At 36.5% G+C, this 72,089-nt stretch overlaps 2 protein-coding genes and 1 pseudogene across 2 annotated transcripts; 1 reads left to right on the forward strand and 2 right to left on the reverse strand.

Moving 5' to 3' along the window:
- Nucleotides 1-17,449: 17,449 nt before the first annotated feature.
- On the reverse strand, nt 17,450-18,869 carry LOC110872599 (expansin-A6). The gene is made up of 3 exons (XM_022121414.2): nt 18,731-18,869; nt 18,328-18,646; nt 17,450-17,808 (listed from the first exon to the last, which is right to left on the reverse strand). Exons 1-3 carry the CDS (start codon nt 18,867-18,869, stop codon nt 17,505-17,507), a joined length of 762 nt encoding a protein of 253 aa, XP_021977106.1. The 3' UTR covers nt 17,450-17,504.
- Nucleotides 18,870-32,264: 13,395 nt separating this feature from the next.
- LOC110869849 (probable UDP-arabinose 4-epimerase 2) lies at nt 32,265-34,242 on the forward strand. The gene is made up of 6 exons (XM_022119061.1): nt 32,265-32,327; nt 32,418-32,531; nt 32,610-32,717; nt 32,888-32,979; nt 33,075-33,216; nt 34,156-34,242. The coding sequence occupies exons 1-6, from the start codon at nt 32,265-32,267 to the stop codon at nt 34,240-34,242; spliced, it is 606 nt and encodes a 201-aa protein (XP_021974753.1).
- A 4,365-nt stretch (nt 34,243-38,607) lies between these two features.
- LOC110869850 lies at nt 38,608-43,239 on the reverse strand (annotated as a pseudogene).
- Between the last annotated feature and the right edge of the window lie 28,850 nt (nt 43,240-72,089).

The following is a 72,089-nucleotide window of genomic DNA, read 5'->3' on the forward strand; positions in this document are numbered from 1 at the left end:
ATCCTCGGTAGAGTTTTAGCCGTTGGCCATTGACTTTAAATGGTATCCCATTTCGAGCTTTAATTTCTACTGCACCGTGAGGAAAAACATGGGTGACGGAAAAAGGTCCTGACCACCTAGATTTTAGTTTACCAGGAAATAATCGAAGTCGTGAATTAAACAATAGAACTTGATCTCCTACCCGAAATTCATTAGACTTAATATATTTATTATGTAAATTTTTCATTCTTTCCTTATAAATTTCGGAGTTAGAATATGCATAATTCCTTAGTTCGTCTAATTCATTCATTTGACAAAATCGACTTTTACCGGCAGTTTCTAAGTCTAAGTTTACATTTTTTATTGCCCAGTAGGCTCTGTGAGCTATTTCTACTGCCAAGTGACAACTTTTTCCATAGACGAGCTTATATGGGGTCGTGCCTATAGTGGTTTTATAAGCAGTTCGAAAGGCCCATAAAGCATCGTCTAATTTGTCGGCCCATTCCTTTTTATTTAGTCCTACGGTTTTTTCAAGTATTCGTTTTAAACCTCGATTAGTCACTTCGGCTTGCCCATTAGTTTGAGGGTGATACACTGTTGAGACCCGGTGATAGACCCCATACCTTGTTAATATTTTTTCGAGTTGATGATTGCAAAAATGAGTACCTCTATCACTTATCAAAGCTTTTGGTGTCCCGAAACGTGAAAATAATTTTTTCAGAAATTTTACCACTACTTTCCATCATTTGTTGGAAGAGCTTCGGCCTCCGCCCATTTAGACAAATAATCGACTGCCACAAGTATATATTTGTTTCCTTTTGACGGTGGGAAAGGTCCCATGAAATCGAGTCCCCACACATCAAAGATTTTACAAACGAGAATGCCATTTTGAGGCATTTCGTTTTTGGAAGAAATATTACCTGATCTTTGGCAAGCATCACATGTCTTTACAAGGTTTTGTGCATCCTTGTAAATGGTTGGCCAATAAAACCCTGAATCAAATACCTTTCGTGCGGTACTCGCGGCACCATGATGTCCTCCGTATGGACCTTCATGACAGTGATGGAGAATTCTTCGTGCTTCATTACCATGGACACACCTTCGGATGAGCTGGTCGGCACACATTTTGAAAAGATAAGGGTCTTCCCAAAAGTAATGCTTTACATCAGCAAAGAATTTCTTTCTTTGATGATGCGGCCATCCTTTGGTGACTATACCGCAAGCTAGATAATTAGCATAGTCGGCATACCATGGCTCTTGTCTACTCTCCATCATCTCCAAGGATTCTGTGGGAAATTTCTCGTTGATTTGCTCGTTCTTGGTCGCTTCCAAAGCTGGGTCTTCTAGGCGTGAGAGATGATCTGCAGCAGTGTTTTCTGCTCCTCTTTTGTCCTTGATTTCGATGTCGAATTCTTGGAGGAGTAGAATCCATCTGATCAAACGGGGTTTTGCGTCTTGTTTCTTGAAGAGGTACCTGATGGCTGCATGGTCTGTATAGACTACAGTTTTAGAAAGAACAAGGTAAGAACGGAATTTATCAAAAGCAAACACCACTGCTAGTAATTCTTTTTCTGTAGTTGTATAATTTTCTTGTGCATCATTAAGCGTTTTACTAGCATAATAGATTGGGTGGAAATGCTTTTCTTTTCTTTATCCCAAGACTGCTCCAACGGCAAAGTCACTTGCATCACACATGATTTCGAAAGGAAATTTCCAATCGGGCGCTATCATGATAGGTGCATTGACTAGCATTTCTTTGAGGGTTAGAAATGCTTGATTGCATTCCTTGTCAAAGATGAAAGGTGCATCTTTTTCAAGTAATTTTGTTAGAGGTCTTGAAATTTTCGAAAAGTCCTTGATAAACCTTCTATAAAATCCGGCATGCCCTAAGAAACTTCTGATTGCTCTTACGGAGGATGGTGGAGGTAATCGAGAAATAGTTTCTATTTTTGCTCGATCAACTTCCATTCCTTCGCTTGAGATTTTGTGACCGAGTACTATTCCCTCTGTTACCATGAAATGGCATTTTTCCCAGTTAAGGGCGCGGTTAGTTTCCTCACATCGGGATAGCATTCGTTCAAGATTATCGAGGCATTGGTCATATGAGTCTCCAAAGATGGAAAAGTCGTCCATGAAGACTTCCATTGTCTTTTCTATCATATCATGGAAAATGGCTACCATACAACGTTGGAATGTTACAGGTGCATTACATAGACCGAATGGCATGCGTCGATATGCGAAAGTTCCGTAGGGGCATGTGAGTTGTTTTCTCTTGGTCTTCTGGTGCTATCGGTATTTGAAAGTAACCTGAAAAACCATCTAAGAAACAATAAAATTTATGACCGGATAGTCGTTCTAACATTTGATCAATGAAAGGCAAAGGAAAGTGGTCTTTCCTTGTTGCTTCATTTAATCGCCTATAGTCTATACAAACTCTCCATCCTGTGACGGTTCTTGTTGGTATTACTTCATTTTTCTCATTAGTTATTACCGTCATACCTCCTTTCTTTGGGACTACTTGGACGGGACTTACCCACGGACTATCGGAGATAGGATAGATTAGTACGGCGTCAAGTAGCTTGATGACTTCATTTTTAACCACTTCTTGAACATTAGGATTCACTCTTCGTTGTGGTTGAATTACTGTTTTGTAGTCATCATTCATTAAAATTTTGTGCGTGCACATGGAAGGACTTATTCCTTTAATATCTACAAGCTTCCAAGCGATCGCGTTTTTGTGTTTTTTAAGAAGATTAACTAATTTCTCTTTTTCTATGTTACTTAATTTAGAAGAAATAATTACAGGTAAACTACCATCTTTGTCTAGAAAAGCATATTCCAAACCTTTAGGAAGTTCTTTGAGCTTAATGGGTGGGTCTTTAAAAGACACCTTATTTTGTGGCTCATCTAGATCAAGAACCTTAAAGGTTTGTTCTATGGCGATCTCTTCTTCAACAAAGTGGTCATCTTCTTTAGTTGTATCGGGTGGTTCAGCTTCATCTTCAATTAGGGGGTCATTATTGCCAAAAGGATATTTCATTGAACGCTCAAGATCTATGCTCCTTTTGAATGCCCCTAACTGAAGAGGTAGATTGTTGAATTTCCGGTTTTTCAAAGCTTTATGAGTTTGTACAAAAGGTTTTCCCAAGACTAGAGGAGCGTCATCAAGGATGACAAAGTCGGTTGGGATTACCATTTGATTTGTTTGAACCAAAACATCTTCAACTACACCGATTGATTTTATCACTTTTCGATCGGATAGAAAAATGGGTATTTGAAGTGGAGTAAAGTCACTAATACTTAATTTTTCAAAAATGTAGTTAGGCATTATGTTAACACAAAGATCTTTATCAATGGTGATATTACTAATAAATGAATTTTGAAAGAAACATGGAACCGGTGTAATGTTAATTTCAAAAGAATCTTCTTTTATTAGCGAAGTTTGATCATTAGTTAACTTAACACTCACTATTTCTTTGATTTTAGCACTAGTGTTTAACTCTTTTAAAAACTTGGCATGAGGGGTTACTAAACAATGATTTTCAAAAGTAGGTGACAAGAGATTAATTTCTTCAAAATTAGACTCTTCTTGAATTTTAACATTATCGGACTCACCTTTTTCGTTGTTTAACTCATGTGTTGGTTTTTCACTTTCTTGTTCTTCCATTTTTACACTTTCAACTATCTCTACGTTATTATTACAATTTAATTCTTCTCTTGCGCGGGACTCCTCTTCCCTTGCGCGAGATTCTTTCATGTAACGTTCGATAGTTTTAATGTGTTCTAATATCCTATTGGTCACTTCGGTGAGAGAAAAAGAATTGGGATCCTCAAAGTTTGAATCCGGTTGTTCGATCCTTGGCTCCTCATAGTACTCATATGAAGTAGATGGTTCACACCATTGTTCTTCATTGTAAGTATATGATGGATAAGGGTCGAAACTTTGTTCTTCATAGTACTCATATGAGGTGGGTTGTTCACGCCATGGTTCCTCATAATAAGTGAATGAAGGTGGTGGCTCATATCTTGAATCTTCAAAGTATGAGTATGAAGGCTCATACCTTGGTTCATCAAAATATGAGTATGAGGGAGGAGGTTCATACCTTTGGTCTTCATGGGATGTGTATGAAGTTGATGGCTCGTACCTGGGCTCCTCATAATGGTTATATGAATTGGATGGTTGATATGAGTTATTATATTGAACCGAGCGTGTGTTACGACAATTAGTGCAATAATTACCCCTATAATCATCCTCATCATAGGTGTAGTTGTAACCTCTTGAGTATTGATCCATAAGAATCACTCAACAGACCACAACTGAGTCTCGGGACCAGAAAACAAAAATAAAGACGGAAACAGAAGCTGGACACGGCCCCGTGTTGGGTGAACACGGCCCCGTGGTCAGGGTCTGTATCTGGGCGTTTTAATTAAAGTTACTGGTCACGTTGAGCACGGAGGCGTGTTCAGTGAACACGGCCCCGTGTTCAGACTCTGTATCTGGGTATCTAACTAAAAATATGTAGCACGGGGGCGTGTTCAGCGAGCACGGCCCCGTGTTCAGGCTAATATAAATGCAAACTAAACTAAAATGCAGAAAAATGTGCGCGCGTTTTGAAAAGGTTTTGAAAAACTGATTAGGCTGTCGATTTTAAGCTTTCTTAAAATCCTTGTTTCCCCGGCAACGGCGCCAAAAACTTGATGCGTGTGTAGTGTAATATATTTTTAATGTATAACTAAGCCCTTTTTTACACCTTTAGCCAAGTTTTAAATTTATAAAACACGATATTCACTAACACTAAACACACATATGGGCAAGTGCACCCATCGTGGACGTAGTATAGTGTTGGTAAGATACCGAGGTCGTCCAAGGACACAAGAGCTTTTAATACCGGTTTATCCTCAACGTCTAATCAAATCAAAAAGTTAGAAAAAGGTTTTAAACTAGAAAAATAAAAACTAACTAAATGCTGAAAAAGAAAATAAAATAAAAACAGATAGACAAGATGAATCACTTGGATCCGACTCGTGTATTAGTATAACCTTTGATTATTTTCGCACTTTTGCACTTATTTAAGAGATTATCTTAGTTATTGTAGTAGGCCCCTCTTTTGAAGGCGACGTTACCCTCAACCCAGTAGTTTGAGTCAGCAAGGATACAATCCTAAAGGGTTGGATTATTGGAAGATAATGAATTAAGTTATTAATGCAAATTATGGTAGGCCCCGCTTTTGGCGATGACGTTACCCTCAGCTAAGTAGTCTGAGTCAGCAGGGATACAGTCCTAAATAACCGGGTTATAGTATTAATAGTAGTTAACTTATGAGGGGGTCAAAGAGTTTGGATCCCCGCCATCCAATACCTATGGGCATTGAAGGAGATCCTACTAAATTTGACCCAGGTCCCTTGCAGGACCTCTAAACGCTGAACAAGGGCAAGACCCTTACCAAACCGTTCCCTTAACCCCCGACCAGGTAGCCAACATACCTCCATATAGACCGTGGAGATATGAATGGTGAAAATCTTTTATTTTATATAGACAGTAAAATAATGCCAAGACACCACGGACAAACGATAAGGAAAGATCACCTTCAACATAAGCAACTAGTTATTAAAGTCATTAATACAAAACCAAATAAAAAGTGCAAAAGATTAAAAATAAAAAGTATTATACTAAACACTTGTCTTCACCAAGTGATGTAAGAGACTTAGGCAAACATGGCCTTGATTGTCAAGAACTCTTACTATCAATCTTGGATCCCGAGACGACTCACACACTCTACGATGGACAATGGATGATGGTGGTGGATGATGGTGTTATGGTGGTGGTGGGTGGTGGATGAAGTGTGAGAGAGGTGGTGTGCCAAGGGATGAGTTGTAATGAAACCAAGCACTCCTATTTATAGGCTGAACAGAAGGCTGGGCACGGCCCCGTGTCCGCTGGACACGCCCCCGTGCCCGTCTGACACTCTCTCTCTTCATTAATTGTAATTCGCAATTACAATTAATGCGCCTGCTGTACTTTCGCCACGCCCCCGTGCTCACTGGACACGGCCCCGTGGTGGGCAATAGAAGCTTCTACAGGTTTGTCTTTTCTGCTGCTTCTTGGGCACGGCCCCGTGCTGGCTGAGCACGGGGCGTGTTCAGTCTTCTGTTTTCTCTTCTTTGCTTGGGAGGATGCCGTTGAGGGTTTGGGCAGTCTACTTTTATTCCTTTTCTTGTCTTTATGTTAGAATTAGCTATCTTTTTGCTTCTTTTGTGAATTTGAGCTCATTTCATTCTGAAAATACAAAAGGAAGACAAAAACACTCTTTTTCCAACATTAGTACTTAAAAAGGGTTAGTTTTATGCCTTATTTGATGTAATTTATATGTTGCATTTTACACACATCAAACACACTACGCAACACTTTAAACGCTAACCATTACTGCATGTATTACGTGACTAAATGAATGCTTGTTGTTATGTTTACACATGGAATGTTGTCTACCTGCCTTAACGACGATAGTACTATAGTTTGGACTCAGCACCCGTTCACTCGGGGGTTGTTGAGGACAATTATTTGCATGGATTATGGTGGTGATCATGTATTACAAACTGCCTTGGGCAGTCAACCCGCAGTCATTGGTATCGATAGATCCATGTCGATAATTAACATGCTTCGTTTTCCTCTGTGTACGTGCTGGTTATGCGTAAACTATTTCGAACTCTATATGCTACTATCAAACTTGTATGCTCACGTTTACACTATGTGTATTGACTTTTATTTTAACGTATGTGAAAGGTATTTAGGATGCTTAGCTGCTAGGAAAGCGAGGCTATAATAAGTTTCTAGAGGCCAACAAATAGTTGTCTGTACTAATGTAACCGAGAGTCTCTAGAAGCAGATAAACAATGGCTCCATTTGAAAATCTGAGTTGTCGGAATAGAACTATTTGCCTACATTTTGTCTGTAATAATTTGTTTACTGTTCGAGACATGGTATGGGACATGTTATTTCAAATTGAATGGTAATGAAAATTGTTATGGAAACTTCTGGACAATCTGTTTCGCTCAGTGTCGCGCCCTGATGATTCCGCCATCGGTTGGGGTGTGACAGATTGGTATCAGAGCCATAACTATATGGAATTAGGCAAGACTCGACCTAGTCCGGGTCGATGTCTTAGAGACCTAGTCTATAGTTAGGACCCAATAGACCGACTCGTGCATGTCCATTAGGGATTTTGTATGAGCTTACTGCTATTCTTCGCCATTCTCGCCTATGCTACACTATCAATGCACTTGAATTTTCAAAAATAAAGAAGCGATTTAGTCGAGAATAGGGGTGAAAACCGCAAACTCTCGACTAAAATCCGCTTAATCAACCCGCAATTTTTACTTACCAACGGGGAGAATTATACCAAATCAGGAGTGAAATCCATATTTTGATGAATAATCTCCTCTATTTGATTAAAATCGAAGGGAAGTTGTCAAGCCAGGGGTGAAACCCTAACCTTGATGGCTTGCCCACGGTTTTACAAAACTCTCACCAAAGTCTCGACGGACTCCAACGACCTGAACTCGCAATATGACAAGAGGGATGGGCGCCGGATGCCCAAGAATCGAGGCAGAGGCCCAATCCTGAAAGTCAAATATGGATGACAAGTCCTTGAGAATAGTCGAATCGCTTTGGGCAGTCAATGTCTAATAGCCGCAGACAATCTACTTCTCGATTTTTATGTGTTTCGATTCTGAGCCGCAACTGCTGACTCTGATGGTTCGTCGTTTTTATGTGTTTATATGTGTATTTACCTGTTTATGTGTTTAACATTTTGGAAACTTATTTGATTTTGCTCTCCCTACGATCGACACACACATCCCGCATTGCCTCTCTATCCCAAAACGTTAACAAATCGTTAGTACCATGAGGAAACGCCGTACGCTAAGATGCTCGCTATATTATACGCTTATACCATACTAATCGCTATAATTAAACGCGCTCGCTATATTCGAACAATCTCGGACTTTGCATGATAGGTTTCTGTATTCTGACTGCCTCTGTGACTCAATGCGTATGTGCTTTTGTGTTTCTGTGCTTATGTGCCCTATGTGCTTACGTGCTTATGTGCCACTGTGTTTACGTGAATCTGTGATTTCATGCCTATGTGTTTATGTAATTATGCTACTGTGTTCCTGAGCTTTAGTAAGTGTTAGACGTGTGAGGTGAGATTCGGTTATGACGCGTCTGAGACCTATGACAATGTCTATTGCAGACAATGTCAACTGGACCGTCATCAGGATCCCGTCACCCACTTACTCGTCAAGAAAAGAGAGACAGACGTCTTGCTGCTATCATCGCCAAACAAGTAGCAAAAGCTATGAGTGACGTCTATGAGAACGTCAGCAAATCATCTGAGGAGTCGAGAACCGAAGCTCCTAAAGCTACTCCCAAAGTTGCCTTCAGTTTCAAGCAGTTCAAGGCTTGTGGGGCAAAGGAATTCACTGGCGAGGAAGGCCCTACAGCGTTGTTCCAATGGTTTGATTCCATTGAGGTTACTCTACGACAGAACGGTTGCCCCGACGATCTCCGCACTCTCAACGCTATTGGCGTCTTTAGTCCGGCGCACTCGACTGGTGGATGGCCGAGAGAAACAAACGAGGGAACGATGCAGCCTACGGTCTGTCGTGGGACGAACTCAAGGAGGTCATGCTGGAAGAATTTGTCCGCCTCATGAACGCCAGAAGTTAGAAGATGAATTCTGGCACATAAAGTAAAAGGATGGCGAGAACGCTTCTCTAACTGCTCGATTCAAGCAGCTCAGTATCATCTGCCCTGATCAGGTGAAGACTTCTGACATGGCAATCAAGAAGTATATCCGATCCCTGCCTGACTGTGTTGCAGATTTCGTGCAAGCGGCTAAGACTAAGACGATCGAGGAGACTTACTTACTGGCCGCTGAAATCAACAACAAGCGGGTCAAGGCTGGTGTCTGGGATAAAACTTCGAAGCACCTGCATCAAGCTACCGCCGCTCCAACTGCCGAAACCGCCGCTGCTCAACTGTCAAAGTCCTCACGCCGAAAGAAGAAGAACAACAACAGCAGCTCCAGCAACAAGAACTGTGTCGTCACTACCACTGCTGCTCCTCTCCAGGCCGTACCGGCCCAGCAGCAGTCCCATCACCGTCCAGCTCCAACTACTTATGCACCACCAGCAAAGCGTGCATACACAGGTGCCCACCTGGTTTGCCAACATGCTCTTATCATCATCCGGTCGGTCTTGCTTGTCGTTTCTGCGCTCACTGCAACATGTACGGCCACTTCACTGCCAACTGCCGTACTGGTCCCCGCAACACCCAGCTCAAGCCACTGCTCATCAAGCTCTGCTCCCGGCTCCGCAAGGCCAACAAGCAGCTCAGGCACCCGCGGTCAACGCCCGAGTTTGCTTCACAAGTGGTGATCCCAACCACTTTGCGAACATGTGCCCGAACAGGGTCGTGAAGCAGGAGCCCCAGCAGCAGCAGCAGTAACTTCACCAGCAGCAACAGCAGCAACGAGCCGCACGCGCCAGAACTTTCAACATCAACGTGCGCCAAGCCCAGACCAACAACAACGTGGTCAATGGTACGTTCCTTGTGAATGGTATTTATGCATCCTGTTTGTTTGATACTGGAGCCGATAATTGCTTTGTGTCGTTTGAATTTGAGAAGCTCCTTAGTCGTAAGCGCTCCTATCTCTCTTCGACCTTCGATGTTGAAGTCGCTACCGGAAGAACTGTAGCCATAAATTCTGTTCTTCGTGATTGTACTCTTGAGCTCAACAATCACATCTTCCCAATCGACCTTATTGCGATGCAACTCGGAAGTTTTGACGTTATAGTAGGCATGGACTTTCTTCGTGAAAACCATGTTGAAGTGGTGTGTTTCAACAAGATGATTTGATTCTCGCTCGCGAACGGTGATTTATTGTGTGTTTATGGCGAAACTGCTTTAAAAGGTCTCAAGCTCATGTCATGTGTCCAAGCTAGCAAGTATCTCCGCAAGGAATACAGGGCTTTCTTGGCTAACATTGTAGTAGCGGAGAAGGAAAAGAAAAGGAAGACTGAAGTGAAAGACGTCCCTGTGGTTCGTGAATTTCCTCAAGTGTTCCCTGACGATCTTCCTGGTTTACCTCCAAGTCGTGATATCGACTTTCGTATTAACCTCATTCCTAGAGCCAACCCTGTTACCAAAGCTCCTTATCGTCTTGCACCATCCGAAATGCGTGAACTCTCGAACCAACCCCCGGAATTGCTTGAGAAAGGCTTCATTCGCCCGAGCACCTCTCCTTGGGGCGCACCAGCCCTTTTCGTTAAAAAGAAGGATGAGTCGTTCCGAATGTGCATCGACTATCGGGAATTGAATAAGCTAACCATCAAGAACCGCTATCCCCTGCCTCGCATCGACGATTTGTTTGATCAGCTACAAGGTGCTACGTGTTTCTCGAAGATCGATCTATGCTCAGGCTACCATCAGTTGCGCATTCAGGAGGAGGATATACCCAAAACTGCTTTTCGCACTCGCTACGGCCACTATGAGTTCGTTGTTATGCCTTTTGGTTTAACCAACACACCCGTGGTTTTCATGGATCTGATGAATCGCGTGTGTAAGCCATTTCTAGACCGTTTCGTCATCGTATTCATCGACGATGTCTTGATCTATTCCAATTTAAAAGCCGAACACGCGCAACATCTACGTTTGGTTCTCGAGTTACTCCAGGGGAATCAACTCTATGCCAAGTTCTCTAAGTGCGAATTCTGGCTGGAGGAAGTTCAATTTCTGGGTCACATCGTAAATAGTCGAGGTATACATGTCGATCCTGCGAAGATTGAAGCAGTTAAGAGCTTGATTACACCTAAGAATCTGTCTAAAGTCCTGTTCTTTTCTCAGACTAGCGGGCTATTATCGCCGATTTATCGAAGGATTCTCAAAGATCGTTGTGCCGCTTACCGCTCTTACGCATAAAGACAAGCCTTTTGTTTGGGGAACCGAACAAGAGTCTGCTTTCCAAACCCTCAAGCCCATGCTTTGCAATGCTCCTGTTCTCACATTGCCCGATTGAAACGACGACTTCATTGTCTATTGTGATGCTTCCAACCTTGGTCTTGGTGGCGTTCTTATGCAACAGGACAAGGTTATAGCGTACGCATCTCGTCAGCTCAAAACCCACGAGAAGAACTATACAACCCATGATCTCGAGCTAGGGGCAGTTGTTTTTGCATTAAAGATTTGGCGACACTACCTATATGGTACCAAGTGTACGATCTTCACCGATCATAGGAGTCTACAACATATCTTTGATCAGAAGGAACTTAATATGCGTCAACGCCGATGGGTAGAACTTCTCAATGATTACGATTGTGATATTCGTTATCACCCAGGCAAAGCAAATGTCGTTGCCGACGCTCTCAGCAGACGGAGTTATTTGCTCAGCATTCGTGATACCTAAGCCCAATACGATCTCGAAACCCTCATTCGCGAAGCCCAACATGCCTGTTTTAATTAACGCACCCTGAAGAAGGAACGAATCTACCACGATGGAGCTCAACTGGTAAATAAGTCGAATGGGATATTCCACTTTCTGGATCGAATTTGGATCCCTAAGCGGACCGAATTGCGACAGATTTTGATGGACGAAGCCCACAAATCCCGGTATTCTATTCATCCCGGCGCCGATAAAATGTACCAGGATCTTCGCTACAAGTACTGGTGGCCGGGCATGAAAAGGGATATCGCTCTCTACGTTGGGAAGTGCCTGACTTGTGCAAGGGTCAAGGCTGAACATCAAAGACCCTCTGGCTTACTCGAGAAACCCCCAATCCCTACGTGAAAGTGGGAGAGTATATCTATGGATTTCATAACAAAGCTTCCGCACACGTCATCAGGTCACGACAGCATTTGGGTTGTTCTTGATCGTTTAACCAAATCAGTCCCCTTTTTGCCAATACGGGAAGACTACAAGGTAGAACGATCAGCCCGAATCTACACCGACGAGATCATTTGTAATCATGGGACACCTCGTGACATCATCTCTGACCGTGACGCTCGGTTTACCTCGCGATTGTGGGAAACGTTTCAAGCTGCTCTTGGTACTACGCTTAACCTGAGTACTGCATTCCATCCTCAAACCGACGGCCAGACTGAAAGAACGATTCGTACTCTTGAAGATATGCTCCGATCGTGTGTTATAGACTTCGGTGGTAATTGGGATAAATACCTGCCGTTAGTCGAATTCTCGTATAACAACAGTTATCATACCAACATCCAAATGGCACCATTCGAGGCTCTATATAGAAAAAGATGTCGATCGCCTATTGTATGGCACGAGATCGGTCACTCGCAACTAACCGGTCCTGATCTATTACAAGAAACGACTGACAAAGTCCTCCAAATTCGAGACAACTTGTTGAAAGCTCGAAGTAGACAGAAAAGTTACGCCAATAGAAGACGCAAGCCCCTTGAATTTGACGTTGGTGACTACGTACTCCTAAAGGTATCACCTTGGAAGGGTGTGGTCAGATTCGGCAAGAAAGGGAAACTAGCGCCTCGATATGCTGGACCTTTCAAGATTCTGGAAAGGATCGGAAAATTCGCCTACAGACTCGAACTACCGGAGGAACTTAGTAACGTCCACCCGACTTTCCATGTGTCGAACCTCCAAAAATGCCTAGCTGAGCATGATATAATTGTGCCTCTCGATGACCTCCAAATAAATGAAACACTACACTTCGTGGAGAAACCTGTCGAAATCTTGGATCGCCAAACCAAGCAGCTCAGACGCTCGCGCATTCCTATTGTGAAAGTCTGATGGGAAGGCAAATGAGGCGCAGAGTTCACTTGGGAACTCGAAAGCTACATGAAAACAAAGTACCCACAGTTGTTTGTTACGGCTTTGGCCTAATTTCGGGACGAAATTCCCTAAACAAGGGGAGGCTGTAACAACCCAGTGTTTCGAAAGTCAAAGTCAAAGTCAAGATTAAAGTCAAAGGAAGAAAAGATTGCTAATTGCAATCTGTCTCTCCTTGCTCAAATCCTATTTTGACTTCTTTACCTATAGATAGTCTATTTTATGTTTACGTTAGTTGTATTATGTGAAGTAATTAATTATAATCGAAATAATCGAAGTATATTCATCAAAACGAATCGCTGTACGAATGTCAATAATAGGAAGTAACAATGCGATAAAGTCAATAAAACGCTAATCAATCTAATCTAATCAACATCGCGCTCGCAAACTCGAATTACGCATTTTGGTGATTATTATACGTGTGTGTGCCTTATGTGTTACTTGTGCATGTTTATTTACGTTATGTGTGGTAATCGATCGAATCGCAATCAAAACTCAAAAACGCAATCGAATTCAATCACAAACGAATCGCAATCGCAAAATGAATACGAATTAAGGATGATTATATGTTGATATAGTATGATAATTTGTGGAGAAGAGACAGTGCTCGATATGAGTAGTTGGGATTAAAAGTAATTTGAATAGGAAACTCGATCGCACTCGCATCGCTCGCAATCGAAATCGAAATATCTAAAATCGTCGTGCCGCGCACTCGAACCAGATGCCAGCTGGCCAGATTGCCATCCGACCGGGCTGCCATCCGACTGACCTATCATCCGGGTGTGGTGTCATCCGACCGACCCACCCTTTCCTCTTTTGGAATCCTATAAATACCCATGTCACTTTCATACTTTCTACTTTTGGAAATCCTCTATCCGAGCAGCACGTGTTCTTCACCTTTTCTTCGATTTCTCTCAAACCAGGTAAGATCTCTCAATAAATCTTGTACTTTCTTGATCTACACGCACTCCTACACCTTTCTATCTTTTAAATCTAAACTTTTAACCGTGAAAACACCAAGATTCAAGGTGTTCTAGGATGACATCATCATGTGCTCTTGAAGAACTTCATGTTTTGGCCTCAATCCACAAAGAACAACTTAGATCTAACCAATTTCCACATAAACAAACAAAGATCTTTCATAGATCTAAACCTATTCACGATGAAAGGGATTGAAAGAAGGTTTTCCAACTTTCTTTCAACTCTTTTACATTCAATATACTCAAAACCGGTAGGATCGGATCTAGTTCTAACCTCCACTTGTCCTTAGTGATGTGTTGACCCAAGATCTGGATCCTATCCACGAGGCCACCAACTTCGGGTTAATCAAAGAACGACTGACTTGAACCGGTTAACTGATTGAACGTTGGGTGATTCCTGTTCGGTCAGGTTACCAGGTTCGAAATGGGGTTCTGTTGGGTTAACACATTGTCAAAGTGTCTCGATAAAACTACAAACAATCAAAACGACCAAGTGAAGGACGAATGGAATGACCAGCACGAAGTGCTATCCGACCGGACTACTGTCTGACCGGACAGCCATCCGAGCGGCCGGTCGCCCGAACGACCGACACTTTGGGTCCCACACTTAATCAACCTCATTTAAAGTTGAGTATTGACGAATTGCTGTCCGATCGGACTATCATCCGACTGGATTACTCTTCGGATCATGAGATACTTGACTTTAACACTTAATCGATTTTTCAACATGTTCAATGCACTAGTGATGCCACCTGACCGGACTGTTGTCCGATCGAGTGACAACCTCCTGTGAACTTTTTCTCACTGAAGTGCCAACCTATCGGATTACCGTCCGATCGGACTACCATCCGATCGACTGACCTGAAAGGTAGATATACTTCAATGTTTTTCAAATACTACAACAAAAACTTTAAAAGCCAAACCATCATACCCGAACACATCCTTCTCATAGGAAGAAACAATCCAATCGAATAGTCATCCAACCGGACTATCGTCCAACCGGATAACCATCCGAAAGGATTATCATCCACTCGACTAACCGTCCGATCGGATTGCCATCCGACCGGACTACCATTCGACCCATAAACGCTTATTCTCGTTTTACGTGCCACTTACCATTATGCTATCGAACAATTCAGGCTAACCTTACTCTCAAGCGCTCCCTTCAATCCATCAACCGCTGTGAGTATACTCGACCCCTTTTTGCTTTATGCACTTTTGGGTGTTACATACGTTACTTATACAAGATCACAATCGAACACACTACGCAACACTTTAAACGCTAACCGTTACTGCATGTATTACGTGACTAAATGAATGCTTGTTGTTATGTTTCACATGGAATGCTGTCTACCTGCCTTAACGACGATAGTACTATGTTTGGACTCAGCACCCGTTCACTCGGGGGTTGTTAAGGACAATTATTTGCATGGATTACAGTGGTGATCATGTATTACGAACTGCCTTGGGCAGTCAACCCGCAGTCATTGGTATCGATAGATCCATGTCGATAATTAACATGCTTCGTTTTCCTCTGTGTACGTGCTGGTTATGCGTAAACTATTTCGAACTCTATATGCTACTATCAAACTTGTATGCTCACGTTTACACTATGTGTATTGACTTTTATTTTAACATATGTGACAGGTATTTAGGATGCTTAGCTGCTAGGAAAGCGAGGCTATAATAAGTTTCTAGAGGCCAACAAATAGTTGTCTGTACTAATGTAACCGAGAGTCTCTAGAAGCAGATAAACAATTGCTCCATTTGAAAATCTGAGTTGTCGGAATAGAATTATTTGCCTAGATTTTGTCTGTAATAATTTGTTTACTGTTCGAAACATGGTATGAGACATGTTATTTCAAATTGAATGGTAATGAAAATTGTTATGGAAACTTCTGGACAATCTGTTTCGCTCAGTGTCGCGCCCCGATGATTCCGCCATCGGTTGGGGTGTGACACACCACCACTAACTCATTCTTCATCTCTAACCCTAATTGAATCATCATCATCCTCCTCATCCCACCATCACCATCATCCTCATCGATCCTTCCACCTTCACCTTCAAAACCTAACCTCCACCACTCTTTCAAGACTTGAAGATTATGGTTCGGTGCTCATGTTCATCCTCCGGTGATCGTGCTTCTTTGACCTTGAACGACTAGTCTCGGCGGTTTCACCCCGGTGTAGATGGTTGTAAGATTTCTAGGGTTTATGCATTTGTATTTTAATTTGGTTTTGTGACAAGTTGTTTAGTATTTGAAACCTTGGATAATTGTCTTGCATTTGTTTTGTATTCGTGAATTGTCGAACGATGATAAAGTTATGACTTTACGAAATGGTTATGTGCAATTATGCCTTATCTTAGGTTAGGATTTACATGTCCGAGGCAATGAAGTGCATTGTGGTCCGTTATCTATGACGTAGATAGCAATTGGCACCTAAGTTTTGTGATAGTAATCCGTTAATCACTATATGCAATTGAATCAAGTTAAAACATGTAGGAACCCTAGGTCTTGCAATTATTGAACCGGGTGTGATCCGTATTCTAATTTCTTGTTTCAAATTTTTAGTTTAGTTTAGAATCTTAATTAATCACACATTGTTTTAAGAATAACATCAAATTGTCGGTTCACTCCGATTAATTTTCAAAACCAAACAAACAAATAAAATTAGCAATCTTCATAATCACTTTGTACATTATTTGTAAATAGTCTAGCTAATCGAACGGGTCGTGCGATACTGACCACATGCTCTTCGTGGATACGATACCCGACTTACCCTAGCTACCTAGGTTTAATTAGGTTTTTGACTGATCGGGACGACACGGTCACATCAGTACGTAATATCGAAGCTTCAGAATTTTAAGGAGGGTAGAAAGGCTAATCTTAAAGAGGTTATCGAGTGTTTAATCCAGCAAATGAAGGCTAGCAGGTCAGTTAAGGACGTTCAACAGTAAAGTTAACTTGCGTTTATCGCATACAAGATAGAGTTAGTAGGTACTTGAAGTTAACAGGTGATCTAATCTTTGTATGCTAAAGTAAATTTACATCAAGTAGTTACTTGAAGTTAACAAGTGCTCTAGTCCTTACTCCGACAATAAGGACTTTTGCTTCAACAAATGAAGAAGTTATTTGTAATTATCATAGTTGATGGTTTCTGACGAATGATATGGAAAAAGGCGGTAAAGGTGAGAAAAGAAGCATTCGTTATCGACGTACCGCAAAGAAGCATTTGTACAATTAACTCTTTATAAAATAACAACATTGGGAAGTGACACTATGAGATACAACAAGTCACAGCACCTATGTTACATAATTTATATCTTTTTGTTAAATTACACATGTGAAAGTCGACTTTAATGAACAAAATTTTCATCTAGTATGATTTTTTTATCAAATATAATAGTTTGTTAACAGTTTAGGTTAATTTTGCTTTTATTAGTAACTCTTAGATCAGAAACCCATAAAAATTCATAAAATTTTAAAATGTATATTTTATTAAAGGCAAAAGCAAGCTGCGGGCCCTTACATGAAGCCATAGCCACCTCAGCATACTTTACAACTTCTCACTAATAACTAAAAAAATCCTATTTTTCTTTAAAACAAGAAAAATAAAATTGTCCAAATACTAAAAGTCTAAACCGTCAACCAAACAGAGTCTTAACCCAATTCAGCTTTCAAACTCAAAAGTTATTTCCGGAAAAGGTTTGACCAAATTGCCAATTAGAAGGTACTATGTTCTCCGAGATGGAAGTGCGACCATCACTAGCTAAAATCTTGAACGAAAGTGATTGTCCAATCAACACCTCATCTGATTGCCAGTTTTGGCCCCAGTTTCTTTTAAGACTCATCCAATCGGTTTTGGAAACCTTGACCCAAGCCTGAGTGATATCCCCCGCACCCGCAACATTGGTGATCAAAACCAAGTTATAGTAGCGAAAACCGTTTATGGTGAATCTTATCCCTCCTTGTTTACGACATGGCACCCTAAATATGAGGTAACAAAATATTATTAGAATAAGACTAACATGTAACAATGTTTAATATGTAGAAATCTTTTTTCTTTTTTTACAAATCATTATAAGTAAGAAAAAATATATTTACAGACCGTAATACATGGTAAGTGATATTATTGCTATTGATAAATTATTTTAATAAATAACTTTACAGAAGTTAAATCAAAATCTCTATAAAACAAAGTTTAATAGAATTAGTGTAATATGCTAAACATTTAGTTAAAAAAAAATATGTATAATTTGTAACTTTGCTAGAAAAGAAATTAGAATGAGTCCACAATTTTAAAGCATCTCGTATTATAAAGGTAAATAATAATAAAACTCTTTTGTTAAGATAAATGGTGTATTAAACTTTTGTCTCAATCTAATATAAAAATAGTAACTAAAAAACATAATTTTTAACACATCTAAATATTCATCCCTTAATAATCTTCTACTTGTAAGAATTTAAACCCACAAAATATATAATGAAAGGTTAAAGAAAACCAACCGGCGGTATGAAACGGGGACGATTCCAGCTCGGTACTCCGCAATCTTGAGAAACATAGGCATGGAAAGGTCGAAATGGGCACGAGGGGGGTTGCACCACCCACCATTATCACTAGGTTGTTCAAAGTTTGGCGGGCAGAAATTGGTAGCGGTGATGAAAATAGAAGGGCTGCCGGGGTGACACCATTCAGGATCATCCACACACTTGAGCTCGAAACAAGCACCGCAGCTCAGCCCATTGTTGAACAGCGCCGTACTTAGCGCCGCAGTGTTCACGCCATACCCTTGGCTGTACAGGTTACCGTACCCACATGCTCCACCTAAAATCACATCCCAATTAATTTATAAACCGAAAAAATAATAATAAGAATAAAATAAATAAAAAGGAATGCATGGGAACGCACCCATGGTCCCAGATGCATCCTTGCCACCGTAGAAGGTGGCGTGGGCGGTTTCCCACGGGCCTCTGGTGTAAACTCCGGGAACAAGAGCGTTGACTGAGGTCAGAACCGCTGTTAATATGAGAATGTAGGACAAAGCCATTGTTGAAGTAGAAAAAGAGCAGGAGTGTGAGGAGAATGAAGAATGTGAAGGGGTACTTATTGAGGAAATTATAGAATCTTTTTGGGATTTGTAATAATCTTTCAGTTTTTTATTTTATACGTTACGATTACAAATGATAATGATATACATTACTCAATTAGCGTCCACTAAACAAAATGCTTGTAATTTTAGTAAGTTTTAACTACGTAACTTATCTTAAGCATTTATAATGCATTAACTATTTACGTGAATTTACGTGATTGAATTTTTAACTACGTAACTAATCTTAAGCATTTATAATTCATTAACTATTTACGTGATTGAATGCAATTGAGGGTGAACCGTGAACCAGAAAAGGTAGAAAAACATTTTTATAATCTATATCTATATATATATAAATGAGATGGATTTGGACTATGTGTCCTTTGTCTTTGGCCATCTAGGCTGATGTGGCAATTTGGTTTAGGAGGGAAATCCCAATTTGCTTTGTACAATCACGATTCCAAGGAAAAAAAGGCGGGATCCGAATTGAGTTGGGTCGGGTTTTTTGAATTCGGGTCATAGTATATATTTTCTTTTTTTCTCATTCTTCTTGCACACACTTTACAAACCCTAAAAAACTAAGTTGCATCCTCTCTCCTATCACCACCACCAAGATCCTCAATTCTAAACCATAGCCAAATCTCTGCAACATCATCTTCTTCACACAAATCAATCCTATTAACCAATCAAAGGTATGTTTCTATGTTTTTGATTTTATTGTTTCTGATTTCTTTGTTTTACGATTGTAATCTACACAATCGATCCTAAATTTACTTTATTTATGTTATTCAATTCTATAGAAACTTGATTTTATAAAGATTGTGTCGAATGCTATTAACTTCTTCTTTGTCCTAAACTTTGTAGATCTGATCATAAAAATTGAAGGTATGTTGTTTTAGTTTGTTGTTTATCTATTGTGTATCTTTAATCTAGCGATTGAACATTTATCTTTCTGTTTTTTTTTTTTTTGCAAACAAAATCAAGATCAGAGGATTTATTATCATCATCTACATATATCAAAGTTACTGATTTTTGTTGATTTTGTTTTTCATGTGGAACCCTAAATCTTGGATAAAATCGGACTCCGATCATTCGTGAAACAACAGAGGTTAGTTAAATGTTATAGCTGTTTTCTTTTTTTTTTTAAGTTTGTGTAGGTTTGATTTTATCCTTTCTGTTCGGTATTTCTTTTTTTTTTTCGTTGTTTGTTGGTTGTTTGTTGATGATGATTTTCCATTATCCGATTCCAATCATATGAAATGATATTTTGTTGATGTTTTGATTTTGTTCTCATGTTACTCATATTTTTATTTACAATCTTTTAGTTTGTTGTTGATGATGGTATGTTTTGATTGTGTCCGATGTTTTTTGATTGTGTTGATAAAGATTTACAGTGGTTTGATATTTTTTCATCTGGTATAATGTTTTTGTCTTCGGAATATTGATTTTGATTCTAAAAAATAAATATTTTTTATTTTTTTAAACCGTTTCTTTTTATTTTTGAATTTGGAAGTTTCTCAATTGATTAAATTATCTTTTAAAGCTTATTGATTGTTGATTTAGGAATATTGATTGTTTTTCTATAAATACTTTACCGTTTTATTTTTTTAAAAACCTTCATATATATTTTTCAGATATGCATCCCTTGCACAACAGTCCTTCATTTTTAAAGTTTATTTATGAAGATGAACCGATATTTTTGGTACGTTTATCATATTTTAAGTAAACTGATATTTATCTTTTTTATTTCGTTTTAAACTTATAGCAAATAAATGGTGATTTATATTTAGTATGATAATTTATGGCATTGGATGTTAGTGATATAATTTTTAGAATTCAAATTTTAAATTTTGAGGTTTCTAAGTTAAATTTTAAATTTAAAATTTTGAGCAATTTTAAATTTCGTTAGTGATTTATTTTTAGTATGATAATTTTGCGGAATTAAGGTTTCTGTTTCTATAAATAAATGGTGTTACGTTTTTTGAAACCTCAAATTTAAAATTTTAAGGTTTCTATTTATATTTCCGGAATTTAAATTTTAAATTTAAAATTTTGATCAATTTTAAATTTCGTTAGTGAATTATTTTTAGTATGATTATTTTCCGGAATTAGGGTTTCTATTTCCGGAATTCAAATTTTAAATTTATATTTTTAAGCAATTTTAAATTTTGTTAATGATTTTTTTTTTTTGAAACCTCAAATTTAAATTTTAGTGATTTATTTTTAGTATGATAATTTTTCCGGAATTAAGGTTTCTATTTAAATTTTAAATTTAAAAGTTTTCCATTAATGTGTTTCATTTTAAATTTCGAATCTGTAAATTGAATTTAAATTTGAAAGGTTAGATTTTCCTAATACGTTTGCTTGATTTACGGGATTGGATATTAGTGATTTGATTTTCAGATTTTAAATTTTAAATTTTGAAGTCAATCATTATTTTAAATTTAAATTTTGAAGTAAACCATTATTGTGTTTGATTTTAAATTTTGTATGCTTTGAAATCTTGATGTTTTTTTTATGAGATGCTTTGACTATGTTATTTGTAATATTAGGGATGCTTCGAGTCTTTGACTATTGTTTTTGTACTCGAGTTGCATATCTCACAAACTTTTTGTGTTTTGTAATTTTAGGTGAAGAGCTTCTTTCAGACTCCTTCCCCTACAAGGAACTATTGAATGGGTTCCTATGAGAAGTTGAAGAAAAGGTATATCTTGCACTGTTTTGTGAGTTATAATTTTTTGTATTTTAGTTATAATTTTTGTATTTAATTAGTTATTAATTCTTTAAAGATGTCCTTAATTTCTTTTTAAATCTGTTTTTGTTTCTATAAATAGATTAGTGTTGTTAAAGATGATTTTTGTATTCGAAATTATGATTCGGTTTCTGTAAATAGACTTTGTTTCTATAAATAGATTACCGTTATATTTTTTTGAACAATGGTTACTTCCTTTGCAGTTATGGATAATGAAAACAATGCTCCTTCGTTATTAAAGTCGATTGAGGACTATGATCCTATATTCTAATTACTAATCATATTTTAAGTAAACTGATATTTATCTTTTTTTATTTTGTTTTAAACTTATAGCAAATAAATGGTGATTTATATTTAGTATGATAATTTATGGCATTGGATGTTAGTGATATAATTTTTAGAATTCAAACTTTAAATTTTAAATTTTGAGGTTTCTAATTTAAATTTTAAATTTAAAATTTTGAGCAATTTTAAATTTCGTTAGTGATTTATTTTTAGTATGATAATTTTGCGGAATTAAGGTTTCTGTTTCTATAAATAAATGGTGTTACGTTTTTTGAAACCTCAAATTTAAAATTTTAAGGTTTCTATTTATATTTCCGGAATTTAAATTTTAAATTTTATAAATTTTGATCAATTTTAAATTTCGTTAGTGAATTATTTTTAGTATGATTATTTTCCGGAATTAGGGTTTCTATTTCCGGAATTCAAATTTTAAATTTATATTTTTGAGCAATTTTAAATTTTGTTAATGATTTTTTTTTTTGAAACCTCAAATTTAAATTTTAGTGATTTATTTTTAGTATGATAATTTTTCCGGAATTAAGGTTTCTATTTAAATTTTAAATTTAAAAGTTTTCCATTAATGTGTTTCATTTTAAATTTCGAATCTGTAAATTGAATTTAAATTTGAAAGGTTAGATTTTCCTAATAAGTTTGCTTGATTTACGGGTTTGGATATTAGTGATTTGATTTTCAGATTTTAAATTTTAAATTTTGAAGTCAATCATTATTTTAAATTTAAATTTTGAAGTAAACCATTATTGTGTTTGATTTTAAATTTTGTATGCTTTGAAATCTTGATGTTTTTTTATGAGATGCTTTGACTATATTATTTGTAATATTAGGGATGCTTCGAGTCTTTGACTATTGTTTTTGTACTTGAGTTGCATATCTCACAAACTTTTTGTGTTTTGTAATTTTAGGTGAAGAGCTTCTTTCAGACTCCTTCCCCTACAAGGAACTATTGAATGGGTTCCTATGAGAAGTTGAAGAAAAGGTATATCTTGCACTGTTTTGTGAGTTATAATTTTTTGTATTTTAGTTATAATTTTTGTATTTAATTAGTTATTAATTCTTTAAAGATGTCCTTAATTTCTTTTTAAATCTGTTTTTGTTTCTATAAATAGACTAGTGTTGTTAAAGATGATTTTTGTATTCGAAATTATGATTCGGTTTCTGTAAATAGACTTTGTTTTTATAAATAGATTACCGTTATATTTTTTTTAAACAATGGTTACTTCATTTGCAGTTATGGATAATGAAAACAACGCTCCTTCGTTATTAAAGTCGGTTGAGGACTATGATCCTATATTTTTCGAATTGTTCGTCGACCAAAAACAGGTTAGTTCAGTTTTGTTGGTGTTGTTTGTTTTTTGATATGTATAGTCTTTCTTTTTTATTTTTGTCTTTAGGTGTTAATTTGAAATTTTATGTGATTATCTTTTGAAGTTCTTATGGTTTGTTTTGTGGGTTATAATTTTTTGTATTTAGTTATGATTTTTGTACTTAGTTAATTGTTAATTCTTTAAAGATGTCTTTAATTTCTTTTTATAGTTGTTTTTGTTTCTATAAATAGATTAGTGTTGTTAAAGATGATTTTTGTATTCGAAATTATGATTCGGTTTATGTAAATAGACTTTGTTTCTATAAATAGATTACCGTTATATTTTTTTTAAAACAGTGGTTACTTCCATTGCAGTTATGGATCATGAAAACAACGCTCCTTCGTTGTTAAAGTTGATTGGGGACTATGATCCTATATTTTTGGTATGTTTCTTAAATTTTCAGTTTTGTGCACACAATAAGTTATTGCAACTTATATGTTTTTTTTTTTTTTTCGATTGATAGGAAATACCATATGATTTTGCAACCTTATTGTGGGGAGAACAACTTTCATATGTCAATGTCTTAAAATTATTGATGATGATTTACCGTGAGTCATTGAGTTATAATTTTTGTATTTAGTTAGTTGTTAATTCTTTAAAGATGCCTTTGATTTCAATTTTAAAGTTGTTTTTGTTTCTATAATCAGATTACTGTTGTTAAAGATTATTTTTGTATTCGGAATTATGATTCGGTTTCTGTAAATGGACTTTGTTTCTATAAATATATTACCATTATATATTTTTTAAAACATTGGTTACTTCCTTTGCAGTTATGGATCCTAAAAACAACTCTCATTTGTTGTTAAAGTTGATTGGGGAATATGATCCTATATTTTTGGTATGTTTCCTTAGTGATTTGATTTTTAAATTTTAAATTTTGAAATCAATCATTATTTTAAATTTAAATTTGAAAGTTTTCCATTAATGTGTTTGATTTTAAATTTCGAATCTGTAAATTGAATTTAAATTTGAAAGGTTAGACTTTCCTAATAAGTTTGCTTGATTTACGGGATTGGATATTAGTGATTTGATTTTCAGATTTTAAATTTTAAATTTTGAAGTCAATCATTATTTTAAATTTAAATTTTGAAGTAAACCATTATTGTGTTTGATTTTAAATTTTGAATGCTTTGAAATCCTGATGTTTTTTTATGAGATGCTTTGACTATATTATTTGTAATTTTAGGGATGTGATTTTATTTTGATTCATTAGGTGTTTATTTTGGATGGTCCGGAGTTTTTGGCTGCAACTATGTTGGACAGAGATATGCTTGCTATTGCTGTAAATTGGTACCATGTCGGTTGGTTTTGCTTGGTAAGGTTAGACTTTCCTAATAAGTTTGCTTCATTTACGGGATTAGATATTAGTGATTTGATTTTTAGATTTTAAATTTTAAATTTTGAAGTTAATCCATATTCTAAATTTAAATTTTGAAATAAACCATTATTGTGTTTGATTTTAAATTTTCAATTTCGAAGTCAATTATTATGTTAAATTTAAATTTGAAAGTTTGCCATTAATGTGTTTGATTTTAAATTTCGAATCTGTAAATTGAATTTAAATTTGAAAAGTTAGTCTTTCCTAATAAGTTTGCTTGATTTACGGGATAGGATATTAGTATACTTTGTTTATTGGGTTTTAACTAATAATTTGATTGATTCGGTTGTTAGATTTGTGACGATGCGTCGGAGAAACAACATTGGGAAAATATACAGCCTTGAGCCTTGGTAAGTTAACACATTAGTTAAGGTTATGATGTTTTTTCATGGCACCGACACATTATTGAGTAGTAGCGCATTAGGTTAGTGATATTAAAATTTGTGCCTTGAGAAATTTTGTATATTGATTGATGTTTGAAATTGATTGTGAGGTCTTTGATTGTGCATTATATTGCTGATTGATGTATGAGATTTTGTTGATTGGCATAAGGTATTAGATAAGATGTGTTTGAAGTTGTGAAGATGAATAAGTGAGACATGTGTAGCAGATATTAGTGAGTGCACAACACATTAGTTAGGGTTTTGAATTATTGGTACAGGTTAGTGATGTTAGAGATTGTGTTATGAGAAATGTGTAGATTGAATTATGTCTGTGTTTGATTGTGACACCTTTGATTGTGCATGAAATTGCTGGTTATATGAGATTTTGTTGATTGTAGACAAATAAGTTTGAACAGAACTTATTAGATTTGAAAGTTTGCCATTAATGTGTTTGATTTTAAATTTCGAAACTGTAAATTGAATTTAAATTTGAAAGGTTAGACTTTCCTAATAAGTTTGCTTGATTTACGGGGTTGGATATTAGTGATTTGATTTTCAGATTTTAAATTTTCAAGTCAATCATTATTTTAAATTTAAATTTTGAAGTAATGGCAATCTGAGTCTGATTTTTTCGTGATTAATATCCGCTTGAGTAACCCAATCTGAGTCTGATTTTTTTCGTTAACGATTCTGGTAAACTTTCCCGATTTGGGTTTTCTGCAAGGCTAATCATCTAAATTAATTTGTTATTTTTATGGTTTACCATTGCATAAGTTAGTATAATTTGTTGACAAACTTTTGTTTTGTGGGATAGTAGTCATAAATTGAGTAATATTCAAGGTTTATGTGTTTTTATTTTGATTCATTAAATAAGATGTGTTTGAGTAATATTTAAGGTTTATGTATATATGAGATTTTGTTGATTGGCATAAGGTGTTAGATAAGATGTGTTTGAAGTTATGAAGATGAATAAGTGAGACATGTGTAGCAGATATTAGTGAGTGCACAACACATTAGTTAGGGTTTTGAATTATTGCTACAGGTTAGTGATGTTAGAGATTGTGTTTTGAGAAATGTGTAGATTGAATTATGTTTGTGTTTGATTGTGACACCTTTGATTGTGCATGAAATTGCTGGTTATATGAGATTTTGTTGATTGTAGACAAATAAGTTTGAACAATTAGATTCACATTTAAGTATAAAAAATGAGAGGTTCTTATAATCTGAATTATATTCAGAACGAAAAACTGAAAGGAAAAGGAAAAAAAGAATAATTTAATACAGAGAAAAGAGGATAGAGAGAGAGTTGCCACATTTTTAAAACCAAAAATATAAGGTAACCATGCTTCTAAAATCTACTATACTTTTTAATAATATTTTGTGGAAAATGGACTATATTGGGTAGGTAGTCAAACATGGTTTTTAGGGTCAAAACGGCTGTGTTGGGTTGACTCGGGACACTTTTATGAAAAACTTGATGTTTCTGACCTTAATAAACCATTTTTGTAGATGACCAATGTATATCTCTATTTGATGAATTCTCCAAAGATCCAGAGCCGATTGTTTCATAGAGCTGTGAAGTTGCGTTAAACATACTGGATTTTGAACGATCCGACAAACCATTCGAGGTACTTGGAAGATTAAGTCTCTTATCTGGGTGGTTGTTACAGGTTTAGGATGTTAAATGATTTTGGATGTACTCTGCGATGTCGATGATGCAGAGATGTTGGTGAAGCTCAGGTTAACAACTTCATGTGTATATTTTAATGAATAAAGTTTTTGTTGTTTATATTTTCTAATTTAAACTATTAACTTCTAAATTTAATTAAATGAGTTTGTTTTGCAGGTTCGAACAACTTCATGTGTATATTTTATTATAAAAAATAAAAGTTTTTTTTTTTGTTTCATGGGTCGTTCAGAGAGGCAAGTTTCTGCCTCCGGTTCTTGCCCGAAGTTTCTGACCTTACTCGCAACCCATTGACTACAACTTTCAATTCAAAACAATTATAAAAAAATTACGTTTGAAAACATGTATTTTTATTTTATTTAATGACATAACTCGATTAATATAAAGTAAATTTTTCTACCCGCGAAGTTCGCGGGTGATAACCTAGTATATATATAAATGAGATGGATTTGGGCTATGTGTCCTTTGTCTTTGGCCATCTAGGCTGATGTGGCAATTTGGTTTAGGAGGGAAATCCCAATTAGCTTTCAAAAATCATGATTCCAAGGAAAAAAGGCGGGATCCGAATTGAGTTGGGTCGGGTCAACAGAAAATGGATCCTATATGTTATTTTCCAAAACCCTAGACACCACATTCATCTCCATTTTCCTTTCATCTCCCTTCTGGTTCAAGCATACGATTCAAGCATTGCCATTCCGAGTCAATAATCTTCATCTCCTTCATCTTTATTATAAGGTATCTTCGATCTCCCTAAAATAATACCCGCAAAAATGGCCAAAATTGTTCACCGAAATCATACCTACTGAATCTCCCTTCTCTATCTTCTTTTTCTTCTACAATTGTTCATCGTCTCATCGGATCTTCATGATTTTATCAAGATCAAAGGTAAATATACCTAATCGAACCTAGATCTGCGTTGTTTATGTTATTGTATATACAAAGTTGTTTTTATAAAGATTGCTTCGATTGCTAAAAACCATTTGTTTTCTCATTTCTATAGATCCGATAAAAGAAATTAAAGGTGTGTTGTTATTTATGTTATTCGATTGTATTATACAAAGTTGTTTTTATGAATATTGTTTTGATTGCTAAAAACCATTTTTGTTCTGATTTCTGTAGATCTGATTAAAGAAATTAAAGGTATGCTGTTATTTATGTTGTTCAATTGTATATAAAGTTCATTTTATAAAGATTCTTTCGATTTCTAATAACGTTTTCTTTGTTCTGATTTCAGTAGATCCGATCAAACTTTATCTTTTTCTTTCTTTGGATTTCTAATAATCTTTGTTCTGATTTGTAATAACTTTTTCTTTGTTCTGATTTTTGTAGATCTGATTTCGGACTCCGATAATTCGTCAATCAAAAGAGGTTAGTTAAGTGTTATAGTTGTTTTATCTTTTTTAAGTTTGTAATATGTAATTTTATATCCTTTCTGTTCATTATTTTTTTTACTTATTAATATATGTTCTGAATGATTTATGGTTTGTATTTTCTCATGGTGAACCCTCAATCTTTTTTGAAATTCGGACTCGGATTGTTAGTCTACCAAAATAAGTTATGTTGTTCTGAATTTTGTAGATCCGATCATAAAATTGAAGGTATGTTGTTTTAGTTTGTTGTTTATCTACTGTGCATCTTTAATCTAAGCGATTGAACATTTATATTTTTTTTGCAAACAATATCAAGATCAGAGGTTTTGTTATCATCATCTACATTCTCTGATTTATGTAGTGTCTATGCATGTTAATCATGTATTGGACATTTATCTAACTCATGTATTGGACATTTATCAAACTTACTGATTTTTGTTTATTTTGATTTTCATGTGAATCCCTAAATCTTGGATAACAATCGGACTCCGATCATTCAACAAGCAACAGAGGTTAGTTGAATGTTATAGTTGTTTTCTCTTTTTTAAGTTTGTAAAATTGTTTTGTCAGAATCTTTGCTCCACGTTTCTATTGTTTTGTTTGAAGCTTGATTGAATATCATATTTGTTCTTGGAGTTTAATGGTTTGATCCTTGATGTTTGACAATTGAATTTCGGATCATGATAACGGTTCGGTGCTATCCATCCGTTTGTTCCAAAATTATTATTGTTAATTTTTATTTCCTTATTTAGATGATAGATAATAACTTGATTTAAAATTCAAAATTTTGATTTGGAGGATATTATGGAAGTAAACGATTTGGAGTTAATAACATTAATTGGATTTCCTTTTTAGGTGAGTTCAATGTACATAGACATGTTAATGGTTTAAAATTTAGAGTTTTATATATAATTTTGATTAAATTCTTCCAACATATTATAGTAATTTTAAATTTAAATTATATTTGATTTATTTTTAAATAAAGTTACCTGAAATAGAAGTTGACTACATTCATTTTTTATAATTGCTAATTATCCTAATTTTTAATAACCTCTAATCGACAATTATTGGTTTCTATATAACTAATTAGATTCAAATTATTCAACAATCATATTAAAAAATTTATTGGTTTTTACCGTATATGCTTTAAATCATTAAAAAAATAGATACGGAATTGAGTTTTGAACTTTCACTGTATTTTAGATGATTATGTCCTTCAAGATGCTAACATTTGTATGTTTTCTAATATCGTTTTAATTATTAGAAGCCTGTTTTAAGAATATATTAATATTTTTTAAAAACGTCAACAAATGTGTTTTTAGTATATTTGGCTGATAATTTTTAAGTAATACACAATCTCTTTTTCATGTATCAATACAAACTAATATCATTTATGTTTTATTATACGTTTCCATTTTACTAGGTGTTTCGTATAATGGATCAAATTCCGTTTGATGTTGTGATCATGGAAATTTTTGTATCAATACAAACTAATATCATTTATGTTTTATTATACAAAAACAAGTCATTTGGATACAACGTTTTATCTATCTACTATACTAAAAGAATACATCTTAGCCACATGGCATATTCTTAGCCAACCATTTTGATGATGTGGATACCCTCTTAGGCCAGAGAATTAATCTTTGGGCGGCAATCCTTTTCCCTCACGCGTACTCTACAATCATTCTATTCTAAATCCTATTAAACCCTAATTTCATTCCTCTATCTACGCTTCTTTTCTCTCTGGTTCTCTATCTAAAGGTCTCACAATTTTTCAAATCCATCTCTAATAGAACCCTAATTATACGTTCCTCTCCATTGATCGTTCCTAGAACCCTAATTTGGTTATGTGTATAAATTTGCAGGATTCATGGGAGCAATGATTTCTCTCTGGTTCTCTCTCTAAACGTCTCTTGCTGCTGGATCCCGCATTATGTTGATTTCTTGGGCTACAAAAGTTGCTGAAGCACCTAATACTGATAAGGAGTTCTAGAAATCTTTGTTCCCTGTAAGTAAAGTTAGGGTTTAGTTTTGTATACAATTTGGATTTTGTAAAATTTTGTATTTTTATACATGAGTTTTGTTTAAAGATTTATGTCCAATATTGGTTTTATTGTGATTTGTAGTTGTTTCATGATGTGTGGATTTTTGGAGGCTAGAATCTGTAAGTAATAATATTTAATTTCCATTTGAAGGTTATCAAGATAGTGAAAAAAATATGTATCTTTCTTCTTCTTTTTTTCTGAATTCTTTATGACGAAAGTGACCTTTGTTTTGTGATCGTATCGATTTAACTCGGATAGTGTAACCTCCATTTGGGAGGATCCCCCTTGAAAGTTACTGGTCTGTCTCCTGCTTCAATGGCAGGAAGCGTAATAGAAGAGGAAGACTCTGCTGATGGTACCAAGTCTCATATGAAATTTAATGGTCCGTCTCTCTATCTCTATGGTAGAAAGTGTAAAATAAGAGGAAGAATGTGAGGTGTGTTTTACATAGAGAATGATTATAAGCCACAATTATACTTTGATATAGTAACTGTTGAAATCTTATGAACACTTGCTTAGACCCGAACCAAATTGACTATTTTTTGAAGGTGCATCAATTTATTAGGAGAGTTGGGCTTTAGATACTTCTTTTTACTGAGTTTGAATATTGCAGCTTTTGTGTTCAGTTTATTGTTTTATCATCACACAATAGACACCCTGTATCGTGGAATTCTCTGATTGCCTTTAATCAACATGAGTCTTGGTCTTAGATTGTTTTAGCGGCTCAGTTGAGTTTTAGGATCATTGCTATTTGTTTACTCTTACATTAAATTTATTAAATACCATTACAAATAATTCCAGTTTACTAACTCTATTTGTTAAGAGATGCAGGTTGGTTGGGTTGGCTTTTAAGAGGTCCGCCTTTAATTGACTTTCCACCACATTTTATAAATCTCTTTTTTAAATGCCATTTTAGGCATTGAATAAGCAACTTCTGAAGATGGACGCAAATGGGGTCATTTCATGAAGAAAAGTTGTTGTGGTAGTCAAATTATCTCACTATTGTACAGGTACTCCATTCCCTTTCTTCTATCTTTTGGTTTGCTGTAGTTAAACTATGCTGGTCCATTTTAGGTAAATAGGGAAAGAGGATCTATAGATACACTAATTGTTAATGATTGGTTTTTTCTCGGGTGTTAAATATCCAGTTTTTGGCTCTTCGTGTCTTGCCACTTCGCTCAAGGTGTTTTTAATCATTATCTATCAAATTGCTTATGATATATGCTTCGCTGACTATTGCTTACTGCTACAGCCTACAAGCAGGTTGTCTACAAATAACTGCATTAAGGACTGTCGCAATCATGACTGTAATTTTCTATACACACTACTATACTATTCTGCATAGTACTTCTTATGAGGTTATAGTTCTTATTTTGTCAAAAGTTAAAAACTTATAGCATATTCAAATTCGAAAGCATATATTTATTGATCTTTTGAAGTAAATGCAAATTTATTTATATTGGTGGATGTAAGAAGTAGGAACACATGTTTTTTATTATTTTGATTTCATGTGGAAATTTGTAGAATTTGAATGATATGTTTTGTCATTATAGTTTGGAGAATAGAGGAAAACCTGCTGATGAACTAAGAAGTGTCGATATGTTCATACCTGTGTGTATGATGAGCCTTCTACACTTGATCAGATTAGTACTTTCTGGCTTCAGAACTTAGGTGATTAGAGGTATGTCTTATGTTGGTTTTATTTTGATGGAATTCGTAGATCTGATTCTACTTTTTGTATTAGTTTAGGTTATTCTGTTACGTGTCAATGTTGATGGAATTTTCTATAAAATACATACATGGGGTGAAGGCAATATATGGTGGTGATATTACATGATATTGAAATTGGTTCCCTATACATGGGATGAGTTATGATGGAAAATAATCACTAACGAAAGGTATTTAAGTGAATATCCTTTTTAAATTTGTTCAGGTGGCTAGAAAATATAACTTAGTGATTTTGTGTATTCTGCCTTTTTAAAAGTCAAAGATGTAGATTTTTTATGAGTTGACCAACATCTATTTTGAACAGTTTTTAACAGGGTATGAAATGTTTTATTAAGCTAAAATGCCTTTAATCGATGAATATGGTGTGCTCAATGTTGTTGGAAACTATCAACGGGTCAAACGGGTCTAAACACTTAATCTCTAACAGGGGTGATTTCATACATCTGCGATTATCTTATACACTAATTAATCTCTAATATCTTTTTCTTTGAAGTTCTTTAGGTCTGAAGCAGGGGTTACTCATGTTTTAGTAACTGAAGGCGTTCACTATATCGGTTCCCATGCTACACTACGCCTTCTCAAAGACTCTTACCGTGTAACTATAGTGGTACGCCTTTAGATTTTTATTAATAGTTTACCAATATTCAACTACAATACAAACTAAATTCGTATACTTGTGTTATAGGATAATCTCTCTCGTGGAAACATAGTTGCAGTCAAAGTTCTTCAAGAATTGTTTCCCGAACACAGGAGACTTCAATTCATTTATGCTGATTTGGGAGATGTAAAAGCCGTATCCAACTAAACTTAACTATTATTTTCTGTTATTTTTTTTGGTAACCGAAAGAACCTGTTAGGGAAAACTCACGCACCAATACCCTGCTAACCAGTAGGACCAAAGTATGCGTAAGATAAAACATGCATGTGTGACATGTTTGTTTCCTTGATAAAAATACATTTCAGGTACACAAAATCTTTTCAGAAAACGCATTCGATGCGGTTATGCATTTTGCAGCGGTTGCTTATGTTGGGGAGAGTACTCTTGATCCTTTAAAGTAAGTACTCGCTTTATATAAATATTTTTGTTAAACTTTTGTTGACTGGATTTTACAAACGTGTCTAAATACCTATTTTTATTATAATTATGCAGGTATTATCACAATATTACATCGAATACGCTGGTGGTACTGGAGGCTATGGCCGCACATAATGTTAATACTTTGATATATTCGAGCACATGTGCGACTTATGGAGAGCGTGAGAAGATGCCGATTACCGAAGCAACTCCTCAGGTACCGTACCATGGGCTCTAGGGTTTTAATTCATGAATCTGATTGAATTAGCATGAAGATTATGTTTTCTGATTGTTTTTGTTTTGTTATCTTTTTTGTAATAAGTAGCGTAAATGTGCTGCCATTTGGTTTCTAATTTGATATAAAGTTTGTTTTCTGGCATATACACTTACCATTCTTTGCTGGGCCCATGAACTTTAGGGGTTTAATTGATAAATCAGATTGAGTTGGCATGCTGGTTATGGTTTTCCGATTGTTTCACTTTCATGATTATTAACTATTTTTGTTTTTTATCAAATGTCGACACTAACGCCGTTAGATAACATTCTATATTTTTATATTGATGGAGAGATTTCAATATTCACAATGTGTGGATGTAGTTCACTTTCTTGCCGACCCGTTTTTTATATCTTTATATAGATGTTTGCCGTTAAAAAAAACTAACACGGTTTGATTTGGAAGTTTTGTAGTGGTGTTTCTTTTATGCTAAAATGTGGTGGATTCTTGAGGTAATGATAATTTGCCATCTTGAGAAGTGGCGGCTTTGACCACTTTACTTATTAAGTTGGTTTGGGTTGTGTTTTTGGTCAAACGGGTCAGGTTTGTTAAATTCAAAAGTTTAGCTGAAAGCGGAATGGGGCATATGGTCAAACAAAACTATGAGTCACTTTTTGAGGCATACAACTTCAAAAGTCGTTTCATTTGAAGATTTTATTGAAGTTTTAGAAAAGAAGGTTTAAGTGTTAGTGTGATAACCTGTTTGGACCTAATTCCTTTTCGATTGATCCGATAAGACCTGTTTTGATATTCATAACAGCTGCTTCTATGATCCCAAGATCATTCGAGATTTTGTTGTGAGTAGAACCGAGTCCATCCCTTTCTACATTTGTAGGCTCACAAAACATAAACTTTAATTATATCATTTTTTATGCTCTTCAGTGCTTTCCATATCTTCATGCGTGTTTCGCCACATGTTTACCGTTTCATTCTAACTTTTTTCTTAGACGAGTTGAGCAACTCACTTGACAACTGATACATCACCGTCGAGAAAAAGATTCCGGTAACCCAAAACAATTGATTTCCGCCTGTAACTTGACGATTGACACATCACTATCGAGAGCAAGATTCTGGTAAGCGTTGTACCCCTTCTTATTTTTCTATGTATCTTTACGACTTTTAGATTTTACAATATAAAACTAATTCTTAGAAACAAGAAAACATCGCATTTATTCTTAATGATGGAGAAGGTAGATTATATTTGGCAAATGGGTGAACCTTCGGTTGTGGCTCAGATCGTACTTTGTCAGTAACCGGTCAATTGGGAGTATTTATAATAGTTTTTTTCTTAAAAAAACAATTTCTTTTAATGGATATAGGAAAATGGGTCAATTTAGGCTGTAGATTATCACCAACGAGTCAAGTCAGGATGTACATTGTCACCAACTGGTTAAATGGGTGTTATTTTTTTTTTTAGTTTTTTTCTTAAAATTTCCAATTACTTAATTGATTTTAGGCAAATGGCTAAACGGGTTGATTCAAGTGTACTTTTTTTTTCCCGAAAATTGTGGTTCGGTACATGTACAAACCAATATTGAAGGTGAAAACTGGCAAATATTGGTACCGAAAACGCTAAAGGTCGGTACCGAATTGGTATCAATTTTTCGAGTCGGTTCGGGAAATTTTTAACCAGTACCGAACCTGGTTTTGAACCGGTACCTGAAACCACTTGCACATCCCTATTGGAGACCGATTCCATTTATGTTATTTTGTGTTTTTTGTTAAGTGTTATCTCCCGAAATAGAAATAGTCTACTATATACTTGGATCGTGTATTATGAATTTGGGTAGGATTTTTTTCTTTGTTAATACATTAGCATGAACCAATATTGGTGCTAAAGATGGCATGTCTGACCATTCCATCTTTGTAATGGTGTTTTCTTTATACTAAAACGTGGTGGATTCTTGAGATAATGATAATTTGCTATGTTAAGAGGTGGCAGTTTTGACCAGTTTACTTATTAAGTTTGCTTTTGGGTTGTGTTTTTGGTCAAACGGATCAGGTTTGTTAAATTAAAAAGTTTAGCTAAAAGCGGAACGAGTCATATGGTCGAACAAAACCATGAGTCACTTTTTGAAGCATACAACTTCAAAAGTCGTTTCATTTGAAGATTTTATTGAAGTTTTAGAAAAAAAAAAGGTTTAAGTGTTGGTGTGATAACCTGTTTGGACCTGATTCCTTTTTGATTGATCCGATAAGACCTGTTTTGATATTCATAACAACCGCTTCTATGATCCCAAAATCGTGCCAGATTTCGTTGCGAGTACAACCGAGTCCAACCCTTTCTACATTTGCTTATACGTTCTAGAATTTGCTTATTTTTCTACTACAAATAAATGTATGTTGTTTGTAAGTTTTCTTAAAGGAGATATTTGAGTTTTTCCAGTTCTACATGCGGTGAGTTTGAGTTTTCGCTTTTTGGTTTTGTACAGGAGTCAACATTTGCTCACACAGAGGGTTAAGAAGGTTTTGATTCATCATTCATAGGATATGCAGACAAAGTCGTGGAGGAGCGTATTGCAGACGATGAAGTCATATTGATCAAAGGAACTAAAACCACAAGTGCATGGATTAAAACCTGGCCGAACTTTTTCTTTTTGTTCATTTTCATCGAGCCCTTTCTATTTTAACTATAAAAAGAATTAAATTATCTATTTGACCTATTTATACTAACAAAGATATTAAAATCTTCATTGCAGACATTATTAATTTTTTGAGCTTGAACACGCTGCAAAACCGAAATTGCTATTCTATCCTACAAAATGCCTCTCCAAAGTATTATTTTTGTAACTTTTGGGAATATTAGAACCCTTAGTTTTAAAAGTTCATGCAAATTAAAAAGATTTAACTTATCATTTATTTGGCCTACACATGTGAATGTGTAAATTTTTTTCCTCAACTTTAAATTCAGTTTAAAAGAACCAAATAGATTTTAAAATTAACACACCATAAAAGTTGGTTTGTACTTGAAACAACCCGTCTTCTCTAATGGTCAATTGTATGTTGATTTATCAAAGGTAAAAACACAAGATGGAGTCAAACTACTAATACTTGACAACGAGAAACCTACAGATAAAACAACTAATGTGGTTTATAAAGCGATTTTCAACGACTTGTGATCGTTGCCTTATCAAGGGTTGAAAACAAGAGATGGGGTCAAACTACTCATACTTGACAACAACGGAAAACCTACAGATAAAACAACTAATGTTGTGTATAAAGAGATTTTTAACGAATTGTGATTTCTGCATATTGATGGTTAATAAAAGGCTTTTACCTGATCCGTTTCAACACGTGTATTTATTCATAACATTTTATGTAAACGACGATGATTATAAGATATTATTTTTAATCAACCCGTGTAATACACGGGTTCTTAAGCTAGTTTGATCAATACATGAATATTTTTTTACACAAACAATTTGAATTTCCAAATTAATTTATTTTTAAAAACAAACAAATTGAATTTAAAACCATCAATAACGTAACCGTGAGTACTTTCTTATATTTTTAAAATCAAAGTAGGTAAAAATTTAAGGTTTCGAATTTGTTAATAAACAAAACATTAATAATTTATATTTTATCTTTATTTTTTCCCGTTTGTTAATATCAATTTATAAAATATTTTGCAAATCAAACAAACTATTGAAATTTGTCTCTGTAATTTTGAGAATGTCGTGTATGTTTACCAATGCATACTCCATAGATAGATTTATTTTATAATTTTGAGTTAATAATTTTGTTTACAAATTGACAATCTATTATTATGAAGTAAGATTTTACCTCTTATGTTTAACTTTTAAAGTTTCAAAAACCACTTTTAGTATGTTTTGTAAATAATAATTAATAGGTCAAATATAGTTACGTAAATAATATTATAACAATAATAAATACATTTGAAAACTATGCATTTGAAATTTGGATTGCACTACAGTCAACTTTCAACCTGTTTGGCCTATATGTGTGGTACTCAACCAATGTGATTGTGCATATCAAAAGATATTGTGTTTGTATTTTTCAAAGGTTGGTGACAATGGTGGTGTTAAAGGCTTGGAGAATTCATTATAGTTTTTTTTTTATTTTTTTGTACATGTTAAGTGTTATAATAAAGAACGGACAAAATATTAATAAAGTTCTAATAATCTGTTATAATAAATAAAAGTTTTTTTTTTGTCGTGGGTCATTCAGTGAGGCAAATTTCTGCCTCCAGTTCTTGCCCAAAGTTTCTAACCTTACTCGCAACCCTAACGACTACAACTTTCAATTCAAAACAATTAAAAAACAAGTTTGTTCGCAACCCTAATGACTACAACTTTCAATTCAAAACAATTATAAAACAACTTTCTGACATAGTTTGATTAATATAAAGTAAATTTTCCTACCCGCGAAGTTCGCGGGCGATAACCTAGTTAAATACTATATTTAAACTAACTAAAATAGAAATATGTAAGTTTAGAATGAAGGGAGTACTTCTTAAAGCAAAGTGGTGTTTTGTTTGTGGATTATTGGATTTCATCACTCTATTGGTTATTGGCCGCTATCACCTTCAACTATCACTTTGACATCCGTTATCCTCATCTTAACACTTAGTGTGTTTTGTCACCATATCGTTAACTGATCATTTTGATCATGTTACTATACTTTTGGAGGTGTCCTAAGATCCCTAAAACCTTCCTAAGATCCCTATGACACCCCCAAAAGTATAGTAACATGATCAAAAGTTAGTAATCAGTTAACGACGTGGTGACAGAACACACTAAGTGTTACGTTGGGGGTGACGGGCGTCAAAGTGATAGTTAGGGGGTGGCAGCGGTCAATAGCCAACAGTTGGGGTGATAAAATCCAATAACCCTTTGTTTATTAAATAAATGTATTATATTGCCCATAGCTTTATAGCCTAGTGACATCTATAGAGTGGGATAAGAATTTAGGACCAATCGTTCATGGGTTCGATTCCCATAAGAGGGTTTTACATGGGTTTTCTACTGAATTAGTGTATAGACATTATGCCTAGTGGAGATGTATATGATCGGGTGGTTCCGCTGGTGGCACGATAATACTCCAATGGTCTGTCAGTGATCCAAATTTGTCGTTCAAAAAATAAATAAATAAATGTATTATATTAAGTAGAGATGAACAAGGATAGAAAATGAGATAACCTGGACAGTGGCGAAGCTTGAAATTTCCGACCGGGGACGCGGAAATCACAGGACCTAAAAGTTTCTATAAAACCGAGGGGTCGAAAACATATATACCCAAAATTTCTATACGAAAACTACATACTTTCCACTACTGAGCGAAAAGTTCGGGGGGTCGGCCGCCCCCTCCCGCCCCTTAAAAGCTTCGCCCATGAACCTGGATTAGAATAAAAAAATTAAACGTATAGACTTTTATAGCAGAATAGTTGTTATTGATATGTTGTTTGCCATGCACAAAAAATGGTGCGGGCAGGGCGGATTTATTAGTGTTACAGGGGTAGGGGCAGATCCACCTTATGACGTGGGTGGGCAGCCGCACCCCTTGAAAAAAAAAACTTTAGTGCTATTTTTCGCCAAAAATTCCGACCGCACCCCTTGGAAATTTTCATCCGCAGCCCTTAGAAAAAATGTTAGGAATTTATATAAAAAAAAATTTGTGAACACGGATTGAAACCCGACCAAATTATGTAAACAAGTTAGCCCATTAATCCTTTTGATTAAACTTGTATTCATTCTTGTAACCAAACATCAAGCCCAATAAGTTAATATCAATTCAAGCCCAACCCAAATTACTACTTTAATTAAACAAAATCAGTCCACAAAACAACAAACCCAATTCGACTGCCTGTGCGTGCGACTCCCGCCCTCCCTCAGCCTACTGCTAGCGACTTCGACGACACCTAGCCCCATTCGACTGCAAATTTCCGACCACCAACAACTTGTAATCGCAAATATTAGACAGGTACATGTTTTGTTTTTGGGAATTTTGATGTTTATGTGATTTTGTTCAAGACTCAAGAGATAATATGATAGGTTAAAAAGGTTTAAACTTTTATGTGTTTTGAGGTATTTTTGGGTTGTTCTAGTCTTTATAGGATGAGTTTGTTGTCTCTTAATCTCTTATTGATTATATGATTCTAGTAGAGTGTTTGAAAAGTTGAAATTCAAAACTTGTTGATGTGAATAATCTTAAAAATTTAGGTGATAGTTGTATATGTTATATAGAGAAAGACTTGCTTAAGAAAGTACCTCATGATGTTTTGGATAGATTTTAGAAAAAGAGAACCCGTAGGGCGACATTTGAAATATGTTTGTAACAACATTTAACGTGTTTTGGATGATGATATAAATTTTAGTTAGATTATAAACCGTACATATTAGGATTATTATCTAACTTGTAAATATTAATTAGATCGTTATATGGTATTTTTATCGTTTAGGGTAATCGTGTTCGTTCTTTTGGATTTCCCAACTTTACTCCTGTGTTATTTTACAAGGAATCGCAAACGCAACCACTGTGGGTAGATCTTACTTTTCTCCCTTTTTTATCACTTTAACTTTTTGGGGTGTTTCATATGTCACATTTTCTATGTTTCGTATATTTTTTCTATAACATGCCAAGTTAAGTGTCATATGTGCTTATGTTTATTTCATGTGTTGCATTGCTTGTTTCATTCATATGCTATACGTGTTTACCGCTTTGTGTCATGGTTTCAAGGCTTCGCTTTTCGCCTTTCGGGGATTGAATCACATCATTGTTTCAAGGTTTCGCTTTTCGCCTTTCGGGGCTTGAATCGCATCATTGTTTCGCTTTTCGCCTTTCGGGGCTTGAATCGCATCATGGATTCATAGTATCGCTTTCGCCTTTCGGGGCTTGAATCACATCATTGTTTCATTTCTTATAGTTTGTTATGTCATGTTACATTATTTACATATGGATTGGTTGATTATTGGATTAATTGATTTATGTCACCTATTACACTTAGTATTGCATGTTAAATAATTTTTATTAAATAAAATCAAATAAACTTTTAAAGTTTAATAAAAACAAATAAAGATCTATTCACCAACCTTTGTTGACCCAAAAAACTATTTTTACACATGATACAGGTGAACATGCTTGAAGAGAAGATTGGACATAGGATGGGCCTTAGTTAACAAGAAACGGATAAATGTAGCTTAGTGGTTATGATCAATGTCTCATTTGTAACTGTTTATTTAAATTACTAGGTTATCACCCGGGTGCTATCCGGGTTGGAGAAAACTATTAAGATAAATATCAAGTGTACAAATAAAATAAAATACAAAGTCTCATGTTACATAAATTAGTGATACAGTGGATACACAATTTAAAGATAGTCGACTCCCTTTGAAGATGCATATCCTTCGAGTTACCAAAACCTTTCCCTTAGTAAATTGAGTTTAAACCTAAGTAAATAAAAAAGCAGTCGCTTACCGACATATCTCCCATAGATTTGCTGCATATAGGACAGATGTAGTGTGTGCAAGCATACGCCTATTGAAAAGCAAAGACGACAATAATTAAGTAATCAGCAACAAAGATTTCGAATATAGAAACATAAAAGGTAACATCGTGCCACCTGGAAGCAAGCAGAGTGCATAAAATAACCGCAGGGAAGCGCTTTAACGGCTGCACTTGACGTAAATAAAAAATCACAGCAAATAGGGAAATTTGTTTCCAAACCTTTCTCCCTACACTTATGATCCAATAACTTTATCCCCAAACAGTAGTTACACGTCATACAATGAAAAAAGTCGATTCCGAGACCCTGTCCAAGCCGACATAAGTTGCAAAACGGGCAATGATATACCATCCTGAAAATATTAAATATACAAATAAATGTTTTTGAAAATCTTGATGCGTATCATAAGTTTAAGTGTTTAACTGTTTAATCACCTTTTATCATCGAAGAACTTGCAATAGCTACAATAATATTTTGCCATTGAAAGTCCATTGCAAAATGGGGTTGAGCAAACTGGCCCAACGGGTTGAACTTTCAAGCAATTCATACACATCATTTCAGTTGTAGCTTTCCTGATATAGTAAATAAATAAGTAAGTTTTATTATTAAACCATTAAACTATTACTCAGTGGAAAAGGAGTGGTAACCTGTCCATTGTATGGTCACTGACATTATCATGACAGAACCTGCATGTAAATAGCTTTTGACAATATGCAGCACGAAGCTTGCAGTTGCGTTTATAGTGTTCACAACCGAAGATTTGTTTATCTTCGTCACGAAACGAAGGCGAGCATCTGTGTAGACGTTCGCTATCTGATTCGTCGCTTTCACTTCCTTGAGGTAATTTCTGTTGAGCGGCTATCCAACGGCCACGTTGACCATTAATTTAATTAGTCAGCAAGAATGTTTAACTTGTTTTGACTTAATTTAAAATAGAGTAAAATGCCATTTTCCGATTTTCGTCCCTGAGGTTTTGTTACTTTTGCGACTTTCATCCAAAAGTTTTGATTTTCCGCATCTGGGTCCAAAAGGTTTGAATCTTGCCATTTTCATCCAACTCGTTAACTCCATCCATTTTTTAACGCCAAGTCAAGGGTATTTTCGTCTTTTTAGACATTTTTGTGATGTTTAAAGGGTTTGGTGGGGAGAAAGTCAACAGAGGTGGATCTTTATTTCTTATAGTGTTTTTTATTTTAATAAAAAATGTCTAAAAAGACAAAAATGGCCCTCATTTAACGAAGAAAAATGGATGGAGTTAACGACTTGGCTGAAAATGGCAAGGTTTCAAACCTTTTGGATGCGGATGCAGGAAAACAAACCTTTGGACAAAAGTCGCAAAAGTGGCCAAACCTTAGGGACGAAAATGGCATTTTACTCTTTAAAATAACTGAAATTACCATAAAAATGAAAAAAAAAAAAAAAACCAAAAAAGATAAGGGGAAAATCAAACACACCTGGTCATAAGGTTTTGCATGAGATAAGCCTTCCTTCGGGGATCAAGAATCGGATCACTGGAAACTTTTCTCATTTCTGATTCAAGCTCATTTTCATTCATCCGAATATATATCTTTCCAACCGAGGTTGAAGGTATAACCATTTGGATCTAACACTTCATGTAATTCAGATCCTAAATGAAATTAAAAAAAACAATATAACTAAGATATCCCCTAAAAAGTTAAAACAAACAGAGAGACTGGAATAACAAACCTTGTGAAATATTTTTATCTGACACTGAAGATGATGCATCTGAAGGAGAAGATTCGTCCCACCATTCATTAAGCCACTTGGTAAACATCGTATTTTTGGTAGCTTGTTTCCATGTGTCCATCATTCTGTCTTGTTCTTCTTGAGTAAGTACAAATGTCACCCATGGCAACATCGACTACAACACCTCAGCACCCGTAGTACCAATGATTCGACCCACGAGCTTATCTTGCTCCTCGATAGAAAAATGCATATCGAACAAAGGCCATAATTCAAGCTCTTCACGCAAAATATGCTGATCTAGTGTCACTCTGATCGACTTACACATCCCCTGAACCTTAGTCGCCAGTTCAGCATACTATAAAAAATATAAGGTCTCCAAAAATTTGTTTGAGGTGGCAGTGGCTTTGATGAATCAATAATGGGTGCCTTTGATGAGCTAGTCCTGAACTCAACATATAACTACTTTTTTCAGAAAAGAAAAAAAAACAATGCTGATTAGTTGACCAGTGTGTTGATAAACCAATTTAGTAGGTTTTAAGCATTTGAAAAATCTTTTAGCGACTTCCAACCTATCTGACCCATATCCTCAGCTAGGATTTAAAGCGTTGCCCGTTTTAGATAAAATACAACACGAATAAAGTCAAAAAACAAATTGAAAAGTTGACCCGCTTGATAATTGACAATGAAGAATCCTCTTACGAGTTACGCCATATAAAAGGGGAATGCTAGAGCTGCACTTACAAAAGGTAGTAAGCCTGTAGAAACAATTACGTTACATATACCAAAATTGTAGACATATAAGAAACCATAAATAGAAAATTTACATTTAATTCACTATCTTCTTTAGAATCACCATGTCACAACAATAACGATTAATCTCTTTAAGAACACACTTCCAAAGACCCCTTTACACCAGCATAGAGATGACCCAACTTAGAACAATAGATTTTGTATTGTTTTACAAAATTGATTCTGATTCTAACTTTTAAAAACCCAAATTTGAAGAACCATCTCTAACTTTAATTTACCGACTGTTAAGATCCTTGAACTTTGAAACAACAATAATCACTTTTAAACCTACATCCATACACCCTCATTTAGATATGAAACCCTACTTATAAACATCACATTACACGTCTAAAAACCTAATATCTACACAATTGAGCATTTTAATCGATTTTCATCAACAATTGACGGACAACTAACAACGCAACTTTCATTCGAATACGTAAAACATAACTTTTTGAGATGTACCAGATAACACGGATATGTGCACTTTTCCAACAAAGAAGAGTAACTCAAGACGCCATTAAATCCGAGCCCAGAATCTATATTGGTATGAAAACGAATCGATCTTAGGAGATTTAGGATTCAATCACATAGAAGAGGTTTAGTGCAAACAGAAACAAAAATTGATACATAGAATTAATCAGAGCAAATTAGAATAAGTAATTACCTGTTTCGTTGATCGAAAACTATGAACAAAAGATGTGAATACAGGAAGATACACAACAAACGATCTTAGGAGATTTAGGGTTCAGTCATTAAAGCGATCAACAATTGTGTGTACCATTACCACTGATTCACAAACGTAATAGAGAGGTAGAGAAGAAACGACAGAGAAGAATCTAATTGAAAATGAAATTAGGGTTTGAGTGGTGGGAAAGAAGCCGTGAGTTTAGAAACAATATATACCCGGGTCAAAATCCGGATCCCTTGTCTGCCCATATAAAGAAAAAAAGACCCGAAATTTTGGAGCCAAAACCAAATTCTAGAGTGCCTATGGTGATGCCACATCATTTTCCAAGCCCTTATATCATGACACATCAGCCCTTATTTATCATGTTTATATATATATATATATATATAGATTTGTTATGTGAAACATTCAGTTTAGATTAATGATTATTTAAAAACAAGTAATAGCAAGTCATAAGCTCTCGAGTCAACTCAATCATGCCCCGATCACCTATTCCGCTACGGGTCGAGGTGTGAGAAAGAATATCATAATGCAATTAATAAAGGCGATTTAGCTTAGTTTGATATGGATGATGTCATCAAAATCATCCATCATGCGGGGTGTCTTGGCAAAAACAAGACATAAGACATGCATCAACCGATCATATTTTGAACAACATTTTTTGCTTCTTTACGACATGCAACCAATATTTTTTGCTATTGCCCATGGCATTATAACCTAGTGGCATCTTAGGGGTGTGATAAGACTTAGGAAACATTAGGTCCTGGGTTCGACTCTCACAAGAGAAATAGTGTTTGAGAACAGTAAGATGTAAACATACCTTACCTGCATCACCGAAGATAGAGAGGTTGCTTACACGGATACCCCTGACTCCAAAATATACAACAACAAACACACAAAACAAAATATATAGAAACAAAAATATACCAATAATAAAAGGAGTGGTACAACATGATAGTAAGAATAGGAGCACATACAACATGATATATAACATATAGACATGCAAAGTTGATCTAGTTTGACACAACACGAAGAAAGTCATATGCAACGTCTACCTAAAGTGTAAGATCATTTAAGTCCCCAAACCAAAGCTAACACACATACGTACCACCTACTAATTATTCATAACCTTAATGCTACGCTTTCATGACCCCCAATTGTAGACCATGTGATACAGATCGGAAGCATACTCAAATGGCTCAAGAACAATTGACTAATCAAAGACTGATAAACGAACCAAATGGTTCCATCTTTTAATTCAAAATCAATCAAAAACTAAATAAACAATAAACCCTAACTCCCTACTTATAGGTTAAATCATAATGTAACTAGGAAACAAATACGATAAAATAGGAAATTGAAATCTAACTATATAATAAAAATAAATATTAATATAATCTGCATCATTCTCCCCCTCTTCGAGAAAAACTCGTCCTCGAGTTTTGTTATTGAACCAAACCCACCGGGATCAAAAGGAACCTCAACCCTATTGCTTTTTATTATGAACCGCTTATCCAACTTAACTTTATGGTTCATCTCGCCCAACTCAGGACCTGGACCACCCGGGTCAATAGAAACATCAGATCGTTTCTTGTTCCACTTTTTTGCACCTTTTGAAGTAACATTTTGATCACAAACAAGCACATGAATAGTATCAAACTGGATTCGAGTAGCATCATAGTCAACCGATTTTATTATTTTAATTAGGCTCGCCAAACCGATAAATCCATCAGTTTTTTTGTTGCATTTCGTTGTTGGGCTTACTGGCATTGTAGGCCCACCATGAAAATGCTCAATGACATTATTTGTGTACTGCTGCTGCTCCACCGTAAGTTTACATGGCCTAGAAAGACCTACATTACTTAAATGTAATGGGCCAATAGGAATAATCAGAAGTGGACCTTTACAATTTGTGTTGTATGAACATTGATCCACTAACTCATTTAAACCTTTCTCATTATTAAATATTTCACATGATTCAATTTGAGAAGCTTGTACAGGTGTATATGCCCCACCATTTTTAAAGATATTATCTACATGCACGTGATCGCATAATATCACCCCTGTTTTCTGAATATTCGAAAAATCCCATTCCATTTGAAATCCCAAAATCCTTAGGCCAACATCCAATCTTATAGTTTTTTTCGGCATAAAGGATGGACTTACCGTAGAAGCACATTGAATCCAATAGATAGTCGCCGAACCACCCATCACCACCGTAGAACCACCAACTTCAACACTTTCAATACTACAAAACTTGGAAATCGCTTCATCAAAACCACAACGATATGAACTACCGGTTGCCCAAGCATACCACACATCATCCTCATACTCATCAAATACGGGAGAAGAATCATAGATAAGGTCAGGATCCTCGTTGCCTCCGGCGGCGAATCTACAGGGATGATAACCATCACATGATTCACGAAAGTTTGCATGGTCCACAATCTAGTTGCCTCGGGCGGCGAATCTACGAGAATGATCACCATATCCTCGCGGATTAAAAGGAACTCCGTCGTTGCCTCCGGCGGCGAATCTACGTTCGAAAGTTTCTTCTTTTCCACGTAGAGCCATGGCAGAATTTTTTCGAGATCAGCGGGAACATCACCGTCGATACGCCGCAGGAGGCAACGGCGATAATCCACGTGATCCTCGAGATGACGAGATCGCAAGGTTGCACCAACGCATTCGGGATTTGGAGTTTCTGCACGATCAGAGGGATGACGAACGCACGGAGTCGGATTACCATGCCGGGCACGATGACTTTCATAACCCGTTTGGGGGCCGACGCCCTCGGTATCACTCACCGCCACCGACAGATCCCATCCGTTCCTTGGGTATTCGGGTGGAAATTCTGGAATTCGAGGGACAGGTCCAACCTGACGATTTCATTGAATGGCTTCACACCGTCGAACGGGTTTTCGAGTTACGGGATATTCCAGATCATTTAAAGGTAAAGCTTGTCGCTGTTAAGTTTCGAAAGCACGCGTCGTTATGGTGGGAACATATCAGACGCAAACGGGTTCTCGAGGGCAAGCAGAAGGTGCAGTCGTGGGAGAAGATGAAGAAACTCCTCACAGCAAAGTTTCTTCGGTACATCACAGGCAAGAATCGTATTTGGAATACCATAATTATAAACAGGGATCCTCAACCGTTGCCGAGTTCGTCCTCAAATTCGATAAACTACGCATGCGTTGCGGGTTAGACGAAGACGAAGAACAGGTAATCGCGCGTTTTCTTGGTGGCCTGTGCACCGATTTGTCCGACGCCGTTCAGCTACAACCATATTGGTCCTTTGATGACGTTTGTCGACTGGCTCAGCGGATCGAAAAACAACAACAAGCAAAAGCCAAATTTCCCGTCACCAGGCCAGCCCAAACCTCAAATACTCCAGCGAACCGTCCGGGCCCAATCAAAGCCGACGGTGCGCCTACTGCTCCACCAGGCCCAGCCCAGCAACCTCCGGCCACATCTCAGTCTGTACAGCGGTGTTATAAGTGTCAAGGAATCGGTCATTTCCGCTGTGAATGTCCGAACCGTCAAACCGTGGCACTTACCGAGGATATGGGGCCAGTTTATGACACCGACACCGAGGCCGACATCGAGCCCTCCGAGACATTATACCCCGATCGGGGTGAAGCTTTAATCGCTCAACGTGTCCTTAACTCGTCCGTAGCCACTGACGCCGACGAAACTTCGTGGTTACGGAATAATATTTTCCACACCAAATGTACGTCCAAAGGAAAAGTATGCACGATCATTATCGATGGGGGGAGTTGCGAAAACATGGTCTCGTCTATGATGGTTGAAAAACTGGGCCTCGACAAACAGGATCATCCCGATCCTTACCAGCTCTCGTGGCTAAAAAAGGGAAACATTGTTAAGGTGACACACCGGTGTTTGGTTCCGTTTTCCATCAGGAACAAGTATGTGGACGAAGTTTGGTGCGAAGTTATCCTGATGGATGCTTGCCACATTTTATTGGGACGCCCGTGGCAATACGATCGCCGGACGAAACACGATGGTTTTCGAAATACATATTCGTTTGAAAAGGATGGTGTCAACATAACGCTCACACCCTTCGATCCGAGGCCCTCCCAAACCGCGGCCATGATCCTCTCCCGGAGTGAGTTGCTCGATTATTCACGGGTTACCGGCTCCACATTAATCCTCGGGTTAGTTATCGCCGAGGAGAACCTCGTCGCTCCCACACCACCATCCGAGATCCACCCATTGCTCGCCGAGTTCGCGGATGTTTTCCCGGATGAGATACCGAAAGGCCTTCCCCTCATGCGGGAAATCCAACATTGCATCGACTTTTTGCCCGGCTCGAGCATCCCAAACAAGTCGGCTTACCGTATGAACCCAAAGGAGTTTGATGAACTTCAAAAACAGGTGAGGGAGCTACTTGACAAGGGCCTAATCCGTGAGAGCATGAGCCCGTGCGCGGTACCCGCACTCCTCGTCCCTAAGCCAAACGGGGCGTATCGTATGTGCATCGACAGCCGCGCGGTTAACAAAATTACGGTCAAGTACCGTTTTCCGATACCACGTTTCGAAGACTTATTGGATCAATTGTGTGGGGCTACAATTTTTTCGAAAATAGATTTACGAAGTGGTTATCATCAAATCCGCATGCGACAGGGAGACGAGTGGAAAACGGCTTTTAAAACACGGGATGGCTTATACGAATGGATGGTGATGCCGTTTGGCCTTTCTATCGCGCCGAGTACCTTCATGCGCCTTATGAACCATGTCTTCAAGCACTTGATCGGTAAATGTGTAGTTGTTTATTTTGATGACATTTTGATCTTTAGCAAAACCTTCTCTCAACATCGGGCCCATTTAAAATCTGTCTTTGAAATATTACGGGCACACAAGCTTTATGCCAACAAACAAAAGTGCCATTTTCTTACAAAAGAAGTTGTCTTTTTGGGATATCTTGTTTCGGCCCAAGGTATTCGCATGGAGCAATCGAAGGTGAATGCTATCACTTCTTGGCTCATCCCTACAACGGTCCATGACATACGGAGTTTCCATGGTTTGGCATCATTTTATAGACGATTTATTCGCAATTTTAGTGCTATTGTCGGCCCAATAACGGATTGTTTGAAAGCTGCGAAATTCACATGGACCAAACAGGCCCAACAGTCGTTCGAATTCTTGAAGCAGGCTGTTACCGAAGCGCCAGTTTTGGCACTTCCGAATTTCGAACTTAGTTTTCAGGTGGAGTGTGATGCGTCCGGGGCTGCTATCGGGGGTGTTTTATCACAAGAAAACCGGCCCGTTGCTTTTTTTAGTGAAAAACTAAACGATTGTCGCCGGAAATATAGCACGTACGACAAAGAGTTTTACGCCATAGTGCGTAGTCTTGAGCATTGGCGACATTACCTATTGCCAAACGACTTTGTTCTTTTTTCGGACCACCAAGCGTTGCGTTATATTCAAGGCCAAGCTAAATTAAACTCCCGACATGCTAAATGGGTCGAGTTCTTACAAGAGTATTCGTTTGTCATCAAACACAAAGCGGGTCATGCTAATACCGTCGCCGACGCTCTGAGCCGCCGGCCTTGTCTCGCGGTCGTCTTACAAACTCACGTGGCTGGAATCGACTCAATCCGCGACCTATACCGCGACGATGCGGACTTTGGCCAGCCGTGGGCAACCTGCCAATCGGGCTCATTCAACGACTATCGGGTACGTGATGGTTTTTTGTTTAAAGGTTCTAAATTGTGTGTTCCTAGATCGTCTTACAGGGATGCCATTATTCTTGAATGTCACCAAGGGGCCCTCGCGGGACACTTTGGAAGGGATAAAACAGTGAACCAAGTCAAGGAACATTTTTTTTGGCCAAAGCTTGATCGAGATGTCATGCGCATTATTCGTCGTTGCCGAACTTGCCATATTGCAAAAACTCACGGAACAAATCACGACCTTTACACACCCTTACCCACCCCGTCGGCCCCATGGGAGGATGTTTCGTTGGACTTCGTTTTGGGCCTCCCGAAAACTCAAAAGCAGAAAGACTCTATTATGGTTGTGGTGGACCGATTCTCAAAAATGGCCCATTTTGTCGCCTGTTCGAAAACATTTGATACGTCACAAGTGGCCCGGTTGTATTTCTCCGAGATCGTTCGTCTACATGGCATTCCAAAGACTATAACGTCTGACCGGGACGTTAAATTTGTGAGTCACTTTTGGAGAACCCTTTGGAAGCGTTTGGGTTCTAAGTTGCAGTTCAGCAGTTCACACCATCCACAGACGGATGGTCAAACGGAGGTTACTAATCGGTCACTAGGGAACCTCCTTCGAAGTTTGGTTGATAAAAACCCAAAGTTATGGGATACGGTTCTACCTCAGGCGGAGTTCGCGTATAATAGGTCACATCACAGTTCCACGGGTCTATCACCTTTTTTTGTGGTTTATGGACGAAATCCGTTCACGCCTATTGATTTGTTACCGTCCAATGATCCCACTCATTATTCCGCCGAGGGCGACGCACGTGCCGAACAAATTCAAAACTTACACAAACAGGTTCGGGAACAAATTGTACAACACAACTTGCAGTATCAAGCTAGGGCCAACAAACATCGAAAGAATGTGGTTTTCAAAGAAGGGGATCTTGTTTGGATTCATTTGCGCAAAGAACGATTCCCTCCGGGACGTTTTGGCAAGCTAAAACCAAGAGCCGACGGTCCTTTTCGAGTTGTCAAGCGAATCAACGACAATGCCTACCAAATCGATCTACCCGGACACTACAACGTTTCAGCCACATTCAATGTTTCTGATTTGATGCCATACGAGGGGGACGATGATTCAAGTGACGACTCGAGGACGAGTCTTTTTCAAGAGGGGGAGGATGATCACGGCCCGACACAACGTGACCCGACCGGTTCTACCCGTGACTTTAGTCTCGCGGTTCACACAAGTCACGCGACTTAAGTTTGGTTATTTTATTTATTTGTTTTCTTTATCTTGTTATTTAAATTTCAAAATAAAAGTTTCATGCCTATCTTTTAGATAGGAGCCAGTTGTTTAAGTTCGGATTGCTGCTACATTTCTATTCAGTTTTGGTTTGTTCATTTTTTTCAATTCAATAAGAACTTCGGATTTGAAGATCTTGGTTTCAACGTTATCGGAATTTGATAACGGGTTTAATTTTCATTCGCTTCCGGATCACCATGCCTTTAGAGAGATACACTCTACCATATCCTACCTAATCCGTTCATCCCACATCAATTTGGCTCTACCTCTAGATTAATAATAGTTGTTATAACTGTTAATAAATAAAACCAACTTAGAATAAAATATAAATTATGTGTTTTACTTATTAAAGTTATAACGATATATTAGTAAATTAATTAATTTTGAAGATTAATAATACACACAACTCCTTTTATATTATATTGATAAACATTTTTTTTTTGTATTTAATCAAGGGTAAAAGATTAGTATTATGTTACATGTTAAATTAAACACTAAACTTATTTACAAATGAATGGAAAGTATCATCTTTACATTTGACTTTGGTAAGATAATATTGCTTAGTATTTAATATATGAATGTCAATTGCAATGATTGTAGAATCCTTATCACCGAATGCATGTTTCTCATCATTTTAAGGGATATAATGTTGGATGTTAGTTACATGGACAAACCATAGGATTAGAATTGATAAGTGATAACCCATAATTGAATCAACATATTAACTAAACTAGTATTAAGCCACTGCATTGTAGCAATTGTCATAAAATTGTGTTAAGTAGTAGTAATACTATACCATTGTCAACGACCACCAACACCGAAAAAGCTCATAAAAACAAAATAAATAAAAAGGGGAAAAAATAACGCCAAGCGAAAAGCAGACGTAAAATCTTTGAATTACGCACGCTCGTTGCTGAGAAATTAAACCGAAACGTAAAACATAGAAAAAATAACTAAGTCCATCCAGGACCCGCGTGTTGGACGAACTTATCAAACGCAGAAAAATAGATGTGATGCAACGGGCCAGTCAAACGGGAAAAAAATATACGAAAAAATGTTGAACCCCACACACACGTTGCGGACGTTAACTCACAAATTTAGAACGAAACGTAAAATTTGGGAAAAATGAAAAGTATGGTGGACCAAAATTGAAAATAAAAAAGAGCTGGGATTAAATTGTAAAAGATGAAAAACTTTGAGTAAAAAGTAAAAAAAAAAACAAATTAAAGGGTCTAAATTGCAAAATTGAAGTTATTTATTAATTTTATATAAAGATAAGGATAAAAATAAGTGATATCTTTATATTGATTATTAATTAATATTAATATTAAAAGAAATTTATTAAACAAATATAAATAAAATTTATGAGGTTGAAGGAGAGAATGTCATGTGACATTATTTGTAGTGTTTTATTAATAAGTTAGATATCATTCTTAACCCAAACAGACATAATATCGACGTCATGAAACCTAAATATTTTTATATGTAAAACGAGTTAAATAGGTTGGCAGGTTGCAAAATAATTTACAAAAAAAAAGGTGTAAATGGTTTAAACTGGTTAACTGGTTTAATTTCTAAAATATTTGTTTTTATTATTCTTTTGTTAAACGATGGCCGACTTGTAAAATTTGTGTACAATCCAACATGACTCATTTAGTTACATGGATAATAGGTCAACCCAAAAACACATTGTAGACGTAATAACTCAAAACAAAATTATTTTCCTGTCGTGCAAAGATCTATCCCTTGTCTTATCGCCATAAAATGTTTAGTTCATATTGAGTAATAGCCTACAGTAAATCACGATAGTGATTTATGTAAATATGGATTGTAGTTATTGTATTATTCTCGTTTATTTGCTTTCCTAGTTTAGGCTCTCTTGTACATCTATATATTGTAACCTTATGATCAATAACAATTCGATTGATTGAGTCTTAATATGGTATCAGCCAAATAAGGCGATCCTACCTCTCTTTCCCCTCCTCTTTTTTGATTCTGTTTTTACCCTACCAGCCGCCACCCATGGCCTCCCCCTCTTCTTCGACCACAGCCACCTCCAACCTTCACTCCCTTCTGCACTTCATCCCCCACAAACTCACATCCTCCAATTATTTAGCTTGGAGCCAACAGATCACCCTCCTGCTATCTCTCCAAAAACTTACCGGCCATGTTGACGGTAAAGACTCCATCCCAGCCGAAACCATTCAAGTCAATGATAAACCTTCTCCCAACCTTGATTATCTAACCTGGATATCCGATGATCAGACTGTATGCCTTCTTATTCAATCCTCTCTGTCGGAAGAAGCCATGTCCGAAGTTATCGGGTTGTCTACGGCACGCCAAATCTGGTTAGCCTTAGAGAGTGCCTACAGTCACCGTTCGACGAACCGGATGCATACGTTGCGTGATAATCTTCGTATCCTGCAGAAGGGTTCCTCCACGGTTGCCGAGTTTGGTCGCAAATTCAAGGCTATTTGTGACCAACTTGCTGCCATTGGTCATCCAGTTTCTGAAACAGACAAGTGCCATTGGTTTCTCTGTGGCCTTGGTCCGGCCTATGAGCATTTTTCCACAACCCACCGTGCTCTCGGAACTGCTTCTTTTCGCGAACTTCTAGCGAAATCTGAAAATCAAGAAACTTTCATGCAGTCTCTACATGGGCAGCAACCGCCCCCAGTTGCTTTCGCGGCCCAACAATCCCGCACTGGTAATCCTTCTCGTTCTAACTCTACTTCCTCTTATTCTAATCGTGCAAGCCGTGGCCGTGGCCGTGGTGCAGGCCGTGGTCGATCTCGTCGACCACCTCATTGTCAACTGTGCAGAACTGATGGTCACTATGCCAATACGTGCCCAAGTCTTGCCAGTTTTGCCAAATAAGCTGCTCCCACCGTTGATGCTCATCTCGCGCATGCTTTTCATGCTCAGTGCCATGTCACTGACGAGGACCATCCTGATTGGACTGGTGATACAGGTGCGTCTGCCCACATGACCCCCTTTGTTGAGGATCTTGATACTTCCTCAGCCTTATCGGGTCCTGATTTCGTTCGTTTTGGTAATGGTCATACATTACCCATAACGAATATTGGTACAAAATCACTTTCAAATCATATTCATTTAAAAAATGTTCTCGTTGTACCACATCTCACCAAACGCCTCTTATCCATCAGCAAACTTACTCATGATTCTCCTGTTGATGTTTTATTTTCTAATAAGTCCTTTCATATTCAGGATCGAAAAACCAAGGCGATCCTAGCAAAGGGCACATGTGAAAATGGTCTCTATGTTCTTCGCGAAGGAAATCATGCTTTCATTGCTTCCTACTCGACTCCGCATCTAAAAGCCTCCTATGAAAGTGGCACGACCGCCTTGGACACGTGTCTTTTGATATTATTTCTAGACTTCGTAAACATGGTTTTTTATTTGTTACTTCATTATTTCCAAAACCTAATGTTTGCGCTTCTTGTCAATTGTCTAAATCTCATCGTGTGCCATTTACTTTAAATTCTAAACGATCCATGCATGCTTTAGATTTAATGCATTGTGACTTATGGGGTCCATCGCCTGTCATCTCCTCTAGTGGCTATCGATTTTATGCCATCTTTGTAGATGATCACTCTCGCTTTACATGGTTTTATCCACTTAAGCAAAAATCAGATTTTTATGAGGCTTTATTAATTTTTGCACCGTTTGTTCAAAATCAATTGTCATGTAAAATTAAGGTGCTCCAAAGTGATGGGGGAACTGAATTTACTAATAATCGTGTTCAAAAATTTTTCCATGAACAAGGCATTCATCACCAAATGTCATGTCCTCACACCCCTGAACAAAATGGCCGTGCTGAACGAAAACATAGACACATAACCGAAACAGGTCTTGCTATGCTCTTCAACTCTCATGCTCCCGCCACTCTATGGTCTGATGCCTTCGCATCCGCCACCTTCATCATCAATCGCCTACCTTCCTTGGTCCTTAATTTCAGATCTCCTTATGAAGTCTTATATGGCCGTTGTCCGACATATTCCAACCTTCGCATTTTTTGTTGTCGTGTCTTCCCATATTTGCGTGATTATGCCAAGCACAAACTTGCACCTCGTAGTGCGGAATGCATTTTCATTGGCTATGATGTCAAATATAAAGGTTATCGGTGCTTAGACCCTTCTACTCAACGAGTTTACACTACTCGTCATGCCCAATTCGATGAGGATAATTTTCCTTTCGGTGCACATGTTTCTCCGGTTGATCAGGCAACATTAATCTTCTCCAATTTTGATGAGACCTTACCAACTAATCCTTTTCCCAACCCACCATTTTTACCCACACCTACTGATCACCATACACCCATTCGGCCCAACCCCATTAACCCTTTACCCAAACCCGATCACTCTCCATGTCCCATGTGTTCGGCCCACTCCTTTCCAGCCTCCTCGGCTCAGCCCGTTTCAGCTCCCTCGGCCCAACCTGTTCCATCCGATGCTACCACCCAATCTAATTCTGAACCTTCTTTGTCCCCTCCCACATCTCCTTCGTTCCACTCGCACCACTCATCTCCTTCGGCCCAATCTTCCACATCTCCTTCCGCGTCTCCCACTGCACCCGCTCCTCAATCCTCTACCAGTATTCTTGGCCCTCATCCTTCCACTACCCCAAACCCTGAGGATGGATCATCTGCTGAGCCGATACCTACTCATCCTATGCGGACTCGATCAAAAAACGGCATTTACAAACCCAAATATTATGCTAATCTGTCTTTATTTTCAGGTCCTTTACATTATGCTTTACTTGCAGCACAGGATCCTCGTGGTTACAAATCTGCAGCAAAACATTCTAAGTGGGTAAAAGCTATGGAGGAAGAGATTCCTGCCCTACAACAAAATAATACTTGGGTTCTAGTTCCTCGTCCACAGGATGCAAATATTGTTGGCTCGAAATGGATTTATCGTACAAAATACAAAACAAATGGTTCTATTGATCGCTACAAGGCCCGTCTTGTTGCTCAAGGCTTCACTCAGGTTCCTGGTATTGATTTCTCGCATACTTTCAGTCCCGTTGTGAAGGCGTCTACTGTTCGGGTGGTTCTTGCACTCGCCACCATCTATGGGTGGTCGCTTCGCCAGTTGGATGTCCGCAATGCCTTTCTCAACGGAAATCTAACTGAAACAGTTTACATGGAACAACCGCCGGGATTTATAAATTCTCAGTTTCCTCATCATGTGTGTCGTCTACAAAAGGCTCTTTATGGTCTCAAACAAGCACCTCGTGTGTCACACCCCAACCGATGGCGGAAACATCGGGATGAGACGTACAAACTGTTCAAAGACATCATAACACTAAATGTGACAATATAATTAAGTTTCATTTATTAAAATACCAAAGGTTCATACATAATGTCACAAAAGAAAATAACAACATAATACATGATTTATTTCTAGGTGGGTTTCTAAGCCATCCTAATCAATTCTTCGAATCTTGATTTCTCATCCTGCAGTATGCATTTAAAATAAAGTCAACAACACATGTTGGCAAGTATACAAGTTTGAATATAGCATAATATGTTTAAAATAGTTTAACTTGATCAAATCCACGTGAACACCTGATTTCATATTAACAGTTATACTCGTAACGATGAAACTATGTGTTCAAACCAAAGTTTAACGCAATTAACATAGCCTAACCCTCGAAAGGGTGGTAACATAGAATAAAAACCTAACAATACCCATAATATTATGGGAGGGGCGTTTCTCAACCTACAGCGCTGCCATTGTTAGGGGAGGCTTGCAAAGTTAATGAACACACAGTCATAAATGTTTAACATTAGCATAACATGATTAACATGAGTCAAATAGATTCACAAGAAATGTGGATAGATAGTGCAAAAATGTTTAACATAGTGTGTTTTGATATAGGAAATGCATACTACACCCAAAAGTGTAAAATAGAAAATGGGTCATGTATACTCACCTTAGAGTGCGTTGCGTATTTCTTGGAAAAGATAAAGAATCAGGGATTTCCCCAAGAGAATGTGCACAAGAGAATTACCCTATTAATTTTGAAGGATTTTGTTAAATAATGGGAATTTTGGAGATTATTAAACTAACAAGGCAAAAATAATATTTCTAGAACAATAATCATATGCCTTATATTTTGTATTTAATGAAATATATGACAAATAAATGAGTAAAATGATAATTCTGATTAAAATATAAATTCTGAAATATAAATTCTGGAAATAAATAAAACAGAAATAAAAATTCTGATTTAAATATTACTTCTGATTTTAAAAAAAATAAATTCTGATTTAGAAATAATAAAATAATAAATTCTGGTTATATAAAATAAATCTGATTTTAAGATATAATTTCTGATTTAATGAATAAAACAGAATAATAATTCTGTTATATAATTAAATTCCAGATTTTAATAATATATCAATAAATCTGTTTTAATAATAAAAATAATAGTTATATTAAATAAATCTGTTTAAATATATTAACAATAATAATAATATTAATAAATCTGTTTTATTAAAATAATTATTCTGTTAATACTATTTCTGTAAAAAAAAAAATAATAGTAACAATAATTCTGTTTGAATAATAATAATATTATTAATAATAATACTAATAATAATAATAATAATAATAATAATAACAATATTAATAATAAAATCAATAATAAAAATTGCAAATATATAAGAAAAAGGACGGAAGAAGTTGGTACCGGGCGGCGAAGATGGTGGCAGACGGTGGTCCGGTGATGGTGAACTCCGGCGGCGAGAGTGGTTCTCGGTTTTCCGGCGACGGACGAAAACGTATCGAGCTCGGGTGTTGTTTCGGGTTGTTTCGGTTCGATCGGTTTGAAAGGAATAAAACGAGAAGGGTGGCCGGATATATATATAGGAGATGGATGATGACAGTTACAGATCGTGAAAGGTCACAAAGTATTCCGGTGAATACGTAAAGGGTCGGGGAAGACGAACAGGTTTCTTGGGCGGTTTAACTGAAATTGAATCGCATTTAATATCGGTTAAAGATAACTCGAGTCCCATTTATTTCGGATGTGGTATTCCCGACCGAGTGGTTGATGCGTCGTTTGTTAAGCGGGAGGTCGCGGGTTCGACTCCGGTTCACGCGGTTCAAACCATTTTTTTTATATAACTGATAGACTAACTAACTGGGTTAGCCACTAACTGAGTTTTCTAACTCAGTTAGTGTCCCCCTTTGATAAAAACTGACCTGGTTAGCTGATTTAACAAGATTTAGCTAACTGGGTTAGTTTAATTAACCAAAACTAACCAAAAATCATTTTCTTTTATAATTCTTTTGTTTTATAACTTTATTTATTTAATCTAAATTATTAGTTTACTTATTTATAATATTAATAGAATAATATAAAAATCATTTTATCCCAAATTTTGATATTTTTACCGAATTAACGCGTAAATTCCTAATTTTCGTATGGTTTAGGGTAATCTCTTGGCAACGATGAATTTAAGACATGTTTCAATTGTTTTGACAATACATCGCATTCAAACACAAATATGAATAAAATCATGCATTTTCATTATGATTTCAAGTCTCGAGTACAATTTGGGAATAAAACCAAATACCACAAAGGTACAACTTACAAAAATAGAAAGTACAAGCAGACTTGCCAAAAATAGAAAGATCGAAAATACGAGATGTCACATCGTGCCTGGTTTCAGCGACTGAGTACCTTTTTGCTCAACAATGGGTTTCTCTGCAGCAAGGCCGATACTTCTTTATTCGTCTACAAAAAAGGAGCCTCTATTGTTTATCTTTTAGTTTACGTGGATGATATAATTGTCACCGGCAGTGATCCTCAGCTTATTCAGTCGTTTATCACTAGATTGCACAAAGAGTTTTCGGTTAAAGATCTGGGTATATTGGGATATTTTCTTGGGCTTGAAGTTGCTTATTCTGCCACAGGCGTTTATCTAAGTCAAGCAAAATATGCTCATGATATTTTAGCTCGTGCCGGTTTACTAGATTCCAAGCCAGTTGACACCCCGCTTTCTACCACTGACACCTTTCATAGCAAAGGTGATTCATTTCATGATCCTACACTTTACCGGTCATTAGTTGGTGCTCTGCAATATCTCACCATAACTCGTCCGGATCTTTCTTATGCTGTTAATCAGGCGAGTCAACATCTCCGGTCTCCTACAGTCTCTCACTTTCAGTCGGTCAAGCGCATCTTGCGGTATGTTAAAGGGACCATCACTTTCGGCTTATGTTTTTCCAAACCAACCACTACCCAATTAGTTGGCTACTCTGATGCTGATTGGGCTAGATGCATTGAGACAAGAAGATCGACTTACGGTTACTCTATTTATTTGGGTGGTAATCTTGTCTCCTGGAGCGCAAAGAAACAACCAACTGTGTCTCGGTCTAGTTGTGAATCAGAATATCGTGCTATGGCCAATACTGCTGCAGAGATAATTTGGCTCACTCATCTTCTACGTGAGTTGCATGCTTTACCTGTGGATCGACCCATTCTTCTGTGTGATAACAAGAGTGCTATATTTCTCAGTCAAAATCCTGTCTCTCACAAGCGTGCCAAACATATTGATATTGACTATCACTTTGTTCGTGAGCTTGTCTCGTCTGGTCAACTACACACCAAATTTGTTCCATCCAATCTCCAGGTTGCAGACATTTTCACAAAAAGTCTTCCCAAGCCTCTCTTTGAAAAGTTTCGTGGATTGCTCCGTGTTGGTCCTCCACCTGTTCGATTGACGGGGGTAATAGCCTACCATAAATCACGATAGTGATTTATGTAAATATGGATTGTAGTTATTGTATTATTCTCGTTTATTTGCTTTCCTAGTTTAGGCTCTCTTGTAAATCTATATATTGTAACCTTATGATCAATAACAATTCGATTGATTGAGTCCTAATATTGAGATCTATATGTTACGCGGTATACATAATTTCTCTGGGTTAAATTTGGTGAAACTTCTTTTTAACGAGAAGTGTTGTAAAAAAAATTAACTACTAATTCTATAACTTTAATAAATTAGTCATGCAGTGGCGGATCTAGGATTCCGACCAAGCGGTAACGTTTTATAAATAGGCGGTAACGAAATCGAAAAAATGTCAAATTTTTCCAAAATTTACACTAAAAACGTCAAAAATTTCCGACCAAGCGGTAGCGGAGGCTACCCCTTGTTCACACATACATCCGCCCCTGGAGTCATGTTCACTTTTTAGTTAAATGAGTCATGTATGGGTTGACATGTTTAACTCATTTAACTAAAAGAGTCGTATGTGAGTCAGGTCGGGTCGGGTCGGGTCGCTAGTAAAAGACAATGCCAAAAGAAAAGTTTCAATAAAATCAATAACCAAACTCTAAAAACTTAAACCATCAATTAATAAGAAAAGTCACTTATTTTAATCAAGTCTACAATCACATAAGCAAATCTAATCACAACCAAGTGTAGAATCACATAAGCAAAACTAATTTCAATTTCAAGCTTCAAGAATAATAACAAAAATAAGACACCAACCTTTAGTCATGTTCAGGCTTCAATTGGTAATCGCTTGATTCCTCGTTGAATTTTGACCCTCGTTCGATTGACCATTGTTCATATGTTCGGCCAACTCTCGTTTGATCAACTACAGTCCTCGATAGTCAACAATCAATCGCCCTTTAAAAATTTCAACCATCTAGGCAGTTTTTTTTACATTAGGTTGATGATTGGAGGAATTGAGTAATGAGATATTAGATAAATAAATATAATGGGCTTTTAAATCATTACAACGGGCTATGTTTGAACTGAAACTAAGAAATCGGGCTTAATAACTAAACTATAACTTTTTTTTTTATTTTGGTAAAACATTTATACGTTTTTTATTTAGTTACAATATATATATATATATATATATATATATATATATATATATATATAGGGTAAGAATAATGTAAAAAGTGCTCAAAGTGTGATAAGTGTATTACAACACTATATATAATACTATATAACACCATATAAACACCGTATAACAATATGTACCACCATATAATACCATATAAGACTATGTAACACTATATATCATTATATAACAAATATAACACTATACATCTATCATATACATGCTATCAGACAACCTATAGTGTTATATTTGTTATATAATGATATATAGTGTTACATAGTGTTATATGGTATTATATGGTGTTACATATTGTTATACGGTGTTTATATGGTGTTATATAGTATTATATATAGTGTTATAATACACTTCTCACACTTTGAGCACTTTTTACAGGATCCTCTACCTATATATATATATATATATATATATATATATATATGGAGCCGCTAGAATGAAAACCACCTCGAGTTGTAAGAACCGCGAGAACTACACCCCACGGAGCGCCGTTCGCCATGATTTTTTTTACAAGTAGATGTGTATATTATAAACACAGTCGTAAAAAATCATGGCGAACGGCGCTCCGTGGGGTGTAGTTTTTTACACCACAAGTTTGGTGAAAAAAAAAGAAAAAAGAAACAACAACAACAACCATACCCAGTAAATCTCACAAATAGCAAAGCTACTTATAGGGTCTGGGGAGGGTGGGATGTAGACAGACCTTGCCTCTATCCCTAGGGATAGAGAGGCTGCTTCCGGAGAGACCCTCGGCTCCAAAACGAACAACATGCCAACACACCAAGTCAAACAATATAGAAATAGCATACAACATCATTTGGACATAATATAATGTAAATAGGAAGCCACCAATACCAAGAAAGTGATCAGAGTGACACAATATAATGCAAATCATGTATAATAGCATACAACATCATTTGGACATAAACACCAAAAGGCAATTACCGGTAAAGTCAATTTAAGAATAAGAAAGACCTACACCCCTAAAAAACACCTAAGTCCTTACTGCAATATCCTCTAGAATTCCTTAACCCTAATCCTACGCCTCCACGAAGTCCTATCTTGGACCATGTCCTCAGAAAGATGCAACTCTAGTAAATCATGCCTAATCTGCTCATCCCAAGTCAGTTTGGGTCTGCCTCTTCCTCTCCTCCCCTCCACAGTAAGAGTTTCCACTACTCTAACGGGTGCCGTCGTTTGCCTCCGCTTCACATGCCCAAACCATCTCAATCTCCCCTCCTTAATCTTGTCCGATATACTAGCCACTCATAATCTTTCCCTAAAAACCTCATTTCTTATCCGATCTAACCTCGTGTGTCCACACATCCACCTCAGCATCCTCATCTCTGCTACCTCCATCTTGCGCGCTTGTGACTTCTTGATAGCCCAACAGTCTGTTCCATATAGCATAGCCCACGGAGCGCCGTTCGCCATGATTTTTTACGGTTGTGTTTATAATACACACATCTACTTGTAAAAAAAAATCATGGCGAACGGCGCTCCGTGGGGTGTAGTTCTCGCGGTTCTTACAACTCGGGGTGGTTTTCATTCTAGCAGCCCCCTATATATATATATATATATATATATATATATATATATATATATATATATATATATAACATTCTAAAAACTAATTAAAAATTAAGTCAATTATTCTTTTTATAAAATCAATGGTGTCAATCGTATTAAATATTGGTGTCAAACAAAATTTGGCTATTATATGTTCACTACAAAAAAAATGTCATTTAGTGACATACAGAAAGTGACACAAAAAAACAAATAAGTGCCGCTAAAGACTCACGTAGGAATGGGCGGCACACAAAAAAAGTGCCACTAGAAGCGCTGACGCTAAATCCTTTTAGCGGCACTTTTTCAATCTGCCGCACAAAGTTTTTGGACTTTTAGTTGCACTTTTTTATGTGCCACTACAAACTTTTGAACTTTTAGTGGCACAATATTTTTGCCATAAAAAAACATGAGATTTAATGCCATTAATGTTTATTATAATAAATTTTTAATTACAAATGCTGTTTATTAACATTAAAAAATAAAAATAAAACTGTAAAATGTAGAATTCATAGTATAATCACTTAATTTAAAAGTTCAAATGATCATTTTTCAATGATTCCAAATGTTTGCAAACAAATGTCTAATAAGTGTCAACCTAAGTCTAAAGATCAAGCATATAAAACAAAAAACTGATAAATGTAAGAACAAAAACTCAAAACTTTATTGCGTTCATGAATATCTTTCACAATCTTCATGCGAGTAAAATAGTCGTCGTGTTAACTCTTTCATAGCAATCATATTTCCCACTTCATAGTTGTTCCCTGCACTTGCTACTTATTGTCGCCGCATTAGCCAAGTCACTACATTCAACCTAAAATTCACAATTCATGATAAATTGATTAGATCTCATAAACATAGCTATCAAAGATGTCAGAACAATTAATAAAAGGAAAACTCACTTCTTTTGGCATCACTTTAAGCTAGTCAACCAAAGATTACGTGGTTTTTTCAATACTCTAGTTGTCATAATTTCCATCACCTAACGACAAAAGAGTTCATGATGAGAATTTTTACCTATTAGTTGTTTATAATGGGTCGAATAGAGCATCTCAATAGGGTTGGCTCCCAATATCTTGTTCGGTAATAAAAGGCCACCTAGAAAAAAAATGCATAAATGGGTTAAAGTTAATACAAACAAACAGATCAAAAGATATATTTTACATAACTTTTACCACAAAATCAGATTAAATTAAATGCACATGCATCTTTCGCAACCTCTATTACTTTAAAATGAGGCTCCTCGATCAACCTTATTGACCCGTAATGGAAAACTTTGAAAAATTAAAGCACACACTGTAAATTCTATACTAATAAATGAAATGTGTATTACAACCTTATTCTTACTTGAAAATAGAGCATCTCCTCGTATTGTTCCTTTGGCGAGTGTATCTCCGGTGCCTCCATCAATGGCGTATCTATTACTAAAGTTCAGAACGTGCAAATGCAACTAATCACTGAATTTTTCGATTGTAAAAAACAGCGTTTGTGGAATGTTATCAAACTACACCAACTTACAAAATTAAATTCCTCCTACAAGCAGACAAGGTAATGATTGGTTTAGGCCAGTTCATAAGAGAGCAGTTTTCAAATGAATGGCTAAAACATCATCTTTTTCAAGTTTGTGGCTTCAGTTTCATATGTGATGGTATCGATCTCTCAAACGCTAATGATAACAAATATAAAAGCAGAATACTCAATGTGGCTTGAAGACTATATAATCATGCATTAAGTTAAAACCTTGAAAACCATTGAAACAAACCTTTTCCTTTGCAAGTTGTGTATTCAGTTCCAGTGATTTAGACTTCCTATGTATAAAAGCGTTAAACCCAAACATACTTATATACTGATTTGATGTTAAATTAAACAAACTAGATGAAAAACAAAACAAAATTGTTAAAAAACTAACTAATTACCATCCAATATCATTTTTGGCAAGCCCTTATCATTTGTAGATGTGCCACCAGAATAACCTATCATAGCCGAGCCACCAGGCCGGTGCCAAAGTTTTCCCTCACATAATTTTTCTTGATAACTCTGTTAGTAACCAGCAATGAAAAATCAGTAATTCATAGTTACAAGAAAAACATGAAACAAAGTAAATAAATTTATAGGAAATGCACACTAGGGGATGGTTCAAATGAAAACCACTTTTATTGTGAAAACTCGAAAACTAACTAAAAAAGCCTAAAAAAACCTAAAAAACATACAAAAAAATTTTTTTTTTTTTACATTTTTTTTTAGAAAAATCGCTACTTTTTATATATGGAAAAAAAATTTAAAAAAAAAAAAATTTTTTGGTTGTACTGCACATGTGCACTAATACGGAAAGCCTAAACCACTTAACCCACCCCCCACCGACACCCCCCAAAAACCTAAACCCCCCACACCCCCCCCCCAAAACCTAAATTCACCCTCCCACCAAAAGCCTAACCCCCCCCCCCCCAAAAAAAAAAAAACCTAAACCCCCCCACCCCACCCTCCCGAAAACCTAAAACTAAACCCTAAACATAAACCCGAAAAAAACCTAACCCCCCCCACCCCCACCCCCCAAAAACCTAAACCCCCTCCCCCCACACCCAAAAACCTAATCCTAATCCTAAACCTCCAAAAAAACTAACCCTAAAAGCTAAACTAGAATCAAAAAACTAATTTTAAGCATGTAATGCACATTGTAGTACATGTTATATTGCACATGTGCACTACTATAATAATAGTATTGAAAACAAGACGACACCATAAATCTTTTTTTATGTCATAAAAAATATGCTCGAATATACTTGAATGAAAGATAAGAAAATTTGTGATCTTATGGTGCCATTTTTGTTTTAAAATGATAATGTATGGAGAAATGAGAAATGTTTGAAAAGTTATATATTTTTTGTTCCAATTTTACCCCTCCTTCATTAAAAGTCTTCCCTCCCTCCTTTTTAGTGGGTTTTAGTTAGTTTTCTAGTTTTCACAATAACTAGTGGTTTTCATTTGAACCTTCCCCATGCACACTAATATCATTTAAACTAACATAGATATGCTACTGTGCAAAGGTCACATGTCCAATGAGCTTAACATGTGTACAGGCCCCTCAAATAGGCTTAAAAGACTCTAGAAATAAGAATATGTCTAATAAGCCATTTCAACCGTTAACAGAATACAATATCAGCAGCCAAAAAAAGATTTCAAAACTAAACTGAAAACGATTTCAGTAGCCTAAAAGGAAAATTCAATAGTTAACAGATTAAGAGTTCAGGTAAAGATGTTAAAGAAAATGATTTCAACAGCACCAGGTGGGTTTTAAGTACAATTTTTTGGATGCAGCCAGTGTATGCAACAGTAGATCATTGCACAACACACACCTTGGCCAAAGGAGATACGCATTTCATTATTGTACAAAAGTACCATTAATATATAGGTATGAAAATCAGCCTTCATATAGCATTTAAGAGGGGGAGGGAGGGAAAAGAGATGAAAATATGAAAAACCATGTTCCCGAGTTTCATTTAACAGGGGGGAGGGGAGGGAAAAGGGAAGAAAATATGACCAAATATAATCATATATTCATCCTCCCAAATTGGAGAGATTACGAGAGAAAATTTTCCTTCCCCTCCCCTCCCCTCACCTCATGTTGAGAAAAAAGTAACATTTCAGTTGTAACCACTGATGAGTATTAATAAATAAGCAAACCACTGTTTGGGGCTAAACGAAGACAAACAGCTGATGGAATTCTAAGCACTGCTTGTGATCAAACACTGATGGTGATTAACTACTGAGGATAACAACTGATTGTGGTATAACAGCTGCTGCTGGAATAAGCAGTAGATAGTGAATCAGTAGTTTAACACTCTGTTAAGGAGTAGGTCAGTGCTTAAGATGTTGAAGAGCAGTTGTTTAGTTACAAGGTCTGATACTTACATTCTTGTAAGTTCAGGGGGCGTTTGTGGAAATTCTTACAACGGATAGTTGTAACTGAATTTGTGAGTTTAGTATAAATAGGGGGTTGCAGTAGATTGTATAGTTAGTTCATTACTTTCAATTTCTTGTAATTTCTTTCTTGTAATTCTCTTTCAAGTTCAATAAGATTCAATCGTTAATCGTTGATTCTCTGGGTTAATTTCTGGATTGTTTATCCTAACAAGTGGTATCAGAGCCATTGGTGGCTCGATTAGAAGAAATTGACGTTCAAATTCCGCAATCAGAGATCAAAGATGGTGTCAACGAAGTTTGAATTGGAGAAGTTTGATGGGAGGAATGATTTCAGTCTATGGCGTGTGAAGATGAGGGCTCTTCTGGTTCATAATGGTGTGGTAGATGCGCTAAAAGGAGAAGATAAACTTCCTGAAGGCTTAACTGATAAAGAGAAGAAGGATATGCTCGAAAAGGCTCATAGTGCAATTATATTGAGTCTTGGTGATCGAGTTCTTCGTGAAGTATCCAAGGAGACGTCTGCTGCAGGGATTTGGGCAAAGTTGGAGTCATTGTATATGACAAAATCTTTGGCAAATCGGTTGTATTTGAAGAAGAGGTTGTATACGTTTCACATGACATCTGGAAAGAGTCTTGAAGATCATACAGATGAATTCAACAAGTTGATCTTGGATCTTGAAAATATAGAGGTAGCATTGGATGATGAAGATCAGGCCATAATATTTCTCACCTCTTTACCATCATCATATGAACACTTTGTGGATACATTGATGTATGGTAGAGATTCTCTATCTATGGAAGATGTATTGTCTGCCTTGAATTCAAAAGAATTGAAGAAGAGGTCAGATTCTAAAGAAGAAGGTGGAGATGGCTTGTATGTGAGAGGAAGGTCAGATCAAAGGAATTACAGCAGTGGTAGCAGAAATTCCAGGTCAAAATCCAAGTCAAGATTCAAAAGGAGATGTTTTGTTTGTAATTCAGAGAAACACTTCAAGAAAGACTGTCCAGAATTCAAGAAAAGGAAAGGTGAAGGCAGTTATTCAAGAGGGCAAAGTAGTAATTACTCAAAGGGACAGAGTAGTCATGTAGATTCTGATGATCAGTCAGAAGGAGGTTATGACAGTGCTGATGTTCTTGTGGTCACAAGTGAGTGTAATCAAGAAAAATGGGTAATGGATTTAGGGTGTTCATTCCATATGACACCGCTGAAAGAAGCCTTCAAAGAATTGAAGCTGGTAGACATGGGGTCTGTAAAGCTAGGAGATGATAGGCCTTGTCAGATTCTTGGCATTGGTACAGTCACAATGAAGACAGAGTCTGGTATCACGTTTGATCTCAAAGATGTGAGGTACATTCCCGATCTTAAGAGAAGTTTATTATCTCTTGGTACTTTAGAGAAGATGGGATATCATGTTAGTCTTAGAGAAGGAAAGGCCAGGGTTACAAAAGGGTCTATGGTGGTGCTCAGTGGTACTAGAATCAAGAACAACATTTACATGTTGGATTGTAAAGTTGTAAATGGAGTGGCTGCTGTGGCAAGTGAAGAAGGTGATGATGATGCCCTGAAGTGGCATAAGAGACTTGGTCATATAAGTCAACAAGGCCTGATTGAGTTGTCCAAACAGCAAGTTCTTGGTGATCTAAAGAACTGTGATATAAGCTTTTGTGAAAGCTGTGTTTTGGGCAAACAGAAAAGAGTGAAGTTCAGCAAAGGAAAACATAGTTCTAAGGGAGTCTTAGACTATGTACACTCTGATCTGTGGGGGCCTGCAAGAACAGAAACCTTGGGAGGTGGTAGATACTTCTTGTCCATCATAGATGATTACTCAAGAAGAGTGTGGGTTTATGTGCTTAAACACAAGAGTGATACTTTCAAGAAGTTTCAAGAATGGAAAGTATTGGTGGAAAATCAAACTGAGAAGAAAGTGAAGAAACTCAGAACAGATAATGGGCTGGAGTTTTGTAATCATGAGTTTGATAAATTTTGCAAAGAAAATGGTATAGCCAGACACTTAACCATTCCTGGTACTCCACAACAGAATGGTTTGGCTGAAAGGATGAACAGAACTTTGTTAGAAAGAATTGGAGATTGCAAAATCCAAAGGTGATAGTGAGCAGAAATGTTCAGTGTAGGGAGAATGTCCTGTACAAAGATGTTATGGAGTCAATAAACAGAAGTGTATCCAAGAAAGATGATCTTCAGTTTGAGGTGGAGCCAGTGTTAAACAGACCAAAGGTGATTGTTGAAAGGTCTGGTACAACTCAGGGTGAAACAAGTCAAAGTGGAAGTCCTGGTTCAAGTCAGGATGAGACAAGTCAAAGTGTACCAAATTTGGAGGATTACATTTTAGTGAGAGACAGGTCAAAGAGAAAAGCTGTGAAACCACTGAGGTACAGAGATCAAGAAGATATTTCTGCAGTTGCTTTTGTAGCAGCAGAGAATGAAAGCATCTATGAACCTCTAACTTTTGAAGAAGCTGTTAATTCAGAAGATAGTCAAAAGTGGTATAAAGCAATGGATGAAGAGATGGAGTCTTTGTACAAGAATGGTACATGGGAGTTGGTAAACAAGCCAAAAGACCAGAAGTTGGTGTCTTGTAAGTGGATCTACAAAATTAAAGAAGGTGACAAACCAGGAGAAGGTCCAAGATACAAAGCAAGACTGGTGGCTAAGGGATTTACTCAAAAGGCAGGTGTTGATTACAATGAGATCTTTTCTCCTGTAGTCAAACATGTCTCGATTAGAGTTATATTGTCGTTGGTTGCATCATTAGATCTAGAGTTGGAACAAATGGATGTGAAAACTGCATTTTGCATGGTAATTTGGAGGAGAAGATCTATATGGCACAACCAAAGGGATATGAAGTCAAAGGCCAAGAATATAAGGCATGTTTACTAAAGAGGTCCTTGTATGGGCTAAAGCAGTCTCCCAGACAGTGGTACAAAAGATTTGATGAGTACATTGTGGGCAGTGGTTTCAGCAGGAGTCCTTATGACAGTTGTGTGTATCATAGGGAGTATGACAGGGGTAAATTTGTCTATTTACTCTTGTATATTGATGATATGCTGATAGCTTGTGAAAGCAAAAGCCAAATAGAAGAAACCAAACAACTGTTGATGAGAGAGTTTGAAATGAAGGATTTGGGGAAAGCCAGAAATATACTTGGTATGGAAATCCACAGAAACAGGGCAGTAAAGGTGTTAACACTGTCTCAATCTTCTTATATTGAGAAAGTGTTAAAGAATTATGGAATGGGAGAGTGTAAGCCTGTTACAACTCCTCTTGCAGCTCATTTTAATTTGTCAAAGAAAGATTGTCCTCAAACAGATGAAGAGGAAGAATACATGAGCAAAGTTCCATATGCAAACACTGTTGGGAGTCTGATGTATCTCATGGTCTGCACAAGACCTGATATTGCATATGCTGTTAGTGTGGTGAGCAGGTATATGGCAAATCCTGGTAAAAATCATTGGGCAGCAGTGAAGTGGATTCTCAGGTATTTGGCTGGTACAAAGAAACTTGGTTTAAAATTTGAGAGTCATGCTGAGAAGGAGAACATGGTCAGTGGTTATGTTGATTCAGATTATGCAAAAGACAAAGATAATGGCAGATCAATAACTGGTTATGTGTTCTCAGACATGGGAATGTGGTGAGCTGGAAGTCTCAGTTGCAGCATGTTGTGGCACTATCCACAACTGAGGCTGAATTCATATCTTTAACTGAAGGGGTAAAAGAGTCTTTATGGTTAAAAGGTATGGTTGCTGATCTGGGAGTCAGGTTGAATGGTGTGGAGGTGAATTGTGATAATGAAGGTGCTGTTCAGTTGTCAAAGAACAATGTATTTCATGAAAGAACAAAACACATCAATGTGAAGATGTTTTGGATCAGAGATGTGGTGACTTCTAAGGAAGTGGTGGTCAAGTGGGTTGGAACAGATGTTAATCCAGCTGATGTGATGACCAAGGCTTTGCCAGGTGCAAAGTTTACATTTTGCTTTAACTCATTAAGTTTAGGTTAAACTGAATTGTTACTTAGGTGGAGATTGTTGAGAAAAAAGTAACATTTCAGTTGTAACCACTGATGAGTATTAATAAATAAGCAAACCACTGTTTGGGGCTAAACGAAGACAAACAGCTGATGGAATTCTAAGCACTGCTTGTGATCAAACACTGATGGTGATTAACTACTGAGGATAACAACTGATTGTGGTATAACAGCTGCTGCTGGAATAAGCAGTAGATAGTGAATCAGTAGTTTAACACTCTGTTAAGGAGTAGGTCAGTGCTTAAGATGTTGAAGAGCAGTTGTTTAGTTACAAGGTCTGATACTTACATTCTTGTAAGTTCAGGGGGCGTTTGTGGAAATTCTTACAACGGATAGTTGTAACTGAATTTGTGAGTTTAGTATAAATAGGGGGTTGCAGTAGATTGTATAGTTAGTTCATTACTTTCAATTTCTTGTAATTTCTTTCTTGTAATTCTCTTTCAAGTTCAATAAGATTCAATCGTTAATCGTTGATTCTCTGGGTTAATTTCTGGATTGTTTATCCTAACACCTCCCCTTGTTAAATGACTCGGGAACATAGTGTTAGTGAAAGGAAAAGGAGACAACAAAGGAGATGATAAGGACGGTGATAACGAAGGTGACAATGCGTTAGACAGACCATACCTACCCAAGGACCTAGCAGAGGTCTCGAAGTTCACTAGAAGGATCGTTGAAGCTCCTTTCTCCCCCAAACTCAAGCCTCCGGTTAACTGGATATATACGATGGAACGAAAGATCCAGAAGACCATCTTCATGCCTTCAGAGGAGCTGGGCAAGTGGGAAGATGGTCCATGCCGACCTGGTGCCATATGTTCGTACAAACGTTGACCTCAACCCGGAGCTCAGGGGCTCGACAACAACCAAATTTGAAACTTGAAATCTTATGACGATCAATTGAAAAATGCTAAAAAATGCAGAAGATGATTCACAAACCTAAGATAAAATGTGAAGAATATTGGGTTAAAGATGTGGGGTTTTTGACGGTTCATTGTTTCATCGTATGTTTATGTGGGAATTTGAATGGGCTTAGTTAGGCTTCGGTGAATTTTTAGATTTTATTGGTTTATTATCTGGGCTAGACCCAAACATGAAACTAGAAAAATATGGAACTGAAAACAAGACCCAACAGGAACTAATCCGATCACAACTCACATCATAACTTATATTATGTTGTATTGAGTTTTTTAATATCACCATTTTAACCAAACACATTATTTGCATTGTGACATCTTATATTATATTTTCATCATCCTATTTAACATGAATCGTGAATAAATATATGTGAATAGACAAGCCGATTTAATCGATTTTTGTGAGACAGCATAAAGGAACACCGGTTTTTGCAACAGGCTCGATGGGTAGGAAAATCGTCTTTATTTGGCATCATCTTCATTCTTGTTACATTTTTTTAATAATTGTTACATATATGGATCACGAGTGAAAATCGAACTATATTTAAACCGACATGAAATTAAAAATGACTTAATAGGACAAAAATACTCATTACAAAAACAAACAAACGACTATCCACTTCGAGGACTAAACCCATTACTAGTTGTTAACCAGTTGGCACGGCATCCATGATTTTTTAAAAGAAATGACATCGCAATACGAACACACCACACAAATCATTCGTGTAGCTTACTTTACACATTATTATACTTGTATTGCAATTATTATGTAGAAGAGCTCGTTTAGCTTCACCAACCTAATTTAGCGCGTTATATTAATTTGTGTGCTCAAACT

Source organism: Helianthus annuus, chromosome 8, assembly GCF_002127325.2.
Source record: "Helianthus annuus cultivar XRQ/B chromosome 8, HanXRQr2.0-SUNRISE, whole genome shotgun sequence".
Taxonomy (NCBI): Eukaryota; Viridiplantae; Streptophyta; class Magnoliopsida; order Asterales; family Asteraceae; genus Helianthus; species Helianthus annuus.

Excerpts from the sequence above, each read along its gene's own strand:
- LOC110872599 (XM_022121414.2), bottom strand. The coding sequence starts at position 18,869 with ATGGCTTTGTCCTACATTCTCATATTAACAGCGGTTCTGACCTCAGTC. Across the intron at positions 18,647-18,730 it reads GGATGCATCTGGGACCATGG|GTGGAGCATGTGGGTACGGT; the intron begins GTGCGTTCCCAT and ends ATGTGATTTTAG. Across the intron at positions 17,809-18,327 it reads GTCCCCGTTTCATACCGCCG|GGTGCCATGTCGTAAACAAG; the intron begins GTTGGTTTTCTT and ends CCTCATATTTAG.
- LOC110869849 (XM_022119061.1), top strand. The coding sequence starts at position 32,265 with ATGCCTTTAATCGATGAATATGGTGTGCTCAATGTTGTTGGAAACTAT. Across the intron at positions 32,980-33,074 it reads AGTACTCTTGATCCTTTAAA|GTATTATCACAATATTACAT; the intron begins GTAAGTACTCGC and ends ATAATTATGCAG. Across the intron at positions 33,217-34,155 it reads TTACCGAAGCAACTCCTCAG|TGCTTTCCATATCTTCATGC; the intron begins GTACCGTACCAT and ends TATGCTCTTCAG.